This window comes from Rhineura floridana, chromosome 3, assembly GCF_030035675.1.
Source record: "Rhineura floridana isolate rRhiFlo1 chromosome 3, rRhiFlo1.hap2, whole genome shotgun sequence".
Lineage (NCBI taxonomy): Eukaryota > Metazoa > Chordata > Lepidosauria > Squamata > Rhineuridae > Rhineura > Rhineura floridana.
Genome location: NC_084482.1, coordinates 123,489,687 through 123,560,485, shown reverse-complemented (window position 1 = coordinate 123,560,485; position 70,799 = coordinate 123,489,687). Strand labels below are relative to the sequence as shown.

The window sequence follows — 70,799 nt, the reverse complement described above, 5'->3', positions numbered from 1 at the left end:
AAATGGATAAATTGACGTGTTTAATTAGAGAAAAATCGACAGATACATTCCTTAAGGATTGGAAGCCTCTCTTAGACTTTTTGTCGAAAGATCAAAATAAAATGATGATACTGGGATTTGATGATTAATTAAGACAGCTTATGGAGAAAAGGGATTCTGTATGTACATATTAAGGGACAGGTTTGATGTATATTATATACTTATAGCTGATCTGTGACAAATCGGAAGTCAACCATTTTATTTTTATTTTTTGTTGTAGTATTGTTATGTTTTTTCTTACTTTGTTTTGTTTGTTTTTTGGAAAAATTTGAATAAAAACTATATAAAAAAAAAAAAAAATCCAGCCAAACTTGCTTTGCTGAATTGGGATGGAAAGGGGGAAAATACACATTTATACTAATAAAGGATAAACAGTCTGAAGTTGATAATTTTAAAACCAGGCAGGTGTCAGACACAAGGTCTGGTAGTTCCTGATGGAACATCTCTCCCGATATGAACCTACCCGTACACTGCGCTCAACATCGAAGGCCCTCCTCTGGGTGCCTACTCAGAAAGACGCCCGGAAGGCGACTACAAGAAAGAGGGCCTTCTCGGTAGTGGCCCCCGAACTATGGAACACCCTTCCTGATGAGGTACGCCTGGCGCCTACATTACTATCTTTTCGGCGCCAGGTGAAAACCTTCCTCTTTGCCCAGGCATTTTAGTATTTTTAGTATTTTTAGTATTTTGTATTTAATGTTTTAAAAGATAGTTATATGCTACATCTTTTTTTCTAATTACCTTTGACTTGTATTTAATATGGGTTTAATTATGTTTAACTTTAGTTTTTTGATGTATGTTTAAATTGTTGATTTTGATGACCAGGTGGTTTTTAAATTGTATGTGAACTGCTTTTATTCGATGTACACCGCCCAGAGAGCCTTGCTATGGGCGGTATAAAAATTGAATTAAATAAATAAATAAATAAACAACACAAATATCCAAAGTGGTGGCAATCAAGGTTGCTATGCCACCACTGCCACAGCCCAAATTTGTTGTTCTCTTTGCCGGCTTAGTCCAAATCTTAAAACCCTCAATAAAGAGAGAATTGGTGTCAAGAAGCCAGGTCTCTTGAAGGCAAACGATGTCAAACGTTTGAAGGTAAGCAATAAACTCTAGGTTAGCCAATTTATTTTTCCATCCAGCTATATTCCATGATATAAAATTTATAGAGGGGAATGTTGTTGTTAAGCCCCTCTCTGGTGATGTTTTAGAAGATACTGGTGGACCCAGGGGGACTATTGATGTTAAAGTTTTGCCCTTGGGATTCTTGTCTTGTCATATCAGGGAGTTTCCCAAAGTTGTAATTTTGTCTAGGTTAAGATTCTGGATACAGCCGTTAGAGGGTATTGGGCTGGTGTTAAGAGGCAAATTGCTAGATGGACAAGCAGGCTTTGCTGGGGAACCAAGTTCCTCGGGATCCAGATAGCACGCGGCTATCCAAGTTGGTCCATTTAAGGGCTTAGGTTTATCAGGTAATAATCTTTTAATAGCTGCGATCCCATCATTTGGAACTACATTAGTAGAGGAAATCTGATTTATTTCCGCTGTTATTTGTCTGGTAGTGCACATCGGGGCGGTGGGTTGGAGAGGTGGGGGGGCTTAGCCGGATATGGAACCCAATCAGCTGGCTTAGACTGCGTATGCAGGCCTCCATTCTTAACTTGGTTGGAATTTTTGACTTGAAGGTTGAACAGACACGTTTTAAGACGATCCAATCTTCGCATTATCATGGATTGTTCGATCTTGGGTAGATCACCAAATGCTTCCAACAGCTGGATGTCTTCCGGTTCAAAAGGCTCTTCTAGGGAAGTTGTAAAAAGATCTTGATCATGGACATGTTCTTCCTGCAAGGGAGTAATATGGGAGGTCGATAGAGAGTAAGTTACAGGGCTGGCCTGGGGTCTGGCAATATTGGCAACGACCCTTTGTCTATGAGATAAGGGAAAGGGGTAGATGGGAAGCAGGGATTGATGAGGGGCCACGTTCTCAAAATACCTCGTGATACAAATTCCCGACCTGGCTAGCAAATTTCCTATGCCATAGACCATTCTTGCGTAAGATGGCTTTGTAAAAGAAATGACGGCGCGCACGGTCTTATAATTATTGAAGAGGTAATCGATATGTGAAATGTCTGAAATGCGAAGTTGATCCAAGAGGAAGGGTTCCAATACTTCCAGGAGCTGTTGTTTTTGCTGATGTTGCAGTTGGATCCGTGAAGACTTGGGATAGTTGAGGAGAACCAGCTTATTTTGGATCAGGGTCAGGTTCCAAAGCGCTTTGGCTGGGTAAGTTTGAGCCTGAAAATTCAAGAAGCACCATGGAATCTTATAGTTCCACGTTTGCCTACATCTTTGACTCTCCTTTACTCGTACTCCAACCCACCAGCCATGAGCACAAAAGCTATTTGGGCCAGTCTATACAGTACTACCGGAGAGGCCTTAACCAAATCATCATGCTCTTGGCCTTAGTCCTTTCTCCCATCTACAATACGGGGATAATAATACTGGCCTAGTGCTGTTAGGATTATTGAGATGGAGCATATGAAATCCTAAGCTACCCAAATTGTTCTGGAAGACCAGGAACAAGATGAGGCTCCCTTGCAGGACTGGGTCTTCAGCCGATCCTGTTCTACATCTCAAAATTCGGATGGATTTGGCAATATCGCCAGGATTCAGGTTTTGAGTGGAAAGAGTATCTCAACCTGTTGGTGGCTGTGGTGTGTAACAGTTTCCAAAAAGACATGTACAGGGTTAAAACCTCACATAGGAGCCCAAGGCCATGCAGAAGCCGAAGGCTGCAGCTGGTAAAGAGCTGCCAAGGCTATAAAGTCCTTGAGGCAACGTTTCTATGGTGTGGGGGGTGCATTACGAAAGTGAAGGCGTTGAGAGTGATAGTGTTTTGTGTAACTACTGAATTGAATCAGTAAAGATTCATCGTACAAGACGCCTAGTGTTTCGTCTCTGTTCATTTGCTCTGGATGTAAGAACTGTGGTGAACTGGCACACGCAAAGCCTTAACAGGCATCAACACATCAACAAAGGGTTCTGGGCCCAGAATACCCAGTAAACCCAGTTCAATCCAGTAACAGCCAGTAACCAGAACACCCGGAGAACAGTGGAAGTGAGTCGGATTCCCTGACCGGTGAGTGGAGTCAAAGAGAGCAGCTGCGGCAAAGCTGACAGACGGAGTTGTCAGAGAGACACAGTGAAGCTGTGAAAAATGGCAGTTTCGCTTTCAACAGGCATGCCATTAGAACGCCTTAATGAAACAAATTACTTAAACTGGCGATTAAGGATACAAGCATTTCTCACGAAAGAGGATTTATGGAACGTCGTAACGCAGGAGCCCCCATCGGATCCTCCGCCTGCACAGTGGGTGAGACTGGATGAAAAGGCTCGATTGTACATCATTCTGGCTGTAAGTGATTCACAATTGCTACACGTGCAAGATAAACAAACATAAAAACTTGCTTGGAAAGCGTTGCATGAAGCCCATATTCGAAAAACAGCAAGTAGTACAATACATCTGGCTAGAAAACTATACCAACTAAGGCTAACAGATGCTGTCACGATGTCTGAACATTTGTTGAGCATTTCAAAGATATTTGCTGAGTTACAGGAACGTGACGTGATGTATACACAACTGCAGAAGGTGTATATTATCTTATCAATGCTAAATTCATCATGGGATAATTTAATAAGCTCCCTGGAGGCTATGCCTGATGAGAATTTGACACTCCCATATGTATCCGGCAAATTAAAGCAGGAATGGGAAAGACATCAAGATTCCATGGAACAGGAGAAAAGAGATAAGCCAGAAAGGAGGACTGAAAAGACTGAGTTAAACGTTAGGTCTTTTGGAACAAAGGCATGTTACAGATGTGGGTCTGTAACACATCTACAGAGAGACTGTGATATGCGGCAATACAGGCAAAGGAGGAAAACATCGCAAGTGCAGCTGGTTAGTGCTGACAGAGGCGAAAGAAAAGGCAGAGACTGTGTAAACTAACAAAAGTGATTGGATTCTAGATTCGGGAGCAACACATAGTCTCATAAGCGATAAGACATTGTTCAGGACTATGGTGCCAACTACAACAGAAGAGGTGGTGTTGGCTGATGGATCTCGTAATAAGGTATTGGGCAGAGGGACAATGCAACTTTGTATTTTGAACACAGTGATGACAGATGTTTTCTATGCGCCAGATATTAAATGTAACATAATGTCTGTATCTAAACTAAATGCCATGGGGTATACTGTCATATTCAGAAACAAAAAGTGTGAAATACGAAAAGGAGACAATGTATGCTTGATAGGGTTTCTTAAGGATTCCCTGTTTCACATAACACTAAGCCCCAATGGACATGTAACAATGATTGCTAACAAGAAAACACATGACAACTGCATACACTTCTGGCATAGAAGGCTAGGACATGCTAATTTCGACACAATCAGGAACATACCTAGCTTTTGTGATGATGTAACATTAAAGAAATGTGAGAAATATGTAGAATGCGAGATATGCAAAGAAACAAAAGCAACAGCGGCTCCAAAACAGAAGGAAGCTGAGAGTCACACAAATAAACCATACCAAACTGTACACATAGACCTGGCAGAACCGTTTCAGAGGTCGCATGGTGGTGCCAGATATTTCTTTGTTATTGTAGACGATTATACAAGATACTGTACTGTTTACTTATTACACTCCAAAAATGAAGCAGAAGGGAAACTAAAACAGTTTGTGCATAAGGTGGAAGTGCAACATGGCATTCGTATTCAGAAAATACGATCAGACCGGGGTGGTGAGTTTACCAGTAGGTCTTTGGAACAATATTTGGAAAGAAATGGAATTAAACATGCATTAACGGCTCCTTTTTCCCCGTTCCAAAATGGGCTTGCAGAGAGAAAAAACAGAGCTTTGCTAGACGCAACAAGAGCCATGATAAGAGATGCAGATCTATCAAATGCTTTTTGGGGAGAATGCATGTTGTATGCCACCTATATTCAAAACAGGCTGGTACACAGTGCACTTAAAATGACTCCCTATGAGAACTATATGGCAAGAAGCCTAAGATCCAACACATTCTCAGATTTGGTGCAAAATGCTGGGTCCACGTGCCAAAAGGAAAACGCAGTGGAAAATTGGCTCCTAGGGCACAAAAGGGAAACTTTCTGGGTTTTCATAACGCATACTATTGTATCTGGTTGCCTCATGAGAGGAGGGTGATTTTGAGCAGAAGTGTGCAAGCACAGGAACAGGACTGGGATGAGTCTGTGTCTGTTGATCTGGATCACACACAAAGATACATGGAACGAATAGAGCAAACTGTTAAGCAAGAAACAGAGGAACAAGCTATTGATAGTCCAGAAATGCATAGCAGTCCCAAGACAGAAATTACATTGAGAAGGTCTGAGAGATCTAATCTAGGGAAACCGCCAGACCGGTTTCAAGTCAGCATTCTAAATGCCCAAGACACTAAAGAGTGTACAGAGTATACAAAGACACCAGAAAACAAATGGAGAGATAATGAAACATTATACTTAACATGTATCCCACCAAAATGAATGCTAGCTGATGTATTAACAAAACCATTGAATGAGGAAACGTATGATAAACTGGTGAACAAAATGGGAATGTGTATAATCTGAACTATGCATAAAGTAAGTACTGTATTAATGTGATTTGCAACTATCTGTAAATGTATAATGGAAGATATGAAATCAATAATGTCTTTATGGAAAGGTGGGGGATTGTTGGTGGCTGTGGTGTGTAAGTTTCCAAAAAGACATGTACAGGGTTAAAACCTCACATAGGAGCCCAAGGCCATGCAGAAGCCGAAGGCTGCAGCTGGTAAAGAGCTGCCAAGGCTATAAAGTCCTTGAGGCAACGTTTCTATGGTGTGGGGGGTGCATTACGAAAGTGAAGGCATTGAGAGTGATAGTGTTTTGTGTAACTACTGAATTGAATCAGTAAAGATTCATCGTACAAGACTCCTAGTGTTTCGTCTCTGTTCATTTGCTCTGGATGTAAGAACTGTGGCGAACTGGCACACGCAAAGCCTTAACAGGCATCAACACGTCAACACAACCACGCTGTTAAAAGAGAGGGGCGTGGGAGAGGAATAAACCCTTTGCCAAAAGTCTCCTGTCACTGCAGCGCCTGGAAGAGAAACTCAGGGGGCACAAGACCCTCCACAGCTTTCCAAAAGAGACCCGCTCGCTTCGAGGCAAGGTCCGCACTTCTCCCGCCGAGCTCCGGTTACCCTTCGCCCAACAGTCCCTCCCTTAGCCCAGGGTGTTACCTTTGCAAATGCGGTCCAGCCTCTGGTGCTTCACTTTGTGCCTATCCATGGGACACACCGAGATGGTCCTGCATGACTCTGACCTCGGGGAGCGGGGGAGGGCAGCGCTACAGAGGGACAAACCGGGCAGCGGAGGCGGCGAACTTGCCCCCAAGGACTTGTAGCAGCAGAGGCAGTGGGCGCAATTCCAAGCGTCTAATAGCCCGCCTTCAGCCTCAGGGGGAAAGTGGGGAGAAAGGCCAGGCCAGCTCCATGGATACCCTACAGACGCCGTCCTCTTCTTGGCTCTTGCCTGCCGTGGCGCTTCCCGCCCCCCACCGGTAGCTGGCCACTGGCCTCCAAAAGGGAAGCGGAAGAGGTAGGTCAAGTCCGCGGAGGACAAGATTCCTGTCGAAGCCAGAGCGCAACGGGCCGCGCGTCTGTCGAGTAATGCCTAGAGCACCCCCTGGAAACTTCCAATTACTTCCGGTCTACTGGGATCTCCAGTGGCACTGGTGGTTTCCCACCGAACCATGTGCAAGGCAAGAACGGTGGTTATTCATAGGGGCCGATGTACATATTTTAAATAAAAACCAGGCACGGTTAGAAGCGGCCGGTTGGTGCAGTGCTTTGAAACTATCGTGTACAAACCGCAATCCAAAAACGGCTTTTCATAGCCTGGTAAAGAGTCTTGTCTTTTTAAGTACTTTATGACAACTAGAAATTCCAGAGAGGCAGCAACGAGCAAGGCTTCTTCTGCTGGATTTCTGGTTTTAACTTTAAAGGAATACCACAGCTACTGCATAGTAATTTTATTAAATATGTTCACATCGCACGTGTGCCTATAAAGGTTGTGTGACAGATATTCAACAGATAAAATCCTACCATAGTAAAGCTACCGCCTTGATAACACTTCTATGAAGGCGTGGATTATAAATAAAATAATGTTGAATTTTGCCTACGACCTTTTAAAGCACCACCCATTGAAGCTCTGCATCATAGATATTAATAAACAGTTACCCTCTTAAACCTGTCAGAAGGTCACTGTCTTCTGAGCTCCTATGGGGAGGAAGGGTGGGAGATATTATTATATAATATGCATGCATCTAATCTCAACAATTCAATAATTGCCTTTTCACTTCTTCTTGTGTTTCTCAGTTACCCACTTAACCTCTTTTGTGTTGCTCAGGCAAAACAATCTTTACATGGTGTGAAATTTAGGATCTGCCAGTAGGATACCATGACTTAAGACAAGAGCAAAATGCTAACTTTTCATTAATCTTCATAAAGAACAACAAAATTAAACATGTGAGGCTAGCTCCACGAGCTAGAGGGTGCCCCAGCTGACAAAGCATCAAGGCCCCAGCTGACAAAGCGTCAAGGCGAGTTAAGCAGCAGAGCGAGTTCGGCAGCAGGGCGAGGAGGCCAGGGCTCCCCACTCTGCCCGTCCATTCCGTACCCTCAACTAAACCGCAGTCTCCAACCCATTGACGTAATAAACCTTAAACAAAACTATGCAGGTAAGAAGCCAGCAGGGGTGTGGGGGCTTTCCAGTGTTTTGCACTGCCTGCAGCATGTACGACTATCTGCCTGTTGGACAGAAGTCATGGGTGTGCTCTCGGTGCAATGAGCTCCTGGATCTCCGGGAACGACTTCATTTCCTTGAGGACAAGGTGGCGGACCTGGAAAAGCTGAGAGAGGCAGAGAGGTGTGTGGAGGAGGCCTTCAGGGACGTTATAGCTGTGTCCCACTCCAACGATGATAGCTCTCCTGCTATCATGGACAACGATGATCTCGGGGAAGGAGAGCATCCAGCTGAGGAAGAGGGAAACGATCCCTTAGAAGGGACCCATTCCTTGGGGGATGAACAGCTATCCTCTCGTGCCGAGGATATATCTCCAGGGGGTGGAGGGATCCTTGTAGTGGGTGATTCGATCATTAGGAACATAGACAGTGGGGTGTGTGATGGGCATGTAGACCGCAAGGTGTTTTGCCTGCCTGGTGCGAAGGTTGCGGATATCGCCCGTTGTTTAGATAGTTTGGTAGACAGTGCTGGGGAGGAGTCAGTGGTCATGGTGCACACTGGTACCAACGACATGGGAAAATGCAGCTGTGAGGTCCTGGAAGCAAAATTTAGGTTGCTAGGTAGGATGCTGAAAGCCAGGACCTCCAAGGTGCCTTTCTCTGAAATGCTACCGGTTCCACGCGCAGGACCAGCCAGACAGGCCCAGCTTTGCAGTCTCAATGCGTGGATGAGACGATGGTGTCAGGTGGAAGGGTTTGGATTTGTTAGGCACTGGGGAACATTTTGGGACAAGCCAGGCCTGTACAAAAGGGACGGGCTCCACTTGAACCAGAATGGAACCAGACTGCTGGCACTTAAAATTAAAAAGGTAGCAGAGCAGCTTTTAAACTGACTGAGGGGGGAAACCCGACAGGAGCTGAGGAAGGTCCGGTTCGGAATAAACCTCCCCCCTGGGATAAAAACCAAAGAAATGATGAAATTTTAAAAGGGGTAGGCCTAGAAGTAGGCATTGTGAGAGCAGGGGCACAGGATATAAATTCAGAAGAGCAAAATTACCACAGGCCAAACCACAAGTGCCAAAGACACTTGAAGAGAGACACTGCTTACAAGTGCCCATATGCTAATGCTAGGAGCCTGCGAACCAAGATGGGAGAACTGGAGTGCTTGGTCTTAGAGGAGAGCATTGATATAGTGAGCATAACGGAGACCTGGTGGAATGGAGAAAACCAGTGGGATACGGTTATCCCTGGATATAAACTATATCGGAAGGACAGGGAAGGACGTATTGGTGGCGGAGTCGCTCTATACGTAAAAGAAGGCATTGAATCCAGGAAGCTCGAAACCCCAAAAGATGCAGACTCCTCCACAGAATCGTTGTGGGTGGTGATACCATGCCCCAGGAGGGACTTAATACTGGGAACGATCTATCGTCCCCCTGATCAAAATGCTCAGGGAGACCTTGAGATGAGATATGAAATGGAGGAAGCATCCAAACTAGGAAATGTGGTAGTAATGGGTGACTTCAACTACCGGGACATAGACTGGCCGCATATGTGTTCCAGTCACGACAAAGAAGCAAAGTTTCTAGATATTCTAAACGACTATTCCCTAGACCAGTTGGTCATGGAACCGACCAGAGGGACGGCAACCCTGGACTTAATCCTCAGTGGGGACAGGGACCTGGTGCGAGATGTAAGTGTTGTTGAACCGATTGGGAGCAGTGACCACAGTGCTATTAAATTAAACATACATGTAACTGGCCAATTGCCAAGAAAATCCAACATGGTCACATTTGACTTCAAAAGAGGACACAAAAATGAGGGGATTGGTAAAAAGAAAGCTGAAAAACAAAGTCCAGAGGGTCACATCACTCGAAAATGCTTGGAAGTTGTTTAAAAACACTATATTAGAAGCTCAACTGGAGTGCATACCGCAGATCAGAAAAGGTACCGCCAGGGCCAAGAAGATGCCCGCATGGTTAACGAGCAAAGTCAAGGAAACTCTTAGAGGCAAAAAGTCTTCCTTCAGAAAATGGAAGTCTTGTCCGAATGAAGAAAATAAAAAGGAACACAAACTCTGGCAAAAGAAATGCAAGAAGACAATAAGGGATGCTAAAAAAGAATTTGAAGAGCACATTGCTAAGAACATAAAAACCAACAACAAAAAATTCTATAAATACATTCAAAGCAGGAGACCATCTAGGGAGGCGATTGGACCCTTGGATGATAAGGGAGTCAAAGGAGTACTAAAGAACGATAAGGAGATTGCAGAGAAGCTAAATGAATTATTTGCATCTGTCTTCACAGTGGAAGATATAGGGCAGATCCCTGAACCTGAACTAACATTTGCAGGAAGGGATTCTGAGGAACTGAGACAAATAGTGGTAATGAGAGAGGAAGTTCTAGGCTTAATGGACAATATAAAAACTGACAAATCACCGGGCCCGGATGGCATCCACCTGAGAGTTCTCAAAGAACTCAAATGTGAAATTGCTGATCGGCTAACTAAAATATGTAACTTGTCCCTCGAGTCCTCCTCCGTGCCTGAGGACTGGAAAGTGGCAAATGTAACGCCAATATTCAAAAAGGGATCCAGAGGAGATCCCGGAAATTACAGGCCAGTTAGCTTAACTTCTGTCCCTGGAAAACTGGTAGAAAGTATTATTAAAGCTAGATTAACTAAGCACATAGAAGAACAAGCCTTGCTGAAGCAGAGCCAGCATGGCTTCTGCAAGGGAAAGTCCTGTCTCAGTAACCTATTAGAATTCTTTGAGAGTGTCAACAAGCATAAAGATAGAGGTGATCCAGTGGACATAGTGTACTTAGACTTTCAAAAAGCATTTGACAAGGTACCACACCAAAGACTTCTGAGGAAGCTTAGCAGTCATGGAATAAGAGGAGAGGTCCTCTTGTGGATAAGGAATTGGTTAAGAAGCAGAAAGCAGAGAGTAGGAATAAACGGACAGTTCTCCCAATGGAGGGCTTTAGAAAGTGGAGTCCCTCAGGATTGATATTGGGACCTGTACTTTTCAACTTGTTCATTAATGACCTAGAATTAGGAGTGAGCAGTGAAGTGGCTAAGTTTGCTGACGACACTAAATTGTTCAGGGTTGTTAAAACAAAGAAGGATTGCGAAGAGCTCCAAAAAGACCTCTCCAAACTCAGTGAATGGGCGGAAAAATGGCAAATGCAATTCAATATAAATAAGTGTAAAATTATGCATATTGGAGCAAAAAATCTGAATTTCACATATACGCTCATGGGGTCTCAGCTGGCGGTGACCGACCAGGAGAGAGACCTCGGGGTTGTAGTGGACAGCATGATGAAAATGTCAACCCAGTGTGCGGCAGCTGTGAAAAAGGCAAATTCCATGCTAGTGATAATTAGGAAAGGTATTGAAAATAAAACAGCCGATATCATCATGCCGTTGTATAAATCTATGGTGCGGCTGCATTTGAAATACTGTGTACAGTTCTGGTCGCCTCATCTCAAAAAGGATATTATAGAGTTGGAAAAGGTTCAGAAGAGGGCAACCAGAATGATCAAGGGGATGGAGCGACTCCCTTACGAGGAAAGGTTGCAGCATTTGGGGCTTTTTAGTTTAGAGAAAAGACGGGTCAGAGGAAACATGATAGAAGTGTATAAAATTCTGCATGGCATTGAGAAAGTGGATAGAGAAAAGTTCTTCTCCCTCTCTCATAATACTAGAACTCGTGGACATTCAAAGACGCTGAATGTTGGAAGATTCAGGACAGACAAAAGGAAGTACTTCTTTACTCAGCGCATAGTTAAACTATGGAATTTGCTCCCACAAGATGCAGTAATGGCCACCAGCTTGGATGGCTTTAAAAGAAGATTAGACAAATTCATGGAGGACAGGGCTATCAATGGCTACTAGCCGTGATGGCTGTGCTCTGCCACCCTAGTCAGAGGCAGCATGCTTCTGAAAACCAGTTGCTGGAAGCCTCAGGAGGGGAGAGTGTTCTTGCACTCGGGTCCTGCTTGCGGGCTTCCCCCAGGCACCTGGTTGGCCACTGTGAGAACAGGATGCTGGACTAGATGGGCCACTGGCCTGATCCAGCAGGCTCTTCTTATGTTCTTATGACTTGTGACTTATCTGAGTGGGAGAAGGAAGAGAACAGCAGCAACAGCCTAGAGTTCTGTTATAAAACTAACAGTGATGGAGGCCCAACCAGTGGGTGGGGAATGATTTCAAAGCACTGCAAAACAAAAGGAGCCTCCAACCCTACTTATTTCATCTAACATTTATAGATTCCTGTTCACTTACCACCAATCTTGCCCTGCATTTGTAGAATTTCAACAAAGTATGTTTAGAGCTCTTTTTTCTATCTCTCTTTGGGGTAAAGCATTTCTGAGTTTTGGAACTTAGGGTGTCCAAGGGGCTTGCTAATAAACTGAGATGGGCACATTGTGGGAGAGGCAGTGATTGGCAAAGTTGTATCTTGTTTCATACACACAGTCACCTACGCCTGGCAGGACTTTGTCATCTCATCCCAGAAACATACAACTTACATCTAGCATTTTTCCCTTTTTTAATACAAAAGAAACAAGCAGACAAAACCCCACTGGCCCCATTGCCACTTTTCCCTCTACACCCACCCCTATTCCCTCATCAGGGAGTGCCATCTCCCCCTTGCAGCTGATCCCACAGTCAGTTTATCATAGAGACAGCCAACCCCTAGTTCTCCTCAATCAAAGTTAGATCCAGATCACTAAAGTCTGGTTGGAAGAGTGTCCTTTTGCTTGCTAAATTCCAGTTCAGTCTCCTTGCTGCTTGTACTGCTGCTTCCTCTTCCTCCTCTTCCTCACTTTCACTAAGAGCCTGGACGCAATTGCTGAGGGGACTGCATGGAGCCGAAGGTGCTTGTGGGCTGCAGGCCAAGAGCCATGATGAATAGCCACCTTCCTCAGATTTGTCCAACTGACAGACACCTCCTGCAAACGGTTTCTGTCAAAAATAACAAAACAATTTTATATACCAACACATATTTCATCTTTAGATTTACTATATTATTCTAATAATGACATCTTATAACCATTTTCATGATCGGTTGCACTAGATCTCTTTTAGCCATAACTTGCTGAAGAGAAGCTCCAACTTTCCCCTTTGCCCACAGGGCCATCTACCATTAACTGTCCTGTGGGAAAGATTCCAGGAGAGAGAGGCAGGCAAAGGCCACTTCAGATCCTGCTCCAAGTGGACTATCCCCTACCCCACCCCAAGCCAACTACCACCAACTACCTTGTGGGAAGCATCCTTAGGAACATATAAAAAATATTATTGTAACTTTTTTAAAAATGTAGTTTAATGTTTCTTGTGAAGGCACCTTGGAAGAATCTGTATCCTAAAAGATGGGACACAAACAATTGTAATAAAATTAACCAGGAGAACTTCTGTAGGCTCATTGTTGGCTGTGGAGATGAGCAGCTGGGACACAGACCTAATTTTTTCAAAAACTGCTCTCATTACAGATTTATTATAGAAAAGCATTCCTCAACCACTCTAGCTTCATGTAACCTGCATCTCTGGTGCCACCTTACTTTCCCCATAATATACTTACTAATTTAATCCATGTCTTCCTCAAGGCATTTATTCTCAGACAGCAGTAGTTTATTGCTAAAGTTAGCGGGACTGAAGTCCTGTATTTCTGTACCGTTCAGTCTAATAACATTTATATTACCATTATTCCCATTTGCTTTGCCTGACACAGAGGGAAGAAAGCCATGGCCGTAACTGAATGCCTCCCACCGAATATGGTGGATGCTGTCACTGGAATGGGAGCTCTATCCAAACTTCTCTGTCTTAATTCTGCTTCCTGATTCTGAGATGCCTGAAATGACTGCTGGCTCTTCCAGCAATAATTAAACAACCAACTACTGCTGGTCAAATGTGAACCTTATAGCAACAGGGACAATGAACAGCAGTAGCTTCAGTTGTAAACAGGTAGTATATGCATACAAGCCCATAGAGCAGGGTCTATCACTTCTGCATTTTGTGCAGCACTTGGCCCAATATTACTAACAAATGCAGAGCAAATACACTTTGGTGGTATCATGCAGAGAAATCTCAGTGTGGCTTTCAGCATGGCATTGCAATTTTCACCCATCTCATAATAGCAGATTACTGTCAGAGGTCAAGGATAAAGGTCAAGAGAATTAAGTTGCTTTCTGTTGTTGTTACACAGCCAAATTCTGTGTTTTACTTCAGTGGATTATTTTTATCCCAATCCACCCCAACATTTTTCTTTTCCTATATCCTTAAAAGCAAGCTCAGATCAATTTTGCTAGCTTGTTCTCTGAAGGCAAACCAACAGGAAATAGCATCTGCTTCCTTCCCTACCTGATTCATCTTGTAGAAATCAAGCGAGGGCCTATGCCACCTCACATCCTCATCATGGCGCCGCTTGAGTCCACATTTCCTGGTGTCCAAGTCACACGGTTGTGAGCGGCTGCGAGGGAGGGTGTGCTGGTGTCGAAGCAACTCTGGAGTGGAGGTTGTGGAACTTCGTGGGGAGGGGAGGAATCTGACAGGTGACAGGGAGAAACGTCGTTGCAAAGCGTAGGGCTGCAAAGTCTCTCCAGTCTCCCATGATACGCTTGCTGGCGATTCTCGGGATAGGGCCAGACTGAAGAAAGGTGGGCTCCTGCCACCACCAGCACCATCTTGAACACACTGGTGAGAGGCACTAGGGGCAGGGTTGAAGCAAGGTCTGTTGGCTCCCTGGGCCAGGTTCTGGACCTGTACTGCCAAAGTGTCCCCTCCACTATTGTCCCGACGTTTGATGTGTGTCCACACTTTGGAGCCCAGGGGCCTCCAAACAGCCTGCCAACGGGAGAGGTCTTCAGGCACTGACAGTGAACGGCAGTGTCTTTTGGTGGGGGGCACAGAAGCCTTTTCTGAGACTAGTGAGTTAGTGGCCAGTGTTTGTGATATGAAACTTTTCTGAGGACGGTTGTCTGGGGTGCAGGGAGGCAGGGGAAGGCTCAAGCTGGAGTGTTGGTAAAGACCTGTGCTGTCCTGAAGATGGATCTTTGGACAAGGAGCCAGGTCTCTCCATGAAGCTCCCTCTGCAAGAAATATTAAAGATGAAGATTCCAGTTAGCACCCCAAGCCACATACCAGATACCAGTTATATCCTTTGACATGTAAGCAAACAGCACTGCTAGTTTCCTTAAAGAACACCCCCCAAGTTTTCTGAACCTTCTACAACTGCAGACGTAGAACAAAGAATCCTTCCAGACAATGGCTCTATCTAGACTGTTAGAAGTAGCCCTAATTATTATACTACCCCCATTAGGATTTATGGTCTGATCTGATCATCTTTATTCTGCATCACTCTTGAGTAAGGAGTAACCCACAATGTCACCAAGATGAGGGATGTTTTCCAGGATAACATTCAACATTTCCTCTCCATAGTACCCTGTTGCCCATGTTTTCTTCCTCTTAGGATGCATAAGAGGCTCCTAATTCAAGAAACAATTCTCTTCTTACCATGCTAGACAGGAGGCGCTTGTGGATTAGAGAAAGGGAATAAACCTAGAGGGGACAATGGAATTTTGTTTTATAATTCCATTCCTGTTATGGTTGCAGCAAGTTTTTTTTGGGGGGGGGAGGAGCAGATTAAGACATCCTGTCTAAACAAATTCTTACTCGTTAGGTCCCTCCAATTGGGTCAGTTTACTGAACAACTCTGAGCACAAGTTAAAGAGATCCAAATGAAACTGAGGTACAGTTGGAGAAAACCCTGTTTCTTTCAAGTTTTTCCATGTTTAGTACAACTGAGGAACTTGGATTGCTTTTCATGTTTTCCCCCTTACCTACATTTATTCTTAACACATATATAATATAGCTGGAAGGTTTCTCTCTCTAACATCAGCAGATCTTTCTACGATCTTTCAGCCATTTCCCTTCTTAGTCATGCCTTCAGAGCAGGAAGAAGTAGTCCTGTGCTTCACTACAAAAGCTTGTGGCTGCAATCCAATACACACTTACCTGGGAGTAAGTACCACTGAAATCAATGGAGCTGACTTCTGAGTAGACATATATTGGATTGCCGTTTGTGTTAACTTAATGGCACTGTTCTTTTAAGACTCATTTGTCACTTTGTGTATACCTGCAGAAGCAGCCAAAGCTAGTGGCAACAATAAACGAGTTAGCCGCCTCCAAGCCAAAATCCATGCAGCCCTGAAGTAAATCCAGAGAAGCCCTAAGCTGCCTGTATGTAACAGCTATATAGCAGGGCTTTCTAAAAATGACACAGAACTAATATGGATCATTTCATCCAAAACTATACTGAAGAATGAGACATCCAATGTCAAGCCTGCAAACTGAAATAAGAGGACCAATGCAAAAGCTAGAAGCATACATGCCACAAGAGAAAGGAGCAGACACAGGACAGTAACCTTGTGGAAAACACAAAACCATGCTCTCAGACAAGACAAAAGGAAGGAGTTGTATTATTCTGTAAATCCCATAGGAAGACACTTGCACAGCTCACTTGAGCTCCAAAAGCATAGGCATATTTGTCTCTAGCAGAAAAAAGTCTCATGGAAATTTAAATACTAATCAATTTATTATGGCATAAAGTTTTAGGCTAGAGCCCACTGAGATAATGTGCAGAATACAAAGCAAAGGTAGCTCTGTTACTCCGTAAGAATCCAAAATCCACAGTGGAGCAATATATTCTTTGGGACCAATGTGTAGAATGTCTTTACGTCTTACCTCTTTAAGGCAGCTCCTTCTGCTCATATGTATACGTATATGCATCTTCCCTATCCACTTGATGCATCTAATGAAGTAGGCTCATGCCAAAATAAATTTATTAGAAGCCTGTAGCCTCTGAAAATATATCCTCTTTGGACACTCCACTGGAGAGTATCATCCAGTGGAAAAAGCTCTTGTCAGGTAATCCAGTTAAAAATCCTGACAGGCTAATATTGTCCCATACCAAACAGGGATAAGCTAACAAGTTTAAAGCCAAGAGGTTTTGTCTGTTTTGTAAATACACCCTGGAAACTTTTTTTGAAGGGTAGGGTAGAGATTTCTATAATAAATCAAATAAATAAAATGACCCATCTTGCTACAGCTGAATGAAGAAAACGCACTTTCCACCACCAACACGCACATATGAAGCCATTATATGGAAAATATTCTAATTCTAAGCCTACAAAAGGAGTCATAGACAGATTGCTGTAGGATTTGGCTCTAAAACAAGTGACCGAACAGTCACAGGAATGACTCACTTTGGCAGGAAAAACACTTTTTTTTACTCTGCAGAGAAGTGTGTCTAGAGAAGAGAATGTGCTGCAAACAAAAACGTTATTTTAAAATGAGTGACTAGAACTATTCTGCTCAAGACTCTGTAACAGGAACAATCTGAAGGCATTTCTTACATTGATTGGAAGCTTGCTTTATTTCTTTATTTAAAAGCTGCTAAGGATCCAGGAACATAGTTTGATAGCTTAAAATTTTATGACACACAGGTGAGATTTGGACCAATTGCAGAAAGAGCCAACAGCACTGATGAAGGTGGCTGCTAATTAAATTAAGATTATGGGCATTATTCTCTTTTTCACTTAGCATTCATTCTGCCTCCATGCATAATCAAACACATCCATAATTAAAGGGTCAAAATAAAGTTATTTCTCACAGTGCCTATACTGCCAGTGTAATTGTGCTACAACATAGTCTTTACCAAGAGCTAATTATTAGATGCATCTATCCTGAAGTGTTTACATGGCCAGAATATCAACAGTGGTATTTGGCCACATCTGTAACCTTTTAATACAGGCAGCACCTGATATGGATGCAACAATATTAAGCTATATTTTATTACTTATACAATTTATATTTTAGAAAATGTGCTTGGTAATTTATAACATATCTAAAAATCTAGATAATACAGTGATGGTGGCCAGTTCAAAAATGGATATGGAAGAAATAGAGCATTAGCAGGATTAATTTTAAAAAGTACTAAATAGGCTTCATTTTGAAACTACTAAATAAAACAACACTTCTTTGCTGGTTCTCTTTCCTTCATTCCTCAGAAGTATAATGACATTTCATTATGAAAATAACCATTCCTGTTATTTGTTGGGATATCCTCCTGCATTTAACTCTGCTGAATGCTTGTTAAAACTAACCCCAAAGCTGGCCCTCTATTTACAGCAAATTTTCATTTAAGGGTGGAGACGGTATCAAAAAATGCATGGCCTCCAGGAGACTTGGAAAGCAGGCTAATCTTATTAGCTGTTAGCTGCATATAACGGACATTCGAAGAAAAGGGGGGGGGAAGACAGACAAGAGAGAAATGGATGTAGGCACAAAAGGTGGAGTCCAGCCAGATGCTCTTACCAGGCGCTATCTGGAAGGGGCTGCCACAGCTGGCCACATCAGCATGATCAGGCAAAGGCTAGGGAGGGAAACACAAGGAGTCACCACATCACAGCAAGGACCAACATCTCATAAGCACTCTGGCTCTGTAATTCCCACCATATAACCTATAATAGTAGGCTGATACCAACTCTGGGATACTATCACCATTTAGATATCATGCCCCATCTTAGGGATGGGCAACTTGTTGCCCTCCAAATACTGATGAACTACAACTCCCCTCACCCCTCACCATTACTCATGCTGGCTGGGGCTAATGCGAGGTGGAGCTCAACATCTGGAGGGCCACAGGTTCTCCACCCTGCCCTATCTGAATTTCTTAGATCTTACTACCCCTGCCATTATCAGTAGCAAATCTCTGAGCTTTGCTTAAAGAAAGTTTCCAAACCTTGTTTTAATCTGAATGTTGAAATCACAGTTGGGAGGGTAAAATAACCAAACAGAAACTCCGATTTGTTCAAGCTTGACTACCAAACCTTTACATGGTGCTGTCCTCATAGTCATCCACAAGCCATTAGTTTATGGAGGATCTACACAACTTTAAAATCTCCTCCTTGATGCTATGCCTGAACTGGACTCAATATAAAAAAATCCTGAGGATACTTCCCTTTCATCAGAAAAATGTGAAAAGACAGACCAAGAAGTTAGAATTCTAGATCATGACGATGGAAGCAATCTACATTTGTACTGAATCCCTATTTTCTCTTTCATTGTACCACTTCACTGTTCTTTGGCGACTGGGAGCTCTCTTGAGGCAAGGACAATGTGGTATGTATTTATCTATAAGGCAGCTCTCTTAATTTACAGAAGTAGAGCCAGACATTAGATACAGTATGCCATCATGTTAAGACCACCACTTCTACCTAAAGCAATGAACAATCTCCCCAAATTCCTCATTTGATAAACATACTAAACAAAAAGCCCACAGGAAATAGTTATGGAAAGGCTCATTCTTGCCATCTTTGCCTAGTTTCCAAGTGCAGGCAAAATAACATGCCTCTGCACATTATCCAGATTTAAAACTCTTAAGGCTGATCTGAAGCCTCTTTGTACTCCATTTCATTTATTTTCTCCTACAAAGCTTCACCTGCTCAAAAAACGTTATGCTCTTGGATTATACCTTCCCCTGCAAAAGCGTCATTAGGCCACATTCCATGCTTAGAAGTCTACACCTCAGTATTCAAACATCTGTTAAGGAAAAGTTGACTTCTGTTCCTGGCTGCACCTGCAGTGTCTTTGTGCTATTTTAACTTACTTCAAGGCAGGTTCACCATAGACTCCAGACCTAATAAGAATCAGGAAGCACATGCTTCATATTCCACTGCATCATTCAATTTTTAATTAAATTTTGACATAATGGTACATTGCCTCTGCAAACTATCCCTGTAATCTAAAGAGAGGTGGCCTGACTTAGAAAACCAAACGCAATCTCTTTGTACAGTTCATCCAGTCCCTATTAAGAAAGAATACGGAGAAAGTACAGACCCAGAAATACTTCACATTTAATAAGGACTGGAAAGATTGGAAAACAAAGAAAATAAAATGTGTGCACACAAGCTAAAAATTGGGAAACTGGAAAACTGCAGGGCAATTTCCAGTGGGAGTGGTATTCCACATTCCTCAAACAGGGAACATGATAATACTGTACAAGGGAAAGAATAAGGGATTTAGTGATGTCAACAAATTGAGACCTTCCAGTATATTTTGCCCATATCCACTGCTGTAGAAAGCTTGAATACTGTTTTATAAAGCATGGAAATACATCTGCATCTTCTTGATTCCCCCCAACTCATTCTCTTTCCATCACCTTCTGTAGATGTGACTTTTGCACTAAGTCATTCAGTGGCAAAAGAGCATTTGGCCTTTCCTATTCAGAGCAGCAACAGATGTAATGCTAACCCAAGGCATATACGCAGTCATCTGTAGTAACAACTTCAGAACATACTTGTCCCTTACTTGCCCATGCTGCAGATAGGCAATTACAGAACCAGCATGGTAAATTTTTTTATAAGCACCAGAGAGCCAGTGTGATGTAGTGGTTAGAGTAGTAGACTATAGAGACCAGTGTTCAAACCCCCACTCAGCCATGAAGCTCACTAGGTGATCTTGAGTCAGTCCATGTATGCCACCCTGAACTCCTTGGAGGAACGGCAAAATACAAATGTAGTAAATAAATAGAAAAAGAATTGGGTAGAGTTCCCATCCAAGTAGCGGTGTTCAAGAAAGGTCTTCAGTCAGCAAAAATTCCTCCCTAGGATTCTACATTTGGGTTCCTCTGTCTCTAAATTATTGCTTCTATTTTTTCCTACACATCCCAAGTTCCTTTCCCAACTCTGTGACAAGAAACAATGTTTTCCAAATTCTGCTCCCCTCCAAAAAAAATCTGAAACATGTTGAGCAAAAACTCAGGTGAGCACTCAAGATGCAAACTGCCCATTGCAATGATATAGCTGGGTGCACAACTAACATCACTTTACTGTATGTTGCACTGAGCCACAGGATGGGATGGGATGTCATGTCTACTTACTCTTCTAGCATTAAACAGCAAAAAACTTTCATCATTAGAAGACAGGGTGTCATATATGCAACATGGCTTGCATCACCAAATTCTGATTATTAAATTCTGACCAATTCCTCCACTACTCCAACAAAATTGACATGCAGTATCAGAACAATGAAGCATCTGATTCAGAACTTTCTCTTTCGATAGTTGCCAGCCAGAAGACACAACGAGAATTTTTCAAGCATGACATGATGATCTCTTTCCCCTAGGTTCCTTTGTGCCTGGTAGTCAGATGTATTGTATCATCTCTATAAATATGGAGATTTCACTTCTGCCTAATGATGCTATTAGCCAACTATAAGTCTACCTTTATATCCTAGTAGACGTTATGTGACAATCACTTTCATAGGTTAATTACATGTAAGCATAGAATGGAATCTCTCTTCATATTGTATGTGTGTGTGTTATGTGCCTTCAAGTGGATTACGACTTATGGCAACGCTATGAATCAGTGACCTCCAATAGCATCTGTTGTAAACCACCCTGTTCAGATCTTGTAAGCTCAGGTCTGTGGCTTCCTTTATGGAATCAATCCATCTCTTGTTTGGCCTTCCTCTTTTTCTACTCCCTTCTGTTTTCCCCAGCATTATTATCTTTTCTAGTGAATCATGTCTTCTCATTATATGTCCAAAATATGATAACCTCAGTTTCATCATAGAATCATAGAATAGTAGAATTGGAAGGGGCCTATAAGGCCATCAAGTCCAACCCCCTGCTCAATGCAGGAATCCAAATCAAAGCATTCCCGACAGATGGCTGACCAGCTGCCTTTTGAAGGCCTCCAGTGTCGGACAGCCCACTACCTCTCTAGGTAATTGGTTCCATTGTCATATGGCTCTAATAGTTAGGAAGTTTTTCCTGATGTCCAGTCAAAATCTGGCTTCCTGCAACTTGAGCCCATTATTCAGTGTCCTGCACTCTGGGACAATCGAGAAGAGATCCCGGCCCTCCTCCATGTGACAACCTTTCATGTACTTGAAAAGTGCTATCATTATCTCCCCTCAGTCTTCTCTTCTCCAGGCTAGACATGCCCAGTTCTTTCAGTCTCTCCTCATAGGGCTTTGTTTCCAGTACCCTGATCATCCTTGTTGCCCTCCTCTGAACCCATTGCAGTTTCATTTTAGCTTCTAGTGATAGTTCTGGTTTAATTTGTTCTAACACCCAATTATTGGTCTTTTTCACAGTCCATGGTATCCGCAAAACTCTCCTCCAACACCACATTTCAAATGAGTTGATTTTTCTCTGATCCACTTTTTTTACTGTCCAACTTTCACAGAGATCGGGAATACCATGGTCTGAATGATCCTGACTTTGGTGTTCAGTGACACATCTTTGCATTTGAGGATCTTCTCTAGTTCTCTCACAGCTGCCCTCCCCAGTCCTAGCCTTCTTCTGATTTCTTGACTATTGTCTCCATTTTGGTTAATGACTGTGCCGAGGTATTGATAATCCTTGACAAGTTCAATGTCCTCATTATCAACTTTGAAGTTACATAAATCTTCTGTTGTCATTACTTTAGTCTTTTTGACGTTCAGCTGTAGTCTTGCTTTTGTCCAAACTCAGAGGAAAGGAAAGGTAAACCACCTCTGAATACATTTTACCATGAAGACCCTATGAAACTCTCTCTTCATAGGGAGTGTATGAACAATAGTTTCTGAGAAAGAGGGCCTGCTTTCCACTCTGATGGCAATAACCCCAACCCAGCATCAGCAGCTGAATAACTGTACAAATACAGTAAGTAACAGGAGAAGGGAAGCAATTATATATATTTCTAACTGTAAAAATACAGCCCTTTCCTTTAACCTCAAACACATCAAAGGAATGGTGAGACTGACTTGAGCAGAATGGAAGCAGCTCCTGGTTTACTCACTTTTACTGCTAAGATACAGAATCTTTTTTTGAATGACAGGGCACTGTTGAGAGGGACAGGATCTGCACTTTGAGTTGTCTGCCCCCAGCATTTGCAATTACTCAGCCATCATTTCATGAGCTAAAAACATGTTTCCAAAACGTTCTAAATTTTCTCTGGCCGCGGGGGGGGGGGGAGCAGCAAAAGAAGTATGAGCTGTTTCATGGGCACCAACCAATAGGTGTCCATAACAATCACCAAAAGTTATAGTTTTACAGTAATACCTTAACTAAGTACATGCGTTCCTGGACTTCTTTAACAGAAACATTGGTACCAGAGGTAGGAATAGCATGGAAAGAATAGGGATAGATCCCTACACCACAAAAAAAGAAGAGCAGTTCACCATTATTTCAGTAAATATTTTATTCAAAACTAATGATACAGTAGGGCACCACTTATAAAGTGGGTTAGGAACCAGGTCCCCGCCGTAAAGCAGAAATTGCCGTAAAGCGGACCCCATAGACTATAATGGGGCCGTCGCGCGAAAACGACGTCAAAATGTTGCAAAATCGGCTTTAAAAAGGGGAATGTCCCGCCGCCGCATTAGCAGAACGCCGAAATGTGAAGCGCCGGTAAGCGGGGCCCTACTGTACTCATGTCTGAAATGAAACAACCGGGTCAGGCAAGCCTTGAATACAGACTACTTGATGGCTTCTTCCAAAATGCATCCAGAAATGCTTGCCTTGCATTTTTCTTTTTTCATGTAGAGTCTTGCTATAGCAATCTAAAGCTCTGAGCACAGTTCTCCTCTGAGAACACTTGAGCAGGCAGGCAAGAAGTAGTCACCACCACCCTGTGCTTGGTCTCTCTCTCTCTTTCTCTGCCATATATCTCTTCACTTGAGCAGATGCATCTGCAGTCAACAGTGCTTCCAGGCTACCCAAAGCACTGTTTACTGCAGAGGCACCTGCACCACCTGGCAAGGAGTGCCATTCCAGCCATGCGTGAGAGAGCTGCCTGCTGCAGTCCAGTAGACAAGGAGTCACATTCTGACTATGTCAGAGTATGCACCCCCGCCCCAAAAACAAAAAAAAACTTTGTTAAAAGGAGCTTCTTTCCTGGAGGATTTGTTAAGGGAGGTAATACTGTATTTATTATAGGAGTGCTAACCATGTTCTCAAGGACTGGTTTTGGCTTTTCCAAGGTATAAATTAAAACACAGAAAATCTGTGACAGTGATTGGTAGTGGGACACAAAACAAAATGTATTTATATACTGCAGGCACTGCTAACTCTGCAAACCATCCCAATAGAACATAGCATGCTGCTGGTTTGCAACAAACCGAATGTTGTTGGAGTACAACTCTTATCTACCCCAGGCACATGGCCAATGGTCAAGGTGTATGCAAGTTGTAGTCTGGCAACATCTAGAGGACATCAAGTTATCTCTGGTTTGCTTCTCACAAAGGCCTTGTACTAGTCCAATAGGTTTTTCAAAAACCCTTTCTGAACAGCAGATCCCCATGCCCTACCACAAGCTGTTTTTGAACTTCCCCTCACTTTCAAAAGCAGTTTTCCATGCAACATAGGCAGCAGGTTGTTCAAGAAAAAAGGTCCAAAATCTATTTAGGCTTACAGAATTAGTTCTTTGGGCCATAGCCATAGGCGGCAGCAGCTTGCAGCACAGCACTAGTCTTTATCATCTTTCATCAACTAAAATCAAGCTATGTTTCAAGCTAAGAACGAAAAGACTTTCAAGACCAAGGCAGGGCAAAGCTTACCAGGCTGATGCTGAAGGATGTGCATTTCAATTCCTCCAGGCTTTGTTTCTGTAGCTGTTCAGTTATCAGGGTAATCATGGCTTCTTACAGAGGCCAGACACCAGAACCCTTGAGACTCCAGCTCCTGCCGCCTGCCACCCTTTCGCCTCCCTCAGCAAGTCCAGCTGTATTCGAGCATCATCATCATCGCACCTGCTAAGCTGTCGTCTTCATAGATGCTAGCCATACTCCATGTCATCCTCAGGAACCCTGCAACAGACAGGCATATTAATTGAGAGAAGCATATTATATCATACACCCTGCCTGCTCTTTCCAGATCTGCTGTTCAAAACATACAGTGCTTTCTTTCTTGTGTTACCCACATATCATAAAATAGGCAGGACATAGGCAAAGTCTGAGAAGCAAATACAAACTGAAATAAACTTTGTTCTCTCCTAAAATTCCCAGGGTGCATGTGCGTGCATGTGTATGGCCAAGACGTAAGTTAAACAGGCTTAAGCCTGTAATGTAGATAAGGTTTTCAGCCTCCACATCTAATATCACATTATTTCCTCCACAGCTTTACAACCCAAGACCCCTGACCTGAATTACAAATCGACCTAGAGGTTTGCATTTTACAAAATTACATCTTTATCCTGCTACCAGGAGCACCAAGTAGCATACATGGTGACCCCTTCTATTTTATCCTCATAGCTACCTCGTGAGGTCAGTTAACGCAGCAAAATAACAACTACCCGAATGTCAGCCAGTGAGCTTTTTGGCTGTGAATCCAGGTTCCATAGTCACAGCAACAACACTCCAACTTTCATTTTCCACATGTTGATTTTATTTGTCCCAAGCAGCCCCAAGCATGCTATGTTGTATTTTTGCGGTACAACTTAAGAATAAGGATTCCATTCTCAGATTTGTCTTCTGATTCTTTGAGGAACTACAGAGGAGTTCCTTGAGTTATTCTTCAAATTTTCTACAAATACGCAAACACTGCAGTCTGGAGGGTTTTTTTCAACGCATTATGGTAAGAAGTACAATGTTCCATGACAAGAAAATACAACTTAGTATTGAGAGCAAAATCTGAATCAGATGCATAGCCTACTTAACTTAATCTCTCATTATCAGCACTTAATACATTAGAAGTCAACACCCATTATGAGCATACTTAATCATTTGCCATTGCCACTGTTATCCCAGTTTGAACTTTCCCTCTTGATATGAACAACCAATCCCTAATATTCAGATTTGCTAAATTATCTCAGAATGCTGAAGTGGAGAATGTACTCCAAAGGCAAACAGCTCATTCGAAACAGAAAAAAGGCAAATTAATTATTTCACAGAACATCTCTCATTTTGTACAAGTTGGAACTTATACCTTTCCTCTATACAGTGTAACAATATGCATTATAAAACCCAAGAGCTGCAGCCTCGAAGCTCTACTAGAGTAAAATAAGGCAAAACAGTATCTAAGTAAGTTCTACTCAGAGTAGATGCACTGAAATTATGAAATTAATGCACCTGAGTTAGTCATGTCTGTCCATTTCAATGGGTCTACTCTCAGTATGACTAATATTGGGCACACCTCATGCTACTTAAGTTGATTCTTCGCCTAGAATAGACAAATTAATAGGCATACTAATTTATATAGCACTTTTATCATGTGAAGGCTGCAATCCTATACACACTTTACCTGGGAGCAAGCCTCATTGAACTCAGTGGGAATTACTTCTGAGTAGGCATGTAAATGATTGCACTATAAGTGGTTACAATCTTTCCAGTGCAGTAATTCCCACTAAGTTCAAATGAGCTTACATTCAGTTAAGTGTGGTATAGGATTGCAGTTTCAATACATATATATTAGGGCTGTGCACCAAATTCACTCAAGACCTGAGCCATATCAGGCCCATTTGGACATTTTGGGGCCTCAGCTGAGTCAGGTTCTGACAACCACGGATCACTACAAGTCGGATTCCATGATACAGAGTGACCCGGGGATGTCAGGGGGCAGGGCATCAGGCAGGAAGAAGAGACAGCTGTAGCTCTCCTGTGCACAATTGTTCCCTATGCTCATCAGCTGACAGACTGATCCTGCCGGATGCAGGACTTTCCTGCAAGGTAAATTGACCCCGCTCTTGGCAAGGGGGGGGGGAGGAGATGCAAGGTCTCCTTCCCCCTCCCCTCCATATGTTTAATTAAGGTGTTTTTTTTACTCTAAATAAACATGAGCCCCACCTCCAAACTTATTCAGGAGTGGCTCCAAACCAGAATGGCTGGTCCTTGGGTCAACCCAGGACAGGTCAGCCTGATGCCCACCCCCCAAATTGGAGTCATGGGGCAGATAGAGGGGTGTGTGCACAACCCTATACATATACACACAAATGACCCTTGCTATATGCAAAAAGTAGCAGGAGAACTGGCCTTAAACCACAGAGGAGGGAGGAGTCAAAAGACGTCTGTGAAAATGGTTACTTCAACAAGGCGCACTGGCTGGGGCGCAGGGGAACAAACAGTTCACAAAAATCATGTTGTATTTATTGCAGGTGTATGGAACTAACAGTCCAATTCTTATCTTGGTCAACTGAGCTGAAAAAGATCAGGTGGATTGCTTCCTTGAAACTATGGCTACATGTCAAGTTTTCTAAATATTACATCCTTTCTTCATTATGTCAAAATACAAGTTTCTTTTTAAACTCTGTCTCTACATCCTTCCTGTTGCACCTTTGTCTTATACTAAACATTAAAATACTATTTACAGTAATTGGGGTAACAGCTAGGCCCCATGGATTTACCAAGTTGCTGATATTCATCCCTTTCTCTCTCCTCATCCCCCACACCCAGCTCTCCATCATTTATTATCCCCATTGTCTGTTTCAGACTGCAAGCTTCTCAGGGGGAGCTGGGACCTATCTACATTTTTGTTATGGAATTCAGTCAAGCAAAATATACACTGGTGGTGCTATATAAACAAAACAAATACATTTTCAAATATCTTGGCTATCCTATTGCCTATAAATTCTCAGGGGGGAGGGGAAGGTGTATTTTTTTACTCTACAGATTTGTATAGATGCCCAGGCATTTTCCTACCACAAATCTAGAAAGGCTGAAGTCCTATGCATGCTTACTAGGTAACAAACATACATGTATAGGATTGTGCTGCACACAGAGGAATAGTTTAATTTTGCCACTTCAATTTACGTAAGTAACTTTGTCAATAATATTTCACCTGGCATACACTATGTGCATTAGGGCTCCTCTTCTCTGAGTTAAATACTCCATAGACTCTGTTCTAGAGAGCTTATTCCATGAACCATTTCTCTGTTTTACCAAGTGCTTTAATCCTGGTTAATTTAGCAGCAGATAGCAAGTAATAGATTTGCACCTGAAAGATGGAAGTTCAACCCCCTTCTCAATCATGAAGCTTACTGGGTGGCCTTGGATAAGTCAGTATCTCTCCACAACAACCTAACTGCAGGACTGTTGTGATGAGATAAAAATATGAACTGTAACCTACCCAGGGCCCCAAGGATAGGGTGGGAGAAATCTGCAAGAATAACTAACATCCCTATGATATACCAAGCACCTGCGGTTATTCTCCACTATTAAGAAAGTGCTAAAGATATTTTTATCCTTCATTTCTTGCCCTTAGGCAGTTAGTTATAATACTTTGCCCTGCATCTTCCTCCACACTTATGTATTCTAATAGCTTCAGGCCACAGGCCTTTAAGAAAACACAGCTACATCAAGCCCTTTTTTCCAGACACCTTTAAAACTAGTGCAGAGAATTCCAACAGCTTAGACAAGTGTCAGTTTTTCATTGCAGTTGTTTCCTCATCCAGTCCTGCATGATATCGTCAATATTTAATTCCTTCATTTATATAGTTATCCAATTATTAAACACAGGCAGGCCTTGAGCGACCTCATGCCTGTGTGAAAGAGACTCCATGACAGGATTGTGCCATGCAATGCGATTCTACTGTGTTTTAAGAATGGGTCCCATCAACCTAGTTTTAGGAATGCATCCACAGGGGACGCAATACCTAACAAAGCAGAACCATCCCACCCTCCGCTGAGGGAACTACTACCCGCCACCGCCACTTCTCCACCAAGGCCCTCCATTCTACCCCAAATTCCCATACAGATTCACGCGCTCACTTGCACACAGAGGCAAAACCAGAACCCACATCCTCTTCTTAAAACCCCCAATATTATCAAGCCGGAGAATCAAAGTCCCACAACATAGCAAAACAAAACAACCTCTGCCTTACAGTTTTTCTTTTATGACAACAACAATGAACAACAATGTCTATAAACGAGATACCTCACAAAGGCAACTCCCCCCCCCTCCGGAGATTCCAAGATCCACCCCCACACACACACCTGGAACCACCAAACATCCCACTACACCCCCACAAATTTCAGCATTACACACCCGAGTTCCCCAGCCTTTAAAGCGCACCACCTTTTCTGGCACCCACCGCGCCAGCTGAAGGTGGCGGCGGCTCCAGTACCTCCTCGCGGGGCCCGCAGCCAACCAGTTGTGCGCCCCCAATAGTCTTGTGGGCGCTCCCACCCCGATTCTAAATACCACCGAGACCACCCACCGAGGGGAAGCTCTCGGTCCTGGACTCCCCCGCACACGAGCACCCACCGACCCCCCCTCCCCAGTCCAGCTGCTGCCCCCAACACGGCGGCCAGGGCTCGCAGCCCCCCCCCACGCCGCTAGGAGCCTAAGCTCCCCCTTCGGTCGGGAGTGGATCGACCTGCTCAGGCCGAACCACCCACTCACAAGAGGGGAGGGAGGCAAAATATCTCAGGAACGATCTGCAGGGAAATTTCAGAAAGGGACTCGCGTATCCGTAACGACCCACCATAAACCCCTCTCACTGCAAGTCAGATACTTCACTTTCTACGATTCTGGCTTGCCCCAACACCAGTCGCTTCTCTCCCCCCTTCCATGGACTGTACCACGTGGCAAAGAATGACGGGATATGTAGTTAGAAGTGAGGTTGTGGGAGAATAATATTTTACCCCTTCTTCTGGCCCATTTCTTCCATGGCTGAGAGGCATTTTCCACTTGTCAATTTAAGCCAGCCTCAGTTATAGAATATATACTTTCAGTGAGAGGGTTTAGCATCATAATGTGAAATATATTCATAATGTTGCTAAAAATAAATCCAAAGGATGTTAGAAGTCCCTGTCTTTCTCCACCTGAGCTCTTATTAGCTAGGCAACCATCTAATATCAAGGGGCAGAACTTCTGGGGCCACTGTTTGCCTTGAGCCCTGGCTCCTCGTAACACAAACTGGATTTCTGGACCTACCTAGACCCAAGGAGGCATGAGCAACTCTTGGCAAGGGCACACTAAAGTCTGATGGGTTGTAGTTGCAGGAAATAACTGATTAAGGCTGCAATCCAATACATGTCTACTCAGAAGCAAGCTCCATTGGATGTATTGGATTGCAGCCTAAACCCATGAACACCTGTTTTCCCTCTGACTCACTGGCTCCAACACATACATACAGAGTGGCATATACTGAAATAATAGCCAGAAGTGCGTAAGTGTATCATTAAGGTCAGGATTTTGTAACAAAGCCACACTCATTGCTAAATGATAAATGAACAAGAGCAGCCATCTACTCAGATTACAATTAAGAATGGGGAATCTATGACCCTTCAGATGCTTTTCAACACCAACTGCCATCAGCTTGAGGCAGCACTGCCAATGGTCAGGGATAAGGGTCAACAACATTGGGAGGGCTACCAGTTCCCAATCCCTACCCTATAGCCTTCTCACATGGCAGGTGTGTGTGTAGGGTAGCTCTTCAGTAAACTCCACATGGTTCACCTTTGTTCAGTTTCACTTTTAACACTAGGACACCAAAGTACTTAAGAACATAAGAAAAGCCTGCTGGATCAGGCCAGTGGCCCATCTAGTCCAGCATCCTGTTCTCACAGTGGCCAACCAGGTGCCTGGGGGAAGCCCGCAAGCAGGACCCGAGTGCAAGAACACTCTCCCCTCCTGAGGCTTCCGGCAACTGGTTTTCAGAAGCATGCTGCCTCTGACTAGGGTGGCACAGCACAGCCATCACGGCTAGTAGCCATTGATAGCCCTGTCCTCCATGAATTTGTCTAATCTTCTTTTAAAGCCATCCAAGCTGGTGGCCATTACTGCATCTTGTGGGAGCAAATTCCATAGTTTAACTATGCGCTGAGTAAAGAAGTACTTCCTTTTGTCTGTCCTGAATCTTCCAACATTCAGCTTCTTTGAATGTCCATGAGTTCTAGTATTATGAGAGAGGGAGAAGAACTTTTCTCTATCCACTTTCTCAATGCCATGCATAATTTTATACACTTCTATCATGTCTCCTCTGACCCGCCTTTTCTCTAAACTAAAAAGCCCCAAATAAAAGCCCCAAATGCTGCAACCTTTCCTCGTAAGGGAGTCGCTTCATCCCCTTGATCATTCTGGTTGCCCTCTTCTGAACCTTTTCCAACTCTATAATATCCTTTTTGAGATGAGGCGACCAGAACTGTACACAGTATTCCAAATGCGGCCGCACCATAGATTTATAAAACGGCATTATGATATCAGCTGTTTTATTTTCAATACCTTTCCTAATTATCCCTAGCATGGAATTTGCCTTTTTCACAGCTGCCGCACACTGGGTTGACATTTTCATTGTGCTGTCCACTACAACCCCGAGGTCTCTCTCCTGGTCAGTCACTGCCAGTTCAGACCCCATGAGCGTATATGTGAAATTCAGATTTTTTGCTCCAATATGCATAATTTTACACTTGTTTATATTGAATTGCATTTGCCATTTTTCTGCCCATTCACTCAGTTTGGAGAGGTCTTTTTGGAGCTCTTCGCAATCCCTTTTTGTTTTAACAACCCTGAACAATTTAGTGTTGTCAGCAAACTTGGCCACTTCACTGCTCACTCCTAATTCTAGGTCATTAATGAACAAGTTGAAAAGTACAGGTCCCAATACCGATCCTTGAGGGACTCCACTTTCTACAGCCCTCCATTGGGAGAACTGTCCATTTATTCCTACTCTCTGCCTTCTGCTTCTCAACCAATTCCTTATCCACAAGAGGACCACTCCTCTTATTCCATGACTGCTAAGCTTCCTCAGAAGTCTTTGGTGAGTTACCTTGTCAAACGCTTTTTGAAAGTCTAAGTACACTATGTCCACTGGATCACCTCTATCTATATGCTTGTTGACACTCTCAAAGAATTCTAATAGGTTACTGAGACAGGACTTTCCCTTGCAGAAGCCATGCTGGCTCTGCTTCAGCAAGGCTTGTTCTTCTATGTGCTTAGTTAATCTAGCTTTAATAATACTTTCTACCAGTTTTCCAGGGACAGAAGTTAAGCTAACTGGCCTGTAATTTCCGGGATCTCCTCTGGATCCCTTTTTGAATATTGGCGTTACATTTGCCACTTTCCAGTCCTCAGGCACGGAGGAGGACCCGAGGGACAAGTTACATATTTTAGTTAGCAGATCAGCAATTTCACATCTGAGTTCTTTGAGAACTCTCGGGTGGATGCCATCCGGGCCCGGTGATTTGTCAGTTTTTATATTGTCCATTAAGCCTAGAACTTCCTCTCTCGTTACCACTATTTGTCTCAGTTCCTCAGAATCCCCTCTTGCAAATGTTAGTTCAGGTTCAAGGATCTGCCCTATATCTTCCACTGTGAAGACAGATGCAAAGAATTCATTTAGCTTCTCTGCAATCTCCTTATCGTTCTTTAGGACACCTTTGACTCCCTTATCATCCAAGGGTCCAATCGCCTCCTTAGATGGTCTCCTGCTTTGAATGTATTTATAGAATTTTTTGTTGTTGGTTTTTATGTTCTTAGCAATGTGCTCCTCAAATTCTTTTTTAGCATCCCTTATTGTCTTCTTGCATTTCTTTTGCCAGAGTTTGTGTTCCTTTTTATTTTCTTCATTCGGACAAGACTTCCACTTTCTGAAGGAAGACTTTTTGCCTCTAAGAGCTTCAAACTTGCATTTGATGTCCCCCCCCAAAAAACTTAGTCCCATTAATCCCATACTAAACTTCAGGTTTATGAATTCCCTACCTCACCCCTAAGGTTTGGGAATGATGTTCTCAGCTAAGCAATGGCAGGATTATAACTGAAGAACAAGTACAAAGGAGGCTTCTTCCTCACATCATCATGCTTGTGTCAAGTAGATCTAAACAAGCTGAGTCAATGTGGAACTCAGTGATAAGCTGATCTGGGTTCTTGCCTTCCAAAGTAATTTATGCACAAACTTTTAAACTTTGATTATCAACTCCCACTTTTTCCTCCAACACTACAATGCAAGGTACTGTAGCCAAATACTCCACTTCCATAATGTTCTCTACTGACCTTACATCCTCCACCCATGATTCAACAACAGAAATGTGACCGATACAAATAGGGTTCTCCAACAGAAGGTTGATGAAGTAGAGGCAGTAGCAAGAGCTCTGTGTATGAAAACTGCATAAAGCAAATCATGACTCAAGTGTAGAAACAGGATTAATCCATTACAAAATATCACACCAATCTAAGGGGGCACAAGTGGGCCACAGTAGTACAAGGATTGAGGATAGCTCAGATTGCCCTTCCACACTTTTTTTTTAAAGACACTGTCTCTTCTTGGGCATCTGGTGCTTTGGGTTTCCAGGAAATCAGATTCATAGCCAAAAACCGAGTGGACAGTCTACATCTTCCAGTAAGTTCTCATCGTGATGCTGCCAAGTACAATTGTGGTCAGAAGACAAGGTAGCAAACTAAAAACAGAAGAAACAATGTTAAATGAATAGTATAACAAAATGATTTTTCTTAGTACAGTAACTAACCTTTTTTAAAAAAATGGGTTATTTTCCCCTTCCCCTCAATGGTTAGAATCCCTCATGAAGATCTAGGACTCTACAGCTTCTCTTATCAATAAAGTTATGTTATTTTGATCACATAGGCCAAAATCTTCTGATCATTTAACTATGCCAAAATAAAGCCACAGGTAGCACAGTTGAATAATGCCAAATACCTGTCTGTGCAAGACTTCTTTACAAAGGTTTTCCAGGGTCCATTTGGCACCCAGCCAGTCATTTGAAAGATCAGGCAAAAGACCCACCAGCTCCTGCCTTACAAGTAAACAGCAGTTTCATTCACACTGAACCAAGCAGCAAATAGCATTAGACATCTTTGACCCTAGCCCAGGGGTAGAGACCTTGTGTACTACTCCCATCAGCTCTGACCATTGGCTATGCTGGCTATGATTGAAAGGAAGTCCAACAACATCCGGAGTGACCACAGGTCCCCACCCTGCCCAAGACTGAATGAAATCAAGAAAATATGTACTTCCCTCCCGCATTAAACCCATATTGGAAAAGAATTGTAAGACTTCTCTTTTTATTGCCAATAGTAACTGAACACAAAAAAAGGATGCGCTAACCACCCACTCCCACTCTCCTGGAGAGATCACCAACTGCCAAAATACAGGCAGCAATTGGAATCAACTGAAAATATAAAGTTGGTTATATCTATAGCATACCTGCATTTCTCTCTGCTGTCAGTGTACATGTGACCATCACCATGTGGGTATTCACATAATAGTGTACAAAAATACTTCCAGACTTTGAGAGGCCCAAGAACCATTTGCTCTCAGCAAGGAGGACCAGAGCTCTGTTGACGATTAACCCTGTCTCCATGGTGATAAGGAATACCAGGAAGAGAGCATATATAGACTAGGCCTGTGATTCCTGAAGAGTGTCTTAGGATTACTTTATAAATGGGTCATGGGGCTGCTGGCAGTGAATGTTGCATAACAAACAGGTAGTTATGTCCTAATATGGAACCAAGATTAAACAGGAGACTATTAAAGAATGAATTCCAATGGCAAGTTCCATAGAACAAAAGGATTGGGTGGGGAAAATTGGACATGTACGTATGTCCTTGTTTCATCTCAAAAACATTTCTCCCCAAATTGGTCAGAAAGAGCAAAGAAAAACTAGCAAATACTTCCCTCTCTGATTCCTGTGAATTCAGTCCAGGTGGGTCCCAGCCATGCAGTGCCCGTCGCCACAGCTTAATTTGCTTGTCCCATGAGCGGCGACTGTACTTCTTATATTTATTTGGAGTACATGGGTGTACACCTGACTGCCGAGAAGCCCTAGAACACACCATGAAAATTAATCAGGTTCTGCCATTCAGGGCCACAAAGCAGTAACGCAGAAGGGACTGATAAAACCTTCCTAATCGTTCATCAAAAGTAAATGCCCAAGTAAACATGCCAAGTCCTTGGGATGGGGTTAGAGGAATGTTGCCAGCCACCATCACAGTTTGAAAAGGAAAAAAGTAGATTCCAAGCCAGTGCTGTGAGAAGATAAGACTTGGGAGATAAACAACTAGCATTGCTCACTTGGGCACCTGCTGGGCAAAGCACTGGTAACCAATGGTATTTTTTCCATAGTCTATCTGCTTCTGCCTCCTTTGCAAGACAGTCTCATTTGTCTCCATGTCAAACCTGCTGAGGACAGAGAGGCAATGCTAGACAGACAACAGAAGCAATTCAAATTCCTCATTTGTAAACAATATAAGAACATACGAGCATGTGAATGAGTTAATGTAGCTAAGACTGCCATATTTTCAGTATATCCAAATAAAATGGTCTTTGATGAAACAAAAAGTTTTGTATTAGAAAGAAAAACAGAATTTGGAAAATTAGTGCAGCAAAAAAGAAAAAAAGGTGACTATGACATAGTATTGAGTACTCAGAAAAGAGAAAGAAAAGTGCATATGGAAGAGATTTTCAGAGAGAAATCCCAGATAAAGTATGGAAATTCTTGTTCACAAGAGGTTCTTGTGTCTTGTTACCCAGTGGCAGTTCAATATAGAGAAAATGGTTTTAAAATGAATACCGAATGGCAAATAGCCAGAAATGTGAAAGTTCTGTAAGGAAGCTGAAGAAAGGTGCTGGATATATCAGCATCCAAAGGAAGACTTTTACCACATGTGGATATGTAAAAAGTTGCCAGATGTTGGAAGATAGAGGTGCAAATTGTTTCAATTAAAAAAGGACAGTGGTGTGTTTACTGAAATATACTGAAAACTGTGTGGGTAGAACAGCAAATTCCAGTGTTGTTCATCCTCATAATTGCCAGAACAACATTAATGAAAACATGGAAAAGGAATCCAAGCTTCTCTAAGGTAGAATTATTACAAAGAATATGAGCTCAGCTAGAACTTATTAAATTGACTTTTTTTTAAGAATTCTATGAATTATTTAAAAACTTGGTTAAGGGAACAGAATTGTATATACATTATGAGATTAGTAGGAAGTAAGTCAAGAGATAAACATATAAAGAAAATGGACAATACAGGAAGAATGTGTAAACAATACTAATGTGTGTATATATAGGAATAAGTTTGTAGTAACTTTGTTTATGTATTTAAAAAGCCCACCCTCCAAAAAGCAGTTAAAGATCCCAATAAAGCTATAGCAGTACTCCTATCAAACCTTACCTGGTTCCTGATCTGGATTCTCTTGGCCATTCTGGCCTTGTGCCTACACCCACACTCACCATCTTCACTCCAGGAGAAGAGACCTGGGATGAAGGCCTGTCCCAAGAAAATAAAGGGCAATATCCAGTGCTAGTCCTCATACTTAAGAGTAGATCCATTGAAGTCAATGGACAACGTAAATCTTTTTATTTCAGTGGGTCTCCTCTATGACTTAGCTGGATACCACTCAAAGTTTTGATTATCGAGCTTGAAAAATAGGCTATGGTCACCTACAGCTATTTCAAGATCCCACAATTCCCAGTCTAGCATGGTTATTATTTAAGGTATTCACTGGTTAAAATATGCCTCTGAAAGTCGAATCTTTTATTCAGTAAAGGAAAGCATATCTTTAAGTTTCTGCAATCTGGAGTTACAGAAGCAGCCTAAAGTGCACACTTTTGCAACCAAGAGCAGCATAACAGAATGTCTCAAAATACAAATAATATTTATTCTTAGAAATTGAACTAAAGCACTGAGATCCCTTTAATAAACTTATGAGCTGCAAAAGGTTTCTCTCTCTAGGGACTAACAACTCAACAGCAGAGCAACCATAGCACGTTCAGACCCAGGTCAAGATCAAAACCTGCTATTCTTGGCATCTCACACACTCTGAAGGAAGCCCATGAAGTTTGAAATAAAAATTAATGTTGTGCTAGTTGAAAGCAGTACAAAATTCCTGTAGGTTTTATATATGCAGGTTCATAATGTAGGACAAGTAAGTTGGAGATGAAGAAATATTTATAATGTTCCATTTTGTGTCACATTGCAAGCAAAATATGCTAGCCTGCAGTAATTGCTTGATACTACCTATGCTATGTCTGACACTTTTCATGCCAAACTAAAAGCCAGTGTGGTATAGTGGTTAGAGTGTCAGACTGGGATCTGAGAGACCAAAGTTCAAATTCCTGCTCGGCCATGAAGCCCACCGGATGACCTTGGGCCAGTCACCATCTCTTAGCTTAACCTATCTCACAGGGTTGTTGCGAGGATAAAATTGGGAGGGGTAGAACCATGATTGTACGTCACCTTGAGCTCCTTGGAGGAAAAGTGAGATATAAATGTAACCATAATCTCTAAATGCAAAGTACTCAATTCAAAATATTCTTTTTTGTTTCTCCACAATTTAATCTTAACAATGACCAATTTCAATTTTAAAAATAACAATGACCAAGTATCTGAGTAATCTCTTGGCTACTCTCCTCAGAGCATGCATAGCTAAACCTCAAGTCTTGTGTGCAGTTGTCTAAGTCATGCAACATTAGCCTTATACATTCTCTACTCGAGTGCAGACTATACACACTAGTAGTCTAAGGAATCCAGGAGGCGCATTTTAATCATTTTAATCTTTTTATCTTTTTAATCTTGTAATACTAATCCTTTTATCATCTTATATTTTGTTTAATTGTATTTTGTTTTCATTGTGTCTTATATGTTTGTGATTTTATTATTATGATGTATGTATTTTATCCTATTCTGTTTACCACCCTGAGAGCTACTTGCTATGGGCGGTATATAAATGCAACAAAATAAATAAATATCACTACATCTTATATGCTATTTTGTGACTTTGAACTGAGAGAGAAGGAAAAGCTTTTATTAATAATATGGGCTCATCTATACCTTAAACCCACACTTCATTTTGAAATGCACCCTCTCATATGGCCCTGATCTGTTCTACTACAGCATAAATATAAATGAATTTTCCAGAAACTAAATGCTACAGTAACAGGCTGCTATAGTGGCAAAATACTTGCTGTTATGCCAATTTCCCCAGCAAAGATGCATCAGAGGGAGAAGCTTGGAAACCTGCCTGTAGGATAAATAACAGCATAGTGTGCCTATCCTATTTTCCACACATAGGTTCAAATAGCCAGTTCCAGCAGCACCTCTTGGCCTTTGTAAGCATTTAGGCCAGTGTGCCTTCCTCTTTTGTATAGGATATACTCTTTTTCCATAGGGAAAAAGTGTGCCTTAACATTAGCTTGAGAAATCTATAAGGCTGCATTTGGAAGACTATCGAGGTAGAACCAAAAGCTTGTCTTGTGACACTGGCAGGATCACGAGCACCTAGGCAAGAATATACGTTTTGCCTACATTTCAGCCACATCTGACAGTAGCCCCTTTGTTTTGTCTTTAAAAAGTCAACACGGGCCATTCATTTTTATGGGAGATAGTAAACATTTATGACATTTTTATCCCACCTTTCCTCAAGTGACTCAAAGTGTCTTGCATAGTTTTCGCAACACACACTTTTGAAAAATCCTCATAGCAACCCTATAAAATAAACTAAGTCAAGAGACAGTGTTTGGCCCAATGAGCAAGAATTACTGGAGCAGATACAAGTTGTTCCCAATCTCATATCCCAATTCATGTACTACAGACAAGGTGTTCTCCTTACTGTGTTTGTCAGTGGTCATGAATTGCTTCAAGAAGGAACTTGCTCACAATTGTAATGCATAATCCATGGCCATAAATGACATCAATCAATCAATAAAAATAAAGTCATACTGCATAAGGCTTGGACAGTTTTCAGTGCCTTGGGGAATATTCACTATTTTGTGTATTAAATAGCAGATGCCTCTCATAGTGTTCCTCATTCAAAGGCATACAGTCCCCAATCGCTCCTCACATTCCTTGCCTGAGGCTGAGACAAACATTGTTATCTATTGGGATACTTAATTACTCAGGCATTTAAAATGTTTTAATTTGGGGCAAATCTTAGGTCTGCTTTATCTTTGATTCGTTGTATTCATTCTACATTGCACACCACCATGAAGTCTAGTTTGATGAAGGACAAAATATAACTGCTTTAATGCATCCATTAATATTAGAGGCTTAAAAAGGCTTCTGGTTCATCCCATTCAAGGTTACATTCATCCTTGTTCCCAAATTCAACTTTAAACCATCAAACACTGTCAGAGACCAAACAATTAACACTCAGCAAATACATTTGTTACCAATTTGTATCATAAGCTAACTGAAGTCTTAGTTACACCAGAATTCCCAAATTGTCTTCATAAATCATATTCCACATAGTATCACAGAGGAATTTTGGTATTTGTGAGAACTTCTTAATGACTTTTAATAAGTTCCTGCTTCAGTGATATACCTCATTCGATCCCACTCCAAGTCGTTACCTACCTGTCTCTTTGAAACACAGCTGACATCCCAGCAGCAAGTGCTCTGTGACTGAAACCCAGTGAGCTATGAAACAGAGAACTGAGGGTAAATTACAAATATTTGTTATGAACATCCTGCAGGCATGAGCCCATTACCAATCCAAGAGGCCTCCCAGAGTGAACAGATTTCAACTATACAACTATTCTTGCTAACAAGAGTGGACTTAAAATGGTTTCAAGAGCTGTTACAGTTAGCCCCTGCTCTAAATAAATTTTGACCCCATTGGGGGGGGGGACTACGAACTTGCAAGATGATCTGGTACTCAACCAAGCCTTTTAGTAACTGGGCAGCTCAATTTAGAGAAAGAACATTTTTAAAGTGTGCCGCTACTAGGAAACAATTCATTTATTCTATAGCCCTGCAGCATTCATCCCACCAGCTTTAGTAACCACTACGCGGGAGGACGGAAGACGGAACAGAGCGAAACAACCAACAAAAGTTTCCTTCTGGTTAGACTCTTAAGGAGACGGAAACTGACCTTCAAACTCCACCCACCCCGAAATCCAAGAAAAAACACCTATTGGTCACAGGAGCCCAACCATCATACATAGCACTTCCAAACTGCATCACTAAACAGAACAGTAACTCGTGTGTCAGGTCCAGTTCAATACCTTCCTACGGTTTAAATCTCCCTCCAGTAGGTAGAAAGAACGGGACTTGTAACAAGCCTCTGGCCTATCGCGTAGTAGAAAGAAGAAGAAGGCGGATCCTCTTCAAGCGATTGGCTACACGAAGAGCACAAAGGAAGGCAGAAATCATCTTAACTATCATCGAACAATACAAACAAGGTTTAGTACAGCCACGCCTACCACCTTGCTCTTCCAATAGACACTCCTTACATCCTCTGACGCGCATGCCTATGTTAGCCAATTAAAACGCGGTTAAACCCATAGCTGGAACTCGTTCTCGGTGTTTCAGTGGCAAAGAAAACGGCATTTGGGATTGGTTGACGCTGGGGCGGTAAGTTTAATTTTCCAGAATTCTGTTTACTTTCAAGTGGGTCTCAGTTTGGTGGGTGAAAGGTCTCTAGAGTAACTTGGCTATATTGATGCGTAATAGGCGGACTCTTTAAGTTAGGAGCGACGCGGTATAATAAGCTCTGCTTGGGTGATAATTGAGCGAGTGAAAGGATTCCATTTCTGGGGAAATAGGTGAGGCTCTTTCTGCCCGTTGTTGCAAATTCTGGCTCTCCTTGTAATACGGTGTTAAGAGAGTCTGGAGCCGAGTCCTATTGTCTTCGGGCACCTTAAGGAAGCAGTTTTTTAATGGCATAAACTTTCTTAGACCAGAGTCTCCAGTATCAGATGTATGAAATGTAATCCCAAATTGGTAGGTATCTGTATATACATGGGCATGGAGAAGTGTGAGGCTCTTGGAAACAAACTGCAAGATAAACAGATGGTGATAATTACATTAACAAAACTGTATTGATGATAATGTAAGCATCCTGGCATTGGTAAGTTAAGTAACACACTTTATGTGATAAAAATCTATAAACTTAATTCAAGCCACAAATGAAAGAATTGAATTTTCTCATAAAATAGCAGAGTTTAACCTTTGGTTATTACTGGACATGGAAGGTGGGTATTTTGATGGGCTTTTAATATATAACATCTTTTAATCTCATTGCTGCCAGTTTTAGTGTAATATCTTTTTAATATTAATCCTGTCAGATTTTAGTTTTGTTATGTTTATGTTGATGTGTTAATAATTTGTTAACAGTATTTTTATTATATTTTTGTTCATGTTTATGCTGTAAGCTGCTCTGGTTATAATAAAAGAAAGTAGGATATAACTTGTTGTTGTCCACAGGTAGCTGCTTGGTGGAGTTCATGTAGCATCATGTCTGAGAACTTTTCTCCCATAGAGGCTGATGTCCCTCATTCACATCTTGGGTTCAGATCCAGCTGCAGGATGGTACTTAATATGTTCCGGGATCCTGAGATCTCACTGCCCTTGACTCCAGAGGCACCTCTTACTCCAGTCTCAAGCCTAACTTGGGGTTTGAGGAACCTCAGCACGTTAGCAGGGTAAATCATTCCATTCAGGATGGTAATATGGGGTAGAATGCAAGTGAACTGACTGATAAAATTAACTTAGTATCATAATGAGCAGATACAATACTGGTCAAAATTAGGCAGTTTCAAACTTGTAATTAAGGTGACTATCTCTGGGAAATATGCATGCACATATAATAAATATTGTAAGCTGGGGCTTGGATAGGAGAAGGCTACCAAAATCAGTAGCTGGAAGTTACCTTAATGGCCTTGGCAAATATCTCCTTTGTTAAGTAAATGGCCCACAATGACTGCCTAGGAAGTAGTTCAAGACTCTTTTGGGAAGGTTGAGAGCCACCCTGGCAAAGGGGCATGCCTTTCTCTCCCTCTCCTACCCCCATAAGGTATGTAAAAAGAGTAGCAAGACTCTTGAGTTGGTGGTTCTGCCACAGATTCTCCCTCCCACCCTAACTGGATTGCTCCGTAACTGCACTTTATTGATTCTCCACACACAGGCAATTTAATATTTCATTTCAAACACTTTGGACTTCTACTTTTGCAAGACTTCCACAGCTTGTAAGTTAACAGGATGTATCTATTTTTCTGCTCCATTTCTATTCCAGCCTAAATATTCTCAGGGCAGATCATAACAATTAGAAAAATGCAATAAAACTAAACACAACTGTAGAACAGTTTTAAAAGATAAAAATGTGAATAAAACTATATTTCATTCTATGCTGAATAAGTCACACACAATAAATGGATCCCTACCAATTCAGGGCATTAAAATGTTCCAGTCCAAAATCTCCCAGAAGTCCTCTATCATCTCTTTACGACGATAAGAAGTGTACAAGTCTTTATTATGTTCTTCTATCAAAGTTGGAGCCTGCATCTAGATGTAGGAACATATCCTTGGTTGCTGTCTAATACATCTTATCTGTTTAGCAGCATAAGCAAAATATAATAGCTGAAAGACTGTCATATCCTTCTGCTTGGAACTTACAGCCCAAAGGACTATGATTATCTGAAAGATGCAGTAAAGGCTTCTGAACATAAGAATAAATGTTAATTTCCATTTCTGGTGAATGTGTGTCTTTTTCAGATAGAGTAGTGAAATAATTCTGTTTCCTGACTCCTAACTGAGCAGAGCAGAACAGAGGAAGCTGTCTCAGCTGGTCCACAGGAGAGGAGATGCAAGCAAGCCAGCTTTCAGAGAGCAATCGAACAGGGAGAGCAAACAGGAGTTTGACAAAGGAGTTTGACAAAGGAGTTTGACAGGGGAGGTCAAGAGGGAGGTCCCTAAAAAAAATAATTAAAAAAATACTAATTCTTCTTGTACAGCGCACCGCATACCAGTGGGAATCTCAAGTTTACTCTGAAGTAGGACAGGACAAAGCACAGGCCACTCCAAAACAAGTAGTTAGAAAGAAACAAGGTAGAAGAGAGTATGAACAGGTGGTTGTGACCTGCAAGGTGTGTGCCATGTTTGTTTTCTTGCCTGAGAACAACATGGTGTACACGTGCAACAAGTGCAAGCTTGAAGCACTGTCAGAAGAAAAAGTGAGTGGCCTGGAACGGCGGGTGGCCACACTGAGGACTATAAGAGAAGATGAAGAGTTCTTAGACAGAACACTGGAACAACAGCAGCAAAGAGAAGGGGAGGTGAACGAACAACAGCATGTGGTAGCAGAAGAGCAGACTGCTTTGGAGAGGAACAACAAAGTGGAGGAAGCTCCGTGGGAAAGGGTGACAGTTAGGAGCAGAAGAGCTAGAAGACACCCTTCACCAGTGGAACTATGGAACTGCTTTCAACTACTCAAGGATGAGACTGGAGGACGGCCTGTGGTGGAAGAATTACAGGAGACCCTGTATGACAATGAGCAAGAGGCTGAAGCTCAATCAAGCAGGGCAATGAAACCACACCCCACAACAAGAAGAGAAGAGTACTAGTAGTGAGAGACTCCTTACTGCGTGGGATCAAAACCCAAGAATGTCGAGAAGATCCATGGACTCGCCAGGTATGCTGTCTACCAGGAGGACGGATTAGAGATGTGATGGAAGGGTTGCCATCACTCATCAAGCCCACCGACAGGTATCCCTTTCTCGTCATCCATGCGGGAACAAATGATACTGCCAAACAGAGCTATGAGGAAATCGCATCAGACTTTGAAGCTCTGGGAAGGAAACTCAAGGACTTTGGGGCCCAGATAGTTTTTTCATCTGTCCTTCCAGTACTTAGAAGAGGAGTAGAAAGGGAAAGAAAAATATTCTGTGTGAATGAATGGCTGCGAAGGTGGTGCCGATGTGAAAGATTTGGATTCTGGGACCACGGGCTGTGCTTCCTTGAAGATAGACTGCTGGCAAGTGATGGGTTGCATCTTACAAGGACTGGGAAGAATGTGTTTGGCCACAGCATGGAGAAGTTCATCAGCATGGCTTTAAACTGAATCCTAAGGCCCAACACACGAAGCTGTGCATACTCTAGACTTGGTTTTTGCAACTGGACATGGAGATTGTGATCTGAATGTGGGGGGCCTTGCATCAGTCCCTCTGGCATGGACAGATCACTGCTTGCTGAAGTTTAGACTTACAGCAGCTTTTCCCCTCTGCAAGGGTAGGGGACCTATTAAGTTGGTCCACCCCCAGAGACTAATGGATCCGGATGGTTTCCAAAGGGCTCTGGGGAGTTTTCTGGCTGATAGGGCTGGCGCTCCTGTTGAAACCCTGGTTGAACTGTGGAATACAGAAATGACCCAGGCGGTTGACATGATTGCTCCTGAACGCCCTCTCCTGTGTAGAGCTCGTATGGCTCCATGGTATACCCCAGAGCTGAGAGCAATGAAACAATATAGGAAACAGCTTGAGTGCAGATGGAGACAAACTCCTGGTGGATGCAATTACACACTGGTAAGTGTCTATGGTAAGCTGTATTTAGGGGCAGTGAGGGCAGCAAAAAAACCCCACAATATTTTGCTGCCACTATCAAATCATCAATCTGCCACCCAGCAGAGCCCTTCAGAATTGTCCGGGGGCTATTACACGCTGGCCCCAAGGACGTGGTAGAACCGTCTAGGCCTGCTGTAATGAATTTGCTACGCACTTCCAGGATAAAATCTTTAGCATCTGCCAGGACTTAGACTCCAGTGTTATAGCGGGTGAATCAAGCACAGCCTTGTCCCGATTTCTTGGATGAGTTTCAGTTGGTACAGCTTGAGGACATTAACAAGGTGCTTGGACAGATTCGTGCAACCACTTCTGTGCTGAATCCTTGCCCTTCTTGGCTAATAAAAGCTAGCAGGGATGGAACAGCCGGCTGGGCCGGGGAAGTGATAAATGCCTCTCTGTGAGAGGGGGTGGTCCCTGGCTGCCTGAAAGAGGCGGTAGTGAGACCACTCCTGAAGAGACCCTCCCTGGACCCAGAAAATCTTAATAACTATAGGCCGGTGGCAAATGTTCCATTCCTGGGCAAGGTCCTTGAACAAGTGATGGCAGGTCAGCTCCAGACACTCTTGGATGAGACCGATTATCTGGATCCATTTCAGTCGGGTTTCAGGCCTGGTTTTGGCATGGAAACAGCCTTGGTCGCCCTGTATGATGACCTCTGTTGGAAGAGAGACAGGGGGAGTGTGACTCTGTTGATTCTCCTTGATCTCTCAGCGGCTTTCAACTATGGTTTTCGACTATTTCGACTATGGTATCCTTCTGAGACTGGCTGTGTTGGGAGTGGGAGGGAGTGCATGGCGGTGGTTCCGCTCCTACTTGGCGGGTTGGCTCCAGAAGGTGGTGCTTGGGAAACATTGCTTGGCACCCTGGACTCTCCAGTATGGGGTTCTGCATGGGTCAGTTCTGTCTCCCATGCTGTTCAACATCTATATGAAACTGTTGGGTGCAGTCCTCCGGAGCTTTGGAGTGCGTTGCTATCAGTATGCTGATGACACGCAGCTCTGTTTCTCCTTTTCATCTTCTTCAGGTGAGGCTGTCAATGTGCTGAACCAGTGCCTGGCTGTGACAATGGACTGCATGAGGGCTAATAAACTGAGGCTCAATTCAGACAAGACTGAGATGCTGCTAGTGGGTGGTTCTTCTGACCGGATGGTGGATGCCCAACCTGTCCTGGATGGGGTTGCATTCCCCCTGAAGGAGCAGGTTCATAGCTTGGGGGTTCTCCTAGAACCATCTGTCGCTTGAGGTCAGGTAGCCTCGGTGGCACGGAGTGCCTTCTACCAACTTCGGTTGGTGGCCCAGCTACGCCCCTATCTGGACAGGGATAACCTGGCTTCAGTTGTCCATGTTCTGGTAACCTCCAAGTTAATTACTGCAATGCACTCTACGTGGGGCTGCCTTTGAAGACTGTTCAGAAACTGCAGCTTGTGCAAAATGCAGTGGCCAGATTGGTAACAGGGACCGCTGGGAGTCTGGCAACAAGGGAGAGGGCCTTCTCAGTGGTGCCCCCCAAATTATGGAATGATTGTTATCTTTCTTGGCACCAGGTCAAAACTTTTCTCTTCTCCCAGGCATTTTAGCATGTGTTTTTAAATTGATTTTTAAAAATGTGTTTTTAAATTTGTATATTTGTTTTTAATTGTTGTAAACCACCCAGAGAGCTTTGGCTATGGGGTGATATACAAATGCAATAAATAAGGGGGAGGGAGACATAAACCTGGTGGTATTCTTGGATTCTTGGACCACAGGCTATGCTTCCTGGAGGATGGATTGCTGGCAAGTGATGGGTTGCATCCAACAATGACTGGGAAGAATGTGTTTGGCCACAGCCTGGAGAAGTTCATCAGGAGGGTTTTAAACTGAATCCTAAGGGAGAGGGAGACGTAAACTTGGTGGTAACGACTGATGAAGGCTTGTGCACAGTAATAGGAACAGAGAGATTAGCTCTAATAGGGCCCAGAAACAGTCCTCAGAAAAATGTAGTAAGGATGTGATGACTGGAGGAGAGCTAATGTCCCTATCTTCAAAAAGGGCAAAAAGGAGGAACCGGGGAACTACAGACCAGTCAGCCTAACATCAATCCCTGGAAAAACTCTGCAGCAGATTATAAAGCAAGTCAATCTGTAAACACCTTGAAAACAATGCAGCGATTACTAGGAGCCAACATGGATTTATGAAGAACAAATCCTGCCAAACTAATCTTATCTCATTTTTTGATCGGGTAACCTCCCTTGTAGACTGTGGGAATGCTGTGGACATAATATATCTCAACTTCAGCAAAGCTTTTGACAAAGTGCCCCATGATATTCTGATTAGCAAGTTAGCTCAATGTGGGCTGGATGGAACATCTTTCAGGTAGATCCACAATTGGTTCCAGAATCGTACTCGAAGAGTGTTTATCAATGGTTCCTTCTCAAACTGGGCGAAAGTAACGAGTGGGGTACCACAGGGCTCGGTCCTGGGCCCAGTGCTCTTTAACATTTTTATTAATGACTTGGATGAGGAGGTACAAAGGGTGCGTATCAAATTTGCAGATGATACAAAATTGGGGGTCACAGCTAATACCATGGGAGACAGAAACAAAATTCAAAAGGACCTTGATAGGCTGGAGCATTGGGCTGAAAACAATAGAATGAAATTCAACAGGGATAAATGCAAAGTTCTACACTTAGGAAAAAGAAACCAAATGCACAGTTATAAGATGGGGAGTACTTGGCTCAGCAATACGACATGCGAGAAGGATCTTGGAATTGTCGTTGATCACAAGCGGAATATGAGCCGACAGTGCGATGTGGCTGCAAAAAAGGCAAATGCTATATCAGGCTGCATTAACAGAAGTATAGTTTCCAAATCGCGTGAAGTACTAGTTCCCCTCTATTTAGCACCCGTCGGTCCTCATCTTGAGTACTGCATCCAGTTCTAGTCTCTGCACTTCAAGAAGGATGCAGACAAACTGGAACAGGTTCAGAGGAGGGCAACAAGGATGATCAGGAGACTGGAAACAAAGCCTTATGAGGAGAGACTGAAAGAACTGGGCATGTTTAGCCTGGAGAAGACTGAGGGGAGATATGATAGCACCCTTCAAGTACATGAAAGGTTGTCACATAGAGGAGGGCCGGGATCTCTTCTCGGTCGTCCCAGAGTGCTGGACACGGAATAATGGGCTCAAGTTGCAGGAAGCCAGATTTCGACTGGACATCAGGAAAAACTTCCTAACTGTTAGAGCCATACGACAATGGAACCAATTACCTAGAGAGGTAGTGGGCTCTCTGAAACTGGAGGCCTTCAAGAGGCAGCTGGACAGCCATCTGTGGGGAATGCTTTGATTTGGATTCCTGCATTGAGCAGGGGGTTGGACTTGATGGCCTTATAGGCCCCTTCCAACTCTACTATTATATGATTCTGTGAATTATTGAGAACTGACAGCAGAATCATATTGCAGTTGGCCCAATTTGTTTTTAGTGCTAAATAGCACACATGATGATGTGTTCTGCTGAGATTTTTCCCCTGTAATTAAATTTGGCTTGTGCTAATTAGTCACAAACTTTATTTCGTTATCTATGAAATATCATTTGTATCGGAAGATGCTATTTAACTCAGTTTGTTAAAAGTACGAATGTTAGTTGAGAACTTTTAGTTAGTTCATACTTTAATGCTACTTGAAATGTTCTTTTCCCATAGTATAAAAATAGTTCAAAACACTTAAGGCCCCAGTCTTCTGAAGAGTGACCCATTAGCCATCTCTGTGGATCACAATTTGCCTTGAAGAGGTCAATGGACTTTTCTGGCATGCTCCACAGCTGTATATCTTATTTACTGAATAATTTTTAACCTGTCTTTCAGGGCATATTGCCGCCAAAAGGCGATGTGCAGAAAATCTTAACTTTGGGTGGCATCCAATGCACGCATTCCATTCCATTAGCACAAGGATTTCCGTTTGTGCAGTGGAACTCCCACCCTGCGTGTACCCCATGCCCTCCTCAAATCTGCTCCAGAGGGTTGGGGAAAACCCTGGAACAGGTTTAGAAGGCATGTGGTGAGGACAGGGAGAGGGAGAGGTACTTCCATTGTGCAGCCAAAAGTTTTTGCACTGACGGAACAAGTGCATTAAAAACTGCCCAAAATACTTATAACAAAACAATATTGTATAAAATCACAGCTGAAAACTGCACTCCATCTTTTTAAAAAGAGGAATAACAATCAAAACACAGCAGTTAATTCAAAAGCAGATCAAAATATAAACAACTTAAGGGCACTCTTGAAACTCGGCACTACTCCTGCCTTTCCTAAACGGGGAATATTAGTGACATGGAGTTGAATCCAGATGAAGCAGCCATCCTTGCCCCGTTTATCTGGGATTAAGTCACACTCGATTCAGTAGACATGGTTAGGATCGCCCTGTAAGTTAGTAAGTGGGATTTAAGATAGTCAATGGTACCTAAGTGCAACTAACCTGCTAAGAATCCTAGTCTGACTTCTAGGCTGGTTGTCATCCCCTAATGATGTATTGTAGAAGTTGCTGAAATAGCAGCCAAATGCAATTTGACTATTAGTTAAGATGGCTATAGGTGAGAAGTGCAGAGAGCAGAAAAACCCTGCAAATAGTTATATAGCCAATGCAATCAGAAATGGCTATCTTTTATTCAGTGTCCTCTATTTATATACGGGATTTCTCTCAAGCATTCCTGTCACTTTGCTCATGCAGGGATACACCAAGATGCTGCCTAGATCTCTCCAATCTCAGTAACGGGGAAGAAGAAACAGCCTTCAACTTCAGCCCAGGAACATTGGAAACAGGTTAACAGTAGTTGCCAGCAACACGATTCTCATTCTATATGCTGCTGCCCCTCTTTTGTCTTGTAGATTTGTTGTTTAAATGACTAATTTGTTTACGGCACTTATAAAGGCTGCCCTATGATAACATTCTCTGAACAGGTCACTAAAATACAGTACAATAACCATAACAAGTGCAGCATAAAATTGTCAGCAAACCAAACCCCCTTCAGACAGTCTGATGATATGTTGTTGTTGTTGTTATTTATTAGACTTGTTAGTCATTTGTTACCTGAAGGTCTCCAAGTGACTTACGACACATTAAAAACATAAATGTAAATATATAATACTATAAATGCAGAACAAACAACCCCCATAACAGTTAAAGGAAGCTTGGCAGCACACTAATAACAAAACATTGTTTCAGTCTATCAAATGCCTGGGGAAAAAAAGATGTCAATGAAGGCACCAGGTGACCACGCTGGGGAAAGCATGCCGTAGGCAGGGAGCCACATCTGAAAAGGTCCCCTCCCTTGTCACCACTCTCTGTCTCCCTGGAAAGGACAACCTAGAAATAGGGTCTCAGAAGACGATCTAAGGGTCTGGGTAGGTTCATATCGGGAGAGGCATTTCAGAAGATATTGGGGAGTTGAGCCATCTTTACAAGCTTTATGAATCAAAACTAGTACTTTGCTTTGGGTTCAAAAGCGGACAGGCAGTCAGTGTAGTTGTTTCAGAACTGGTGTTTATGATCTGTTTGCCTTGAACCTATCAATAGGTGGGCATCCACATTCTGCAGTAATTGAAGCTTCTGAACAGTTTTCAAAGGCAGCCCTGTGCAGAGTATGTTGCAATAGTCCAAATGTTAACACATAAGGTGATCTCTGGAGACAGGTATATTAGCTCCATTGCCATTCTACTCGGCCTCCATGAGCTGGAGGGTAAACCTTTGAAGTGAGGAGCCTCTTGTATTCATAGAAACTCCTTGCAAATTTTATGACCTTGGGAAAGCTATCTTCCCAGGCCACACCTCCCCAAGCCATGTCCCTCACTGTGTACTGCCATTAGTTTTTTGTGATGTCTTTGTTTTCTGGTTAGTCTGTCACCCTAGGGATGTTTACATATTTTGTCACTTATATTTTAAGTCTGGACCTTTTTTTTTTTTTTGGCTGACTTCTTTCCCTATCCTGTTGCAGGTCAGAAGAGCTCAAGAAAACTCCAGCATAAGCCGTAAGTTCCACCTACACATTCTTATAGCATAAGAGTATTAGCTTTTTTAAATTTGGATTTAAAACCTTGATCTGCTTTCAGAATAATGGAGGATAAAGCTGAGAATAATGGGGGATGGAGAAAGGGAAGGTTCTTTCCCAGTCAGGTAGTTTCCAGAGTGCTGGGTTTCTAGGAAATTCTGTGAACTTGAGCAAAGTATGTAGATATTTGACCTTTTTGGCAGTATGTTTTATAACTCACCAATGTCTTCAAGACCTCTGCTACTGACTTTACAGGGTTTGCAGAGCAGCAGATTGAGAAAACCCTCTAACCTAAAATAGGACATCACTCCTCTGCTGACTTTTTCTTTTCTTGTTAAAGATTTAAAAAACAAAGTGGAGAGACACTGGTAGAGGCTTTTTTCTTTTCCTCCAAACAGTTTTACAGCTCCTAGATTCCTTTGTGCTCACTTGTCTTAACCCAATGATCAGTAGAGGCCAGTAAGGTGGCGTGGGTGGGGCAGCATTCTCCCGGCTTCTGAACACAGCAGGTTCTTGCTGCTGAATGAGAGGGGCAAGGTGCAGGGAGGTTGGCATGGTGTGGCACACAGTGGCAGGAGCATTGGATTGGCTCTGCTGCCATGCGCCGAGCTCCTTGTGCCTTGCTCATTTTCCTCTGGGTCAGCAGCAGCAACTTGCTGTGTTTGGAAGCTGGGAGGTTGGCGCGGTGCCCCACCTGTGCTGCCTCACCAGCCGCTTACTGCCAATGACAACTTATTTGTTCAGTATTACTGGATGCATTGGAAATGCACTGGAAGCTGGAGAACTGCTTGCTCCTAACTTGCATGGTATAGTTGCATATAGAATGACTTGCATGTCTGGTGGGACCAGGTTACAGGTAGAGCATGTGTGCCTTTTTTGACTATCTGGATCTTCCAGGCAAATTGGGTAAGCAAAGCCCTTGATATTTCCAGTTATGAAGGTTCACATCAATCATTTGACCCCAACTATAAGGAAATACAAGCCAGGCTTATCAGCCTTAACAGTAGGTAGATTCATTCACATGATATGGCTGTGGGTTTTATCAGTACAAGGAGAGGGTGCCTGACCCCCTGAATGTCTTGCTCTGAGTTGGAAAATTACAGGCCAGGTGGCTTGTCTGTTGCCGAATTCTCATGCATCCACATCAGCAAGTTTTTGCCTCTGAGTTGAGGATGTTGATTTTGTAAGATGCTAATCCAATTGATCTTCTGTTCCTCAGGGTTCCCAGGCAAAAAGACCATGCAAAGCATTTGCATGGTACAATTGGTGCTTCCTTCATCCTTACCCAAGACAAATATAGCGACAGCACATTAAAGATTTGTTTTTTGTTAGGCTAGTTCATTGTGAGAATAAAGAGACGGTTGGATTTTGTTTTTCTGTGTCATCTTGAAGTTGATCCCAGATGTTAGACATATGAGAAGTGAGTGGGTAGCATGAGCTTAACACCAACCTTGCAAAATATGGAACTGTCCTGTGAATGAATCATGAGGTGGACCTTAGAGTAATTTTCAGCAAGGCTAGGAGACTTTGCCTCAAATCTTTTCAATGGAAATTGGCAGAAATGTCTTCCTCTGCCTGCCAAATCTTGTCATTCCAGTGCACCTCTAGGAGGCGTTTTGCAAGGCAAAATAGGCCAGAGGAAGACTCTTTGACTAGTTGTCTCTTTCTCCTAGCAGAGCATCAGGGAGGCAGTGTGCACAATTGCTCCAGGTGAGTATTTCCTCTCTGCTGGCATGGAATTTATTCACCTCTTTGGAATATGACACTGGCAGAAAGGCTGGCAGATGGTGAGTCAGAGGACATGGGGCCGTATTTCTAATACTTCACAGCCAATTTTAATCTACAGAAAATATTGTGTTTTTCTGCTTGGCCTTTCAGTCCCAGGGACTGTGTAGCACTCCCAGCTACATCCGACAAGTTGGCAGGGAGATCAGCAGTCCTTCCATGAACAAAGAGAATGTGAGTGCTTGTTGCGGCAGGTAGGGTTTTCTCCAGGTATTTGTAAACTGCGGGCTAGGATATCAGACAAGCAGAAATCTCTGCTCTGCTCACCAGAAGGGTACAGAATCTAGGGACTTCCTTCTCTCTTCATGGTGTACTTGCCCTAACTTTTCTGAAACTTATTTATTAAAGTATTCATAAGCTGCACTTTTCATAGAAGTGCATCAAGGCAGCTTAAAACATACAAAGACAAATAAAATTTAAAAACCACTAAAACATCATTACCCATGTTCTTCATTCCAGAGGTAGTTCTCAACTCTAAAAACTGTTTCCTTCCAGGAGGGTAGCCTGTTTAAGCATCCAGGATGGCGCATGCCCAGGTCCCTGCTGTTCTGGAAGAGACCACCAGACACACCGCTAACCTGCTATACTGCAATGCTAGTGAGTTAATAGTGCTTTCTAGGTTTCTAACTAGGTTTAGAAATGTTCGGCCAGGCCTGGATGTGAATACTAGGTGTTTGTCTGCTGTAGATGTTTTATCACCTGTCGGTAATGGTTCAGGGCAGCCTTTCCCAACTAGTGGGCCACCAGATGCTGTTGGACCACAATTCCCATCTTTCCTGACCATTGGCAATGCTGGCTGAGGCTGATGGGAGTTTATTATTATTTATTTATTTATTTTATTTGTTAAATTTTTATACCGCCCCACTAGCATAGCTCTCTGGGCGGTGTACAACAGAAAGTATATACAATAAAATCACATAAATCGGTACAAAAACATATATATAAAAATCCACAAATCTAAAACCAAATTGAACATATTAAACTAAAATGCCTGAGCAAAGAGAAAGGTTTTAACTTGGCGCCGAAAAGATAGCAATGTCGGCGCCAAGCGCACCTCAACGGGAAAACTATTCCACAGTTCAGACCAGTTGTGGTCCAACAACATCTGGTGGCCCACTAGTTGGGAAAGGCTGGTTTAGGGCATCTGGTTTATAGCATGCTTGGTGTCATCTATACTGATAAATGAGAATCCATGCATTGTGAGTTTACATATTTCCCTGTTTCTACAAAAATCACATTTCCTTACAGACATTCCTCTTAAATGTCCCAGTTCAGGTAAGCCATGATGCTCCATGATTCAAGGCACTTCGCCATTAGGCATGAATGGAGATGAGGCATTTGGTCAGGGAGCTCAGAATTACTCCTGTCCCAGGCTTAATCTTCTAGCAGGGAGGAGGCATGCAGTGGTGGAGGATGCTGGCCTCCTGTTAGGTTTTAGGTGCCAGCCATCATTGTGCGGAACATCATCTGCCCCTTGTTACTAGAGAGGTATGGATTACTGAGGGAACGAATTAATGTCCAATTACTTGTGAATATGTTTTGAATTATCATAACCAAACAAAAAGGTGGCACACCTACAGGAATATTGGGGAACCAATAGAACGAGTGCATTCTTATCAGAACAAATATCTAATGGTACAGAAAACTAATCTGAAAGGCAAATTACCCATCAACAACTGTATGAAAGTTCTAGGAAAAATCCAAGTATTCCAGGAAAATAAATTAAATGGCTATCAATTATATATCCATGAGCTATAATGCCTGAGAAGCAGCGGATTCCACCTGTGAGTTTTTTCTCTTGGTAGGAAGCAGGGGATCTAGAGGAGTATGAGATGAAAGATCTTGGCAGTCCAATTGCTGCAGTGGCACCATCAGGAATGCCAGAGGCGGTGGATGGCTTGCCAGAGCTTTGTCCTGATGAACAGGAAGAGACTGAGGTGAGAAGGGTATGGTATGTTCACCCCATTATGGGCATTTGTTCCAAGCAAGAAATCTTAGAAAAATGTAAAAGTCCATTTTTGCCAGCCAAAGATGGCAGTAGTGCAATGACACAGTGGTGGTGGATCTGTTCTTGCTGCAGATTTGGCTAGAGAGCTTAGAGCCTTTGATAAGATACGGCTAAGCATCGTTTGGGAGTAGCTAAGTGTACTGCTGCACTAAGGAAAAATCAAACAGTAAAAGACTTCCCAGTTTGCATCTTGCTCACATGCTCCAAAGAACACATTAAGTGTCCAAACACCTGCAATAGTCTAACTTTCACAATGCATCATTGAATTTTCTTCAACTGTTGCCATAGCTGTGCTGAGCAGCTTCAGTGTTCAGCCCCCCCCCCCAGAAGATGTCTTGATTTGTGACACATCTCCCTTTTTACTCAGCACCCCTGCAAGTGATCTCTTAAAAATGTAGATACAATTCAGTTTATTTCCATCCATTGCCACTTTCCCAAGATTCATCCATCAGTCTACAATAAGTAGTTAAGAGTAGGAAAATGATGAAATAAGGAAGCTCCTGGTTGGGATCTCAACAGGGATTTGTTTCAAGCTCAGTAGTTTTTATATGGTGGAAGGCTTAAAATATTGCATGCTGCTTTGCCAGCACAAGTGGTTTCATATTTAATGAATAATGGGAGTTCCAATCGGGGTAATAGAAAATAGGTTCTGAGGGCTTTTCCATTTCCATTCTACCAGATCAAAAGTACACTCCTAATTACTCCTCACCCCAAAGCCCAAAAAAAGTCCTTATCTCAGTGGCTAATATTGGTCATCAGTCCCCAAAGTTGAACTACTATAGAAATTTATCCCTCCCTTTGGCAACTGCTGTGTGTGTGTCAGGAGTTTCTGCATCTGTACTTCAAAACAGCAGTCCTCCCCTGGCTTATGTATACAGGAACACTTAATGGGGTATATATCAGCAGAATTAAATAATAAACAGAAGTTTGTTTTATGTTTTCTTATGAGTGGCTGAAGCAGTTCTAGGTCGTGTCTTCATACTCAGTGCAATGAAATATTCCTTGTGTTCTGTATTTTTTCTTCTGTTTCTCCCTTAGAAGCCAGTCACTGAGCACCTCTCCAGCATGGCCATCTTGTTGTCTGGACCACTCCTTACCCAGGACATCAGTGTTAGTGAGGCAAGTATAGCAAACTCAGCCTTGCTTGGTTGCCTGTAGCAAGTAAGGCTCAGACCAGATGGGACACTAAATGAGTAATTAGAATCATCAGAGTTTTATTTATTTAATGTTAGGTTAAGGAGATAATTCAGACTGCAGTGCACAGGGAGTGAAGGTTTAACCCTTCCTTCCCTAGGTATGATTCTGATAAATTCATTCTCTCTCTCACTCACTCGCTAGCAGTGTGGGAGGAGAGTAATTTTTGTCAGGATCATGGCTAAAGAGGGAAAGGTTAAACCTCCCCTCCTGGTACGTTGAGGTCTGAATGAAAATTGGACTGCCTCATTCCTGTGAACTATTGACATAGTTTCTTATGACGCATTTAGTTAGCATCATGTGTAGTTTGGCCCTAAGATTCTCTCCTCCAGAAAACCAAATAGGGAATTTACTCTTAAAGGAAAGAACAGTTTTTGGCTTATTTAATAAATACTGGGGTATTTATTCAACACCATTAGAGTCATAGTATCTTATGTTGCAGCTATTTGTTTCTTTCTCTGGATAATGTTGATATGTTTTTATAGTTTTAATATTTTATAGTGCTGGTCTTTGACTGTAATAAATGATTGATTGATTGATTGATTGATTGGTATAAACGACTGGCATAAATATGTGCAGAGTAGTCACTTTTGTGAACCAACTTGCAGGGCTTCTTGAAGAGGTGGTGCTGTCTATCTGAAAGGCTTTACAAAAGAATTCGCTTAACTTGCAAAGCTAAGGAGAGCCTATCGGCTGGTTTGGGGGAGGGTTCAAAGTATTGCATCACCTGACATCGGGTGGATTCCTACCTGTAAAATTTGGTGCAGGGGGAGTGTTGGGGAGATAACAGTTCCCCACTCCTGACCTATCTAGTAACTACTGTTTGTCTCAGGAGAGGAGGGGAATGATCTGAAAATTGGGGGTACATCCATCACCCCCTTGTCACCACAAACCCTCTGTGGGGGTGGAGGACCCTTTAGGATGGTCCGCCCCAGACATCTGATGGATCCAGATGGATTCCTGAATGTGCTTGGGGATTCTTTGGAGCATGCACACGGGCACTCGGTTGAGACCCTGGTGGAGGGGTGGAATGCTGCAATCACCGGGGCATTAGACCGGGTGGCTCCGAAACGCCCTCTGCCCCTGAATAGAGCTCAGACGGCACCGTGGTATACTCCACGGTTGCGAACTCTGAGATGGGAGGTGAGACGGCTAGAGCGCCGGTGGCGGAAATCCCGCTCTGACGACGATTGGACATGGGTCCGAGCAGCTGCAGCAGCCTACCATGTGGCGATGAGGGCAGCAAAAAAGGATTTTTATGCTGCCTCTATTGCGTCCACAGAGTGCTGTCCCAGGAGGCTGTTCCAAGTGGTCCAGAGCCTGGTTGGTCCAGTTGCCCAGAACCTATGGAACATGCTAAGGCCTCCTGTGATGAGTTTGCAAAGCACTTTATGGAAAAAATCAATTGTATTAAGAGTGCTATTCTGTGTGCTGTGGACACAGTGAGTGAGCCAGAGGCGGGCAGTGGTGCTCTGGTGGTGTGGGATCGGTTCCAGCTTCTTCCCTCTGATGAAGTGGACAAGGTGCTTTCAACCTTAAAGCCAACCACTTGCTTACTCGATCCTTGCCCTTCATGGCTCATTATGAGCTGCAAGGACAGACTGGGCAAGGGGATCAAGATGGTGGTAAATATGTCCCTGGAAGAGGGAGTAATGCCATCAGCCCTCAAGGAGGCAGTAATAAAACCAATTCTAAAGAAGCCCTCCTTGGATCCCCAAGATCTGAACAACTTTCGCCCAGTCTCAAATCTGCCATTCCTGGGCAAGGTGGTTGAGCAAGTGGTGGCGAAGCAGTTGCAAGTACATTAGGAGGAAGCGGATTATCTGGATCCATTTCAATCAGGCTTCAGGCCTGGACATGGGACTGAAACGGCCTTGTTTGCCTTGGTGGATGATATGAGGAAGGCATTGGATAGGGACGAATGCACCTTCCTTGTCCTCCTGGATCTCTCAGCGGCTTTTGATACCGTTGACCACGGTATCCTTCTGGACCGCCTGAAGAGGTTAGGCATAGGGGGCACTGTATTGCAGTGGTTCTGTTCCTTCCTCTCTGGTAGGTACCAGAGAGTGGCATTGGGGGATGAGGTTTTGGATCCTTGGCCTCTCACTTGTGGGGTGCCACAGGGCTCCATCCTCTCCCCGATGCTGTTCAACATCTATATAAAGCCGCTGGGGCCTATCATCAGAAGATTTGGGCTGCAGTGTCACCAGTATGTGGATGACACGCAGCTCTATCTCTCATTCAAATCTGCACCGAGGTTGACTGTAGAAACCCTATCCGAGTGCCTGGACTCAGTGAGCGGCTGGATGGGAAGGAATAAGCTGAAGCTGACAAAACCGAGGTACTGTTTGTGGGAGACAAAGGAAGGTTGGGGGATGTTGACCTGGTGCTCAATGGGGTACAATTGCCCTTGAAAGACCAGGTCCACAGCCGGGGGGTCATTCTTGACTCCCAGCTGTCCATGGAGGCTCAGGTCTCGGCTGTGAGCCGGGCGGCACTGTATCAACTCCATCTGATATGGAGGCTGCGCCCCTACCTTTCCAATCATCTGCTCCCATCGGTGGTACATGCCCTGGTCTCCTCTCGCCTAGACTACTGTAATGCGCTCTATGTGGGGTTACCCTTGAAAACGGTCCGGAAGCTGCAACTGGTACAGAATGCAGTGGCTCGCCTGATTAAAGGCAGCCGCTGGCGAGATCACATCACTCCAGTGAAGGAGTTGCACTGGTTACCGGTTGTTTTCCAGGCCCAATTCAAGGTGTTGGTTCTGACCTTTAAAACCCTATACGGTTTCAGCCCAGTCTATCTGAAGGAGTGCCTCCAGCATCATTAGGGATGCCGCTCAAGAAGATCAGTCTCAAAAGGCCTTCTCTCTATCCCACCAGTTAAAACAGCTAGACTGGTGAGGACTAGGGAGAGGGCTTTTTCAATTGTGGCCCCCACTTTGTGGAATTCCCTCCCAAATGATCTCCGCCATGCCCCCTCTATGATGAGCTTCCGCTGGGCCTTGAAGACCTGGCTCTTCAGGCAGGCTTTTGGGGTGGGTTGTTAGGTTTTATTGTTATTGTTGAGATTTTTAATGTTTTAATGTATTTGTATGTTTTTATTTTGTACGTCGCCCAGAGTGGCTGGACAGCCAGCCAGATGGGCAACTGATCAATATAATAAATAAATAAATACTGAGGAATGAGATTTCTGATTAAAGGCCTTATAGCTTTGATTATGGTTATGGCCTTATTGATTGCTTTGTATTAGCTTTAAGATGTTTAATCACGAATTTCTAATGAATCATTATATTACTTATGGGTCTTTGGTCAAAGAAAAATCCAAAGCAGTACTTCTGTAGGAGATGTATTTTAAGGAACTATGCTCTGACTAAAATTGAAAGTCCCAGATGTTGACAGTTTGTGGTCAAGGTTCATCAGCAGTTAGAATTACAGAAGTAGCAGAAAAGATGCATCTGGGGTGCTAATATTATATTTTGTCTTTGTAGAGTTGGGGATTTTCTGAGACATGTGATGAAGGGGCAGAGCCGAGATACATCTATACCATCTGATAGGAAAGGGGCAGGGGTCTAGATTCATCCATATGTATGACGTGAAATCAATTATAAAAAGCTATGCATTGCTTGTTTTTCTTTAGAGATGTTCTGATTGAGCACCTCTCCCAATTGCGCTATTGGAATATGTATTGTCTATTTTGAATAAACTCTGTCCTTTGGAGCACATTTAATTGACTTGGGAAGTTTTTCCTTCCACACTACCAAAAACTAAAATCCTGATTATGATGCTAGTGCTGCTCACCATCTAACTCCAGCCTCACTTTAGGAGCCCTGAAACCTTGTCAATGAGGTAAGGGAGTAACAAGTGTTTCCTCACCACCTCCCAATTTCCTTAACTGTTTCTGTGCTGCTCTAAGCAGGTCTCCATGAACAAGACTCGTCTCTTCCGATCTCCATCGCTGCCCGAGAAACTGAATAGTCCTATGCTGAAGAGGGCAATAAAAAGCCAAGATGATGGTGAAACTCCCAACAACATGAAACAGAAGCACAGCCCAATCCAAGAGGAGCCAGATGGGGTAAGAGCCTGCTTGGTTTACCATATGATTACCATAATATGTAGCCTGAATCCATGGGTCTGAGTGGCAAGAATAGAATGGCAATCCCATGTGTGGTGTTAACAGGCAGTTAGCAGGGCATAGGTGCTGCGATACAAACATAGTGCTAAATTGAACCAAAGGTCCATCTAGTCGAGACTTCTGTTTTCTCAGTGGCCAACCAAATACCTGGGAGGGGGGGCAGGACCTCACTATAACAGCACTCTCCCCACATGTTTTCCCCAGCAACAGCTATTTCATAGGCATACTTCTTCTGATGCTGGAGGTAGCATATAGCCATCATAACTAGGAGCCCCTCCAGAATGCTTTTTTATTGTGGGTGTATACATCAAGATATCATCATTGATGCATTAATAGTGCAGTTGAAGTGGATTTATACTGGAAAGTCCACACATCATCCCATTTTATCAGGTGTTCTGCAACGTCCCACAATGTCTCTGCATTATTGCGTCCACACTTTACCTCTGCCCAGTCCATTGTCCTTGTTTCTGCTATTGCCAGTTCTCATCCCCCCTTTTTCCCCAAGTGCAAGTTGTGCTATGATGCCATGCCACCATACTTTCATTTTTACAGTTTGTGAGTTTCTATATTCAGGTTGTGATTGCTGTGCTAAACAATCACTCTTTCCTAGGGGATGAAAAAAACCACAGGAATGCCAGGTATCCAGCATCAACAGGAAGTATATAGAAGTGGCTACATTTTGGCACGTTGCTAAGGCGTTCTTGTGCTACAGCACATTAGGAAGGAGAACATTTGTAGTATAAAAAGTTCAGAGATTTTAGCAGGTATACTTTTGCAGGCACAAATGGTATCAACTCATGATTGTGTATAACTACCCAGATAGCATTATCACCATAAATCATAATGAATGTCCAATAAAAAGGATGTCTGGAGGGGCCTCAGGAGCCACTGATAGACAAATGCATTGGGATTGAGGCTAAACCCCCTTTAAAACCATCCAAGTTGGTGGCCATCACTACATCTTGTGGTAGTATGTCAGTTCTGTTATCACACTTGCATGAATAGAGGGAAACTAACAAAATAGCTGACCAGGGACTCATTTGCTTACATAATGACAGCTTGCTTTGTTTATAGATCATGTTTTTAAAGAAGACAGCCTCCCTTTCTGACATGGAAATTGTCAGAGCGCTTGATCAAGACCACGGCTTCAGGCAGCTGATTGGAGATTTTTCCAATGTAGGTTTCTGCAGCCTTCAGCAAGGGAAAGAGGCTGGCTTTTGCCTGTCAGTACAGACTCTCTCCAATTGTGCTGAATCTATCATCTTGATCGTTGACCGGTACTGAGAAATGCAAACATCCTACATGTTCAAACAGCCCTTTTTTGTTATCTCCTATGCTTTTTATGTCTCCTGCTTTGGGGGGGGGCAGTAGGGCAGGCACAAAGTTTCAAGCAACCTTGGGGTAGTGTATTGGGCCTGATTCTGCAATCCATCTGGAAGAACACTTTTATTATGAGGGCAGAGCTCCAACTAAAAATGCATTTGTGTGAGCAGCTCCCCACACGATCCAGGCAAATATTAATCAAATCAGTGTACACTCACCCCAGGAATCATACTGATGTGGTTCATATGTACCAAAATTAAGTGGGGAAGTGCTCCCTTAATGGTGGGACAGGGAGCTTCACCCAAGTGGCTGTAATACAGAGGCTGCCCATGTGTGGCCAAGGCCTCTGTCACTGAACATCCAGTTTCTGAAGTTGGAAACACCACTAGAATCTTTAATATATATACTGAGAGTTAAGTATGTTTTGCTTGACTTTTCACCACCCCCAAAGGTTTTCTACAAACACCATCACTTGTTCTGCAATCTCTGGGTTTAGTTATATTTCTTAAGGAAGATGTTATTCTCCTCAAAACATCTTTTCATACATTTCTTCATGTTAAAACTGTGCCATCCTTATTAATGTACATTGAACTTTATATCTGTTACAGTATCTCCTAGCTGCCATTATGCCATTAATTCCCATTACTTGAAAGTCTTGATTTACCGGTTGTTGTACCACAGAAATAGATGATTTTTCAGAATCTGGAGAATCTGAACTAGCGCTTTTGTTGTTGTTACGTGCCTTCAAGTCGATTACGACTTATGGTGACCCTATGAATCAGTGTCCTCCAAGAACATCTGTCGTGAACTGCCCTGTTTGGATCTTGTAAGTTCAGGTCTGTGGCTTCCTTTATGGAATCAATCCATCTCTTGTTTGGCCTTCCTCTTTTTCTACTCCCTTCTGTTTTTCCCAGCATTAGTGTATTTTCTAGTGAATCATGTCTTCTCATGATGCTTCCAAAGTATGATAACTTCAGTTTCATCATTTTAGCTTCTAATGGTAGTTCTGGTTTAATTTGTTCTAACACCCAATTATTTGTCTTTTCGCAGTCCATGGTATGTGCAAAACTCTCCTCCAACACCACATTTCAAATGAGTTGATTTTTCTCTTATCCGCTTTTTTCACTGTCCAACTTTCACATCATACATAGAGATTGGGAATATCATGGTCTGAATGATCCTGACTCTGGTGTTCAGTGATACATCTTTGCATTTGAGGACCTTTTCTAGGTCTCTCATAGCTGCTCCTAGTCTTCCTATATCTTAGTTTGGCACAGAAGCTTTAGAACAGAGGTTCCCAAACTGTGGTCCATGGTCTACCAGTGGTCCACAAGTTTCATTCAGGTGGCTCTTGGCATGGGCACATTAAATATTCCTATTTATTTTAATTGTATTTCTTTTGCTTATTTTGTGTTTTATTGTATTTACAGTTTGAATTTTATAAAATGCAAACTGTAATAGAATAAGATACAATATAAGGAAAAAAGAAGCAATAAACAGAATTAAAAATCATACAGCACCTAGCACAGCGCATTACAATTGCTAAAACAAGCAGAAAAATCTTTAAGTGATCTGCTGAGACCAATAGCAATTTTCATGGGGTCTGATGGACAAAGTTTGGGAGCCATTGCTTTAGAAGATGGGACAGCATGCTGAAAAATCTGACTAGGTTATCCCGTATGTCTCCTGCTAAATCATTCTGATACCTGAACATGAATTCGTTTTACAAGCAAATGTACATCATGCCCCATGAAAAATGGCTGCTCTCAGCTGATTAACCAAAAAGTTTAATGTGCAACTGCTTATGGTTGCCAGTAGGTTGCCATTTGTTGTTTCTTTAACTAGAACATTACTTGCATCAAAGTACAGCAATAGCGGTGGTGCTCAAACAGCAATACAGTACATTTGAACTTTCCAGTGCAGCAGTGACATAAAATGCCAAGTGATCATACTAATCAGAAACTAATTGGGAAGTGAGGAGAACAAAAATAATGTTCCTTCATTCACAGTGAGTCTTCCGGCAGGTGTGGCTCTCTACAAAGATGGTCGGATTGCACTCCATGCTTCCTCTCCATATTATTATCCCTTTGTGGCTTAACACTCATTAAGCTAGCCCTGACTAGTTGAATAAAATGTGTACTTCTCCCAATTTGCATAATTCTGCCAATAGGATAAATGTTTTCAGATTAAAGGATTTTTCTTCTAGGATTTTCAACGCTGCCTTGTAATCTTGCAGAAAATGCAGCCTAGAAGTAAAGATCAGGCAGGTGATTGTGCTGCTTTTCAAAGCATAAGGAGTTTTTGAAAAGGGCTTCAAAATATATGTTCTGTGTTGCTATAAAGTGCAGCCCAAATGTTTGCATGTTTTCACAGAAGTATGTCTTGCTGAGTTCAGTGGGGCTTTGTTCCAACTAAGATCCCTTAGGATCACAGCTTTGGTTTTATCATTTATCTTGCTGGGGCTCAGAGATCCATGCACCTCTGAAGCTATTGCAAATTTATTTATTTATTTATTTATTTATTAAATTTCTATACCGCCCCATAGCCGAAGCTCTCTGGGCGGTTCACAACAAGCAAGACAGCAAAATACAATTAAAACCACTTATAGAACAATTTAAACATACTAAAATACAAATATACTAGCATAGTAAGATGCTAAAATAAGTTGAGATGTTAAAATGTTAAAATTAAAATTATTAAATTATTAAATTTATTAAAATGCCTGGGAGAAAAGGAATGTTTTAACCTGGCGACGAAAAGATAATAATGTTGGCGCCAGGCGTACCTCCACAGGGAGATCGTTCCATAATTCGGGGGCCGCCACTGAGAAAGCCCTTTTTCTGGTTACCATCCTCCGGGCTTCCCTCTGAGTAGGCACCCGGAGGAGGGCCTTCGATGTTGAACGAAGTGTATGGGTAGGTTCGTATCGGGAGAGACGTTCCATCAGGTATTGCGGTCCCAGGCCTGAAGCGGAATGTGGTTGTGTGTCTCCTAGGTATATTCACTGCCAACAGTAATAGGAAGGCATCAGGACCTGAGATACATCACCTCAGAGACTGTGAGCACTCACTCCTGCTGTTGTGTATATCTGCATGTGTCCTTGGTCCTATATATTGGCTCTGTATCCTCCACTTCAGCAGAACTCTGTTTCTGTACCCCTTTCCTTGACCCTCACTTGGTTCTGTAAAATTCCCAGAAGCTACTCCTGGGGGGTTAGCTGTGCTTCCACCCCGATATAGATTTATGTGTCTGTAATGTTCTTTCGTGCACCATTTAAATGATCCCGGCTATACCACACTCTGTCTTCAGTGTTCCCTGCTAGAGCTGTCCTCTGCCTGAGGAACTAATAGGTAGCCATATATTGATGGGAAGGGTTTTATTTACTTAATTTTTATCCCATCTGCCCTCCAAGGAGCCCTCCAAGGGTGGTGGTATGCATGGTTCTCCCCACCCCCACCTGGATTTTATCCTGATGACAAGCTGGTGATGCAGGTAAAGCTTGAGAGAAAGTGACTAGTTGAATTTGGGTCCTGTTCTGCTGTTCCTGTAGATGGCTGCCCTGCTCCATGGCCAATTCCAAAGCCTTATTGAGAAGTTCTGCATTATTGACTGTCGCTACCCCTATGAATATTGTGGGGGACATATCAAGGTGAGAGAATCATGTTGAATGAGCCTTATTCAAGGAAGGTGATTAGTTTTTGTGGGCTGCGTGACAGCCTTAGCTCAGTGGCACAGCATGTGCAGAAGCTCCAGGTTAAATTCCCAGCACCGAGAGGGGCTTCTGCCTGAAACCTAGAGAGCCACTGCCAACAGGTATTGACAATACTGAGGTAGGTAGACCAAGGAACATAAGAAGCTGACTTGTAGATGTCACTACAGATTGTTTTCCGTTTCTCACTACAGGGGGCATTGAATATCCACAGGCAAGATGATCTATTTGACTCCTTCCTGAGGAAGCCCCTTCTCTCATCAGTGCCACGGAAGCGCCTCATCCTCATTTTCCACTGTGAATATTCCTCTGAGAGGGCCCCCAAGATGTGAGTGTGGGTCCCAGTAAGGCAGGGGTGGGCAGCTTTTGGGAGCAGGAGAAATCAGATGCTTTTTGGTGGTCTCTTGCTAGATAGGATGGCTTCCTCATGCTCAGGGGTATAGTCGTCCAGGGTCTTGGGGGGGTCTTAGACCCCTTACCTTTTTGGGAGCAGGGTCCCTATATCTCCAACATCCTACAAGCCAAGGAAAAGGGAAGTGTGTTAGCTACTGAGAAGAATCTTCTAACATGCTTCCTTGTCCTTCCCTGCTGATTGGAGCCAATCAGAGTGAAAAGGAGGTGAGCCACTGAGAAGACTCTTCTCAATAGCCAACATACACTGTTTGGCACCTAGGGACATCTGTTCTTGTGGAAGAAGGCACGAGCGGAAAGGACTGAGGAGTATGGAGATAATGACAGAGCAAGCAAGCGAGTGAGGGGGTGGCTTTAAGGAGGCATGGCATGACTATCATGAAGGGACCCTGCAGGTTTGCCACTACACTACTGCTCATGCTTTTCTGCTTACTGTACCTGCTTTGCTGTTATTTGAAGGTGTCGCTGTCTGAGGGAAGAAGACAGAACCATGAATGAATATCCTGCACTGCACTATCCCGAACTGTATGTCCTTCAGGGTGGCTATAAGGACTTCTTCCTAGAATATAAGGTAACATCAAGGCCTTTGACTTTCCAGTGCTACCATACAGGAACGTCTCATTCCACAATTGGGGAGCTTCCAGCAAATGCAAAGATAGTGTCTGGTTTTTTCACTCAAACACTAGAGAGTTGACAACAATACCTAAAAACAAATGAGAAAAACATAAAATGTATCCATAAAGCAGCAGCTTAAACCCCAGCAGTTAAAACACCAAGAAGCAATTGAGAATCAATCATTCTTCATTTAAAAGCTCAGGCAAATACAATACTTTTAATCTGGCACTGAAAATGACTTTTAATGTGGCACCGCCAGGCAAACTGCTCTGAGGAGGGTATGCCATAGCTGCAGTGCCACTTCAGTAAAGCTTCTGTCTCCACATTCCTAGCCTCTGGAGACGTCATTACCAAGTATTCAAATTTGTATGGGAGCAGCTGGTTATTTAGATACCTTGATCTAAGCCATATAAGGTCTTGTACTTTGAACTGGACCTGAAAGCACATGGGAAGCTAGTGAAGATGTGTTTAAAACTGGTGAGTAATGTTCTAATTGACTAGACCTCTCACACACAAATCAACAATCTTGCTACAGTATTTTGAACCAACTGAAGTTTCTGAGTAGAATTCAAAGACAGCCCCATTGCTGTAGACTTATCAGGAACTTGGAAAGTCTAGCTCCCTTGTTTGTGTGGTGGACAGATCACTGGGCAATGGCCAATGGGTTTTCTCTTAACAGGAGCTGGTCAGCAGGTAGATTAAAAAAATTATCTTCCCATTATTATTATGCCTGTCCTCATCAATGAGGATGTAGATGGGTGAACTATCACTGCTGAATACTGTATAGGAATTCTGTGCTTAAAAAACCTTAGAAGAATCTATATATTACATATGTTTAAATCATTGATTGGGGTGGAGAATACATTAAGTCTGTGGGGAACTTACATACTCTTTTCTTATACATGCTGAGAGCCATAAGTGTGAAACTAGGACCTGGTAGACCCAACCTGAGCTTCTTGGAGGGAGGAAGGAGTGTAAATGTAATATATTTATTGTGTAGAACTTGAAAACCTTTGACATAACTTAGGGAAGTAGAACGAAAAGGATGCATTGCACCTAGGGAACAATGTTGGGCAGCTAATTGGACATAGAAGCAGGAGAATGTGGAAAGAAAGGAAAACCATATAGGATGCAGAATTCGTCCTCTCCCCAAGACCCATTCAGACCCCCTCCTGGTTTCTGATTCTTTAACAGAAATGGTACATAAGAGTTCAGTTTTCTTCCTCTGCACCACAGAGCCAGAAGCTTACTGTTCTTCTGGGTCTTTTAAGTTGTAGCTTATGATGAATTCACTGGATTCTATGCTTTTTAAAAACAACCAGGCTGTGCACTCTGATGCATCTCCCTTTCTCTCAGGAGCTGTGTGAGCCCCAGAGCTACTGCCCCATGCGTCACCAGGATTTCAAGGCAGAGATGCTCAAGTTCCGTGTCAAAAGCAAGATGTGGGCAGGAGCATGGAGGCAGAGGGATCAAGTTACTCGTCTCATGAAGCTGTGAGGTCTGAGCCAATCTCCAAGAGTGATTCTGCTGTAAGAGGACTCTTCCCTGACCAAAGGAAAGTTTGAGGTCTCTGTAATAGACTGTGCCACACAGACGCTAAGCAAGTGAGCAAGGTGGAGGTGGCAGTGGTTACAATGAGGAGAGTTCAGGAATGTTAGGTGATACCTTGCTGGCTTCCACAAGTTTCACTTGGGTGAGGTTCTGCCCAAGTTCAAAGCATCATCGTGGAAGGGACTGAGCAGGAACTGGCAAGACTGCCTGTGGAAAAAATAGTGTCTCCTTCAGAGGAGTTGGACAACACCCAAATGTCTCCTAGGTGTGGCCCAAAAGTAGCAGGCTAGGCTTGTTTTGTAGTCCAAGCTCAAAGCTAGTTCCTAGCGGGAAACTCTATTACTTTTTAATGCTACTCATAGGTTTTTGCACTTAGGTGTCTGATTTTAATGGAAGAATAAACTGTACTGCACATAATGACTCATTTGCATATTCATTTCTTCTTGTGCAGTGTAGTGGCCAATATATTACAATTTTAGGAAAATTATCCTTTGGATCAAAATATGTAAAAGTGGCAATTGTTCGTGGTTTCATGTAACAATAAGAGGTACATGAGTGTTTGAGAGGGATAAGGAGAGTGGGTAGAGTCTTTAGTCAAATCTTGTGGTTCAAACTTACAATTAACACCTCTGCTACAACTGGTCTACACAAACCTCAGATTTGGGCTTTTTAAGAGTGGTTTACAATTTTAGTCAAAGTGGACCATTGAAAGTTGTTGCCATGACTAACTTAGGTCTTAATTTCTGTGGGTCTGCTCTGAGTAACTTAGTTGGATACAACCCTGTATTGTTAAGATATAGGCATGCTTGTTTGGAATATTATTAGCTGCTGCCATAGAGGGAAGAAAGGTAGTGTAGTGGCAAATTCAGAAATGCCGGGTCCCTTCTTGATAGTCACAGCCACTTGCCCTCCCCCCCTTTTTTGCTGCTGGGTTCAGAATAAGATCCTTGTTAGTGCCTTCTCCCACAACAACAGACATCCCTAGGAGCCAGTAAATGTGAAAGGGGAGTGTGTTAGCTACTGAGAAGAGTCTTCTTAGTGGCTGACTTACCTCTTTTCACTTTGATTGGCTCCAATCAGCATGAAAGGACAAGGAAGCATGTTAGACTTTTCTCAGGAGCTAGCACACTCCCCTTTCATGCTTATTGGCGTGTAGGGTACTGGAGACTAAGGGACCCTGCTGGGACACTGCTCCAAAAATAAAGGGTCTAAGATCCCCTGAGACCCTGGATGACAACACCGCGGGGGAAGAACAAGATTATGATGGCTTTAAGGCAAAAATATCTTAAAATGTAAGTCTGTAGTAGTGGGGATAGGGGACTTCCCTAAGTGTCTAAGGTAGTTTAAGTAAGCAGTGGAATCTTCTTGATTGAAGACTTCAGGAAAAAGGTACTACTGCAAATTAAAAATCACCTGCTACACAAGAGATGTGCCACCAGATGGTGCTACTGCAACACTTAAGCCAACATACACTGAGGGAAAATCTCTTTGCTTTCTGTCAGCTCTGGGTGGCAAGTTCTGGGCAGAATTAAAGTGATGACCCTAGAAAGCACAGGGCTCAGGTGAAGGGCAGGGATGCACAGGACTGTAGCTAAAGGCTAAGATTCATCACAACATAAGCTTTGTGGGCAGTCTAACAGCCCGTGATGAAGTGGACCCAAAAAACATGCTACAATAAGTGTTTTTTGAAGGTGCCACAAGACTCTGTTGGTTTGGCTGCTATAGTTCTTTCTAGATTTAGAGCAGAAAGGGATATTCTGTCTCAGCCTTTGCTTGATCCCATTAGTCTTGCAGTAGCTAAGTACTAGGATATTTAGTGTACTAGTCTGTTTACCTAATAGCTAACTGAAATGAAAGGAATAGCAAATACAAAATTGAAGTTGCAAATCAGATGGCACTGCAACTAAGTTACCTTATGTGCTGTCTCCTTTGTGCTCATAGGAGCTTAAAGGGCATATGGATAAGCTATTCAAAAGGAGCTCATATGCTCACGTAATCACTGATGCATTATTATAGTGGCAGAAAACTTCCAACATCTGCGAGTACCTCCCTGCAGGCATACAAATCACAAACAAATGGTTTGATACTCATTAAATTGATAGTGGAGAAAAACTCTAAGAAGCTAGATATGCATTTTTCAAGCATTAGTATAGATATAAGGTGGTATCCAACCAAGTCATTTTGTTAGTGCAAGGACATCAGGCTGTGCAAAACTTCCTCTCCCTATGTGCCCCCCACATCTGTTCTGGGATTTTCCTCAACCTTTCAGGGCAGAGGGTGCAGGGCGAGGGAGTCCCATTGCTCAGCCAGCAGGCCTTTTGCAAACGGAGCTACTACTTTGGATACTACCCGTAGGGATCCTGCTGCACTAGCGGGGGTTATAAAAAAAGAATTATTTCAACTGCTTCCCTAGGATCAGCTGACAATGAGAGCCAGAGTGGGGTGCCATCTGTATACTGGTAACCCCACCATCTAGATGACCGCCCCTAGCAGCTTCATGTAGAAATTAAACATTGCAAGGGGTGAGGTAAAGCCCTGTGGAGCTCTCTAGGCCAGTGTTTTTCAACATTGGGCTCCTAAATGTTGCTGGACTCTTAACTCCCATCATCCCTAGCCAGCTTAGCCAAGGGTTAGGGGTGATGAGAGTTGTAGTCTAACATCATGTGGGGAGCCAAGGTTGAAGAACACTGCTGTATCTAGGCCACCAGCCAAGAGGAAAAGCAGCAGCCCTCCAAGACCACCACTTCGATGCTGGAACTACTTCAGCACTGCCCCTCCATGCATTCGCATCCCTTCAAGATGGCCCAGCAGGATACCGTGGTTGATAGTATAAAAAGCAAAAGTTGCACTAAGTCCATCCACTATGGCAGCAAAAGCAATTTCCATTCCAAAACCAGGCCAAAAGCCAGATGGGACTAGATCTAGATGTTTTATTCAAAAACTCTTGGACCTATTTATTTATTTGTTACATTTATTCCCTGCCTTTCACCATGGAACCCAACGTGGCATACATGTGGTTTCCAGGCGGTCTCCTATCCAGGCACTGACCAGGCCACCACAGCTTGTATACACACTTTGCCCAGAACACTGGACATTGGCTGTTCAAATCAGATCCTTACAGAGATCTTTTCAAAAGATACCATAGCATCTGTCTCTGTCAGTACCAAAAATACAAAGCCCTCTCAAAGAGAAGCACTGATTATTTCACCAACCAACATGTACAGCGCTGACTGCACTGATTTTACTAGCCAGGATAGGCAAGACTCGAGAGCAAAAGGCACTGTCTACATTTCTCCAAGGACTTTGCTTCGTCCAGACTAACAACCTGAAAGACAATTAGTAAAACATGACAAATAGAGTCTGTGACTCCAGCTTGTTAGTAGCAGTTCTAGAGCAAAGTCAGAACAGATCTAAGTAATTTTGTCTGCAAAGTGCATTTGCAGACAAGTCACAGTTAGCTAGGGTCCATAAAAAACACAGCAAGTGGGAGAAAGCAAATTCCATGCTGAGGATTATTAGGAAAGGGACTGAAAATAGAACTCCCAGTAACTTTACACAAATGTATAGTGTGTCCACATTTGGAACACCATGTTCAGTTTAGGTAACACATCTTAAAAGGATGTAGACCTAGAAGAGAGAAACCAAAATGGTCAAGGGCTTCGAGTATCTTCTGTATCAGGAGCGACTAAAGTATATGGGTCTTTTAGGGGGCGAAAGTTAGGGAGGGAAATCAAAACAATAAAGTTTTATAAACCATGTGTGAGAAAGGGAAAGGACCTTTTCTCACAGTGCTATAGCTCAGGGCCGTCTGATTAAATGGTTTGGCAAAAGAAAGTACTTCTTCATACATTCAAGAATCAATGTATGGAATTTGGCTGCCACAAGATGTGGTGAAGGCCACTAGCTTCAATGATTTAACAGAGAAATA

General features: G+C 42.9%; 3 protein-coding genes across 26 annotated transcripts; 1 reads left to right on the top strand and 2 right to left on the bottom strand.

Moving 5' to 3' along the window:
- Positions 1-12,392: 12,392 nt before the first annotated feature.
- Positions 12,393-32,907, bottom strand: FAM53C (family with sequence similarity 53 member C). Of its 12 annotated transcripts, none has more exons than XM_061617687.1 (5): positions 32,819-32,907; positions 24,451-24,699; positions 18,220-18,277; positions 14,206-14,933; positions 12,393-12,813 (listed from the first exon to the last, which is right to left on the bottom strand). In XM_061617687.1, the coding sequence occupies exons 2-5, from the start codon at positions 24,526-24,528 to the stop codon at positions 12,544-12,546; spliced, it is 1,134 nt and encodes a 377-aa protein (XP_061473671.1). In that variant the 5' UTR covers positions 24,529-24,699; positions 32,819-32,907; the 3' UTR covers positions 12,393-12,543. The 12 variants fall into 12 exon arrangements, with proteins under 12 accessions (XP_061473671.1, XP_061473673.1, XP_061473668.1 ...); XM_061617689.1 differs by lacking the exon at positions 32,819-32,907 and adding an exon at positions 29,762-29,783; XM_061617684.1 differs by lacking the exon at positions 32,819-32,907 and adding an exon at positions 29,310-29,391.
- Positions 32,908-32,957: 50 nt separating this feature from the next.
- LOC133380435 (oocyte-specific histone RNA stem-loop-binding protein 2-like) lies at positions 32,958-39,966 on the bottom strand. Of its 9 annotated transcripts, none has more exons than XM_061617699.1 (7): positions 39,787-39,966; positions 39,137-39,199; positions 35,957-36,052; positions 34,854-34,961; positions 34,460-34,604; positions 33,480-33,574; positions 32,958-33,222 (listed from the first exon to the last, which is right to left on the bottom strand). In XM_061617699.1, exons 2-7 carry the CDS (start codon positions 39,160-39,162, stop codon positions 33,153-33,155), a joined length of 540 nt encoding a protein of 179 aa, XP_061473683.1. In that variant the 5' UTR covers positions 39,163-39,199; positions 39,787-39,966; the 3' UTR covers positions 32,958-33,152. The 9 variants fall into 9 exon arrangements, with proteins under 9 accessions (XP_061473683.1, XP_061473677.1, XP_061473678.1 ...); XM_061617693.1 differs by lacking the exon at positions 39,787-39,966 and adding an exon at positions 39,693-39,779 and having other exon boundaries at positions 39,137-39,214; XM_061617694.1 differs by lacking the exon at positions 39,787-39,966 and adding an exon at positions 39,693-39,779 and having other exon boundaries at positions 34,854-34,958; positions 39,137-39,214.
- CDC25C (cell division cycle 25C) lies at positions 39,787-67,291 on the top strand. 5 transcript variants are annotated; one of them, XM_061617675.1, is made up of 16 exons: positions 39,788-40,135; positions 40,988-41,205; positions 48,821-48,912; positions 50,085-50,118; positions 51,812-51,848; positions 52,017-52,097; positions 52,419-52,520; positions 53,729-53,860; positions 54,970-55,050; positions 59,047-59,202; positions 60,337-60,438; positions 63,581-63,643; positions 64,136-64,234; positions 64,489-64,622; positions 65,165-65,276; positions 66,677-67,291. In XM_061617675.1, the coding sequence occupies exons 2-16, from the start codon at positions 41,018-41,020 to the stop codon at positions 66,815-66,817; spliced, it is 1,554 nt and encodes a 517-aa protein (XP_061473659.1). In that variant the 5' UTR covers positions 39,788-40,135; positions 40,988-41,017; the 3' UTR covers positions 66,818-67,291. The 5 variants fall into 5 exon arrangements, with proteins under 5 accessions (XP_061473662.1, XP_061473659.1, XP_061473661.1 ...); XM_061617677.1 differs by having other exon boundaries at positions 39,790-40,135; positions 51,815-51,848; XM_061617676.1 differs by lacking the exon at positions 39,788-40,135 and adding an exon at positions 40,164-40,326.
- Positions 67,292-70,799: the final 3,508 nt, after the last annotated feature.

What these genes read in the sequence shown, in the direction of transcription:
- CDC25C (XM_061617675.1), top strand. Translation starts at nt 41,018, where the DNA reads ATGTCTGAGAACTTTTCTCCCATAGAGGCTGATGTCCCTCATTCACAT. An exon ending in CCTGCTATACTGCAATGCTA is followed by an intron (nt 52,521 to 53,728) that starts GTGAGTTAATAG and finishes TTCTCTTGGTAG; the next exon opens with GAAGCAGGGGATCTAGAGGA. An exon ending in ATGAACAGGAAGAGACTGAG is followed by an intron (nt 53,861 to 54,969) that starts GTGAGAAGGGTA and finishes TTTCTCCCTTAG; the next exon opens with AAGCCAGTCACTGAGCACCT.
- FAM53C (XM_061617687.1), bottom strand. Translation starts at nt 24,528, where the DNA reads ATGATTACCCTGATAACTGAACAGCTACAGAAACAAAGCCTGGAGGAA. An exon ending in CATCCTTCAGCATCAGCCTG is followed by an intron (nt 18,278 to 24,450) that starts GTAAGCTTTGCC and finishes TTCCCTCCCTAG; the next exon opens with CCTTTGCCTGATCATGCTGA. An exon ending in CCCCTTCCAGATAGCGCCTG is followed by an intron (nt 14,934 to 18,219) that starts GTAAGAGCATCT and finishes TATTTCTTGCAG; the next exon opens with AGGGAGCTTCATGGAGAGAC.
- LOC133380435 (XM_061617693.1), bottom strand. Translation starts at nt 39,742, where the DNA reads ATGCAGTTTGGAAGTGCTATGTATGATGGTTGGGCTCCTGTGACCAAT. An exon ending in TGGGCTCCTGTGACCAATAG is followed by an intron (nt 39,215 to 39,692) that starts GTGTTTTTTCTT and finishes ATTTACCCTCAG; the next exon opens with TTCTCTGTTTCATAGCTCAC. An exon ending in AAGAAGTCTTGCACAGACAG is followed by an intron (nt 33,223 to 33,479) that starts GTATTTGGCATT and finishes TTCTGTTTTTAG; the next exon opens with TTTGCTACCTTGTCTTCTGA.